Source organism: Lepisma saccharinum, chromosome 30 (assembly GCF_977018435.1).
Source record: "Lepisma saccharinum chromosome 30, izLepSacc3.1, whole genome shotgun sequence".
NCBI classification, from domain to species: Eukaryota; Metazoa; Arthropoda; class Insecta; order Zygentoma; family Lepismatidae; genus Lepisma; species Lepisma saccharinum.
Window position 1 is genome coordinate 31,989,406 of NC_139258.1, and position 72,089 is coordinate 32,061,494.

At 37.6% G+C, this 72,089-nt stretch overlaps 1 protein-coding gene across 1 annotated transcript; it reads right to left on the minus strand.

Annotated features, from left to right (window-relative positions):
- Nucleotides 1-4,713: 4,713 nt before the first annotated feature.
- Nucleotides 4,714-35,259, minus strand: oys (lysophospholipid acyltransferase 6). Its single transcript, XM_083115093.1, has 11 exons — nucleotides 35,109-35,259; nucleotides 30,653-30,798; nucleotides 29,828-29,905; nucleotides 26,959-27,050; nucleotides 26,521-26,632; nucleotides 22,878-23,016; nucleotides 21,017-21,164; nucleotides 19,868-20,073; nucleotides 14,719-14,916; nucleotides 12,150-12,301; nucleotides 4,714-8,158 (listed from the first exon to the last, which is right to left on the minus strand). The coding sequence occupies exons 1-11, from the start codon at nucleotides 35,190-35,192 to the stop codon at nucleotides 8,026-8,028; spliced, it is 1,488 nt and encodes a 495-aa protein (XP_082971219.1). The 5' UTR covers nucleotides 35,193-35,259; the 3' UTR covers nucleotides 4,714-8,025.
- Nucleotides 35,260-72,089: the final 36,830 nt, after the last annotated feature.

The following is a 72,089-nucleotide window of genomic DNA, read 5'->3' on the forward strand; positions in this document are numbered from 1 at the left end:
GCCTTCTCTAAGGCCAACCCTTATATCCCATCTATCAATAGATACACTGGATTCACGATAGGAGCAATTAATAGATATTATACTGAATTGAATTTGAATTTAAAATTGTGGGTGCGTCAGCACCAAGGCTATTTTGCACCTGCCACATTATACAGGGTCCAGCCCCTTATCGTTACACTTAACAACTCTAACGTTGTATAAATAAAATCATAAAATATTCTGACTTTCGTTAAAAGCTGAGGCTGTAAAGGAGCACTCAGCACAAATAAGGACAAAACACAGGACAACACAAACAAAATTATACTGGCCATGGGGCCAGTCGCCAGAGCCTCGTTAGTCTGCAGTCCAGGGTGTACTATGTGGAAGTGAGGTTGACTATTGGGTGCACTACATGGAAGGAGGATATTATACTGCTATTGGCCAATAGGCATGAGATTTTTCTTAACATTAGTGTTAATTTTACAGATCTAATATTTCTGTAAATAGCCTAAAGTGGAAAATTGAATCCTCAGAAATGCTCCTGCCTCACCATTTCCTTAATGCCTCACCTCTTTATACTCTCGAAAACAGTCCCATCAAAAAGGTTTCATTTCATTGGTGTTATCGACAAAAATGAAATTCAAAACCAATCGTCCATTAATATATATTTTTGAAATCCTCTATCTGCCCCATTCTTGAATACTGTTCCCCCATCTGAACTATGGCTTCTAAAACTAATCTATCTAGGATTGATTCTGTTCTCAGCTTCTTCCTCGCCATAGAATACCTTCTCTCAGACACCTCCATAAAACAGATATTATGTCTACTTTGAATATTGTCACCACACACTTGTCACGAACTAGCAGACATGAAATCTCTATCTCAATGTATATCTAATACAAGGGTTGATCAAATGAAAAGGTACGAAACGTCGTAACAACGGAATCGTTTATATAATACCAATGCCGCGATGGGAGAACGTAGCGTGATATGTAGGGGTGCGATTGGAGTCGCCACGCGGCATAGGAGCATGCAGGGGAATGCACATGCGCAGGAGAGAACAGAGGCTCCGATACAGAGCGCCGTCCAAGTGACGCGGCAGTGTGTGTTCGGACAGGATGACGTTAACATTGGCAAATTCGACTGTTGAGGAGCAGCGAGGCGTTATCCGTTTTCTGACAGCGGAAGGTGTTAAACCTGCCGATATTCATCGCCGGATGGTGAACATTTACGGGGAAGACGAACGACCGGGGCTGCTCACGGAGGGTGTGGTTCTGCTCCATGATAACGCACGTCCACACATCTCCAGGGTCACACACGCGGAACTGGCCAGGTTCAAGTGGGAGCAGCTAGACCATCAACCCTACAGTCCGGACTTATCCCCCTGTGACTTCCATGTGTTTGGTCGCCTGAAAAAGCATCTCAAAGGAAAGCGCTTCACCTCGGACGATGAACTCAAGGACGCTGTGAAGGACTGGGTCGCGTCACGGCCAAAGGAATTCTGGGAAAAAGGAATCATTCGGCTCGTTCATCAATGGGATCAATGTTCTCAGGCCTATGGAGGATACTTTGAATAAAGTATTCATTTACACCGACAGTGTCGTTTTGTACCTTTTCATTTGATCAACCCTTGTATATAAAAATGGATGTGTGTGTGTACGTGTGTGTGCATTTGTTCCGGAATAACTCTCGAACGCCTGGAGCGATTTCAATCAAACTTTGTACACGTATGACTTGCAATCTCGAAAGAAATACTGTGGGGGTAAGACACCCCTAGGCATGGGGGTGGGAAGGGGGTGACATGTAAAAATAATCTAAAACGACCAATATTAGTGTGGAATTCATAGTTTTTTGGGTCGCTAAGATGAATAGTGACACTCCCAATGTCGTTAAACTCCAAGACACCCCTGGGTGGGGGTAGGAAGGGGGTGATGTAAAAATAATCGAAAAAGGACCGATATTAGTGTGGAATACATAGTTTTCAGACTCGCTAAGATGAATAGTGAAACTCACAATGCCGTTCAACTCCAAGTTCATTTTACACTATATTAAGAATTCATTACTTTCCTGTCTAATAGAAGATTGGGATAAATAAATACCCGGGCAATGCTGGGCAATCAGATAGTTTTTACATAAAATCAGCAGCAAAATTAAACCCGAATTTCTGGTCAACCAAATTCATCTACAAGTACCCACATGACCAACCTGCAATGTAAAGCTCTTTCCCATTCCCACTACAAGGCACAGTTCTACAGCGGTCTCTTTACTATAGGCTCCTCCACTTATATAACAACCTGGACGTAAATATTGATATTTTCTTGTCAGAACGCAGCTTCCAACAATCGTTAAGAATGTACGTGTAACATTTCTTTCTCTGCCATCTTTATTGTTGTTGTTGTTTTCTTGTTGCACAGTTTCAGTATAAAATGGTCTTTTAGCACTATCTGAAACTTTAAGTAAATAAATAAATTTGGTGCAATATTCTGCTATTTTAAAAACACTAAACATGTCATAAAAATACCAACCTCCTTTTGAAAAAAGTTTTTGCTAAATAAGAAAATACAAATACAGAGAACATTTGAAATGTTATACAGGGTTAGCAGAATATCTGTTATTAACATTGATACATTTTATATCAGATTAAAGATCAAGGGATTTCATATTCAATTCCCAGTGGAGGTACATGGCACAGTGATTCGGATCACTCTTTAAACTATATGTTCAATACCAATTAATCTATGTAAGCATAAAATGGATTTTACTTTACCAAAGATTGCATTGAAAATGTCAAAAGGAGTGTTTACTACCCAGGGAGGTGTGAGGGGGTGCTTGCACGCCCCTTAATTTTCTTCCACACCCCCTACGTTCAATTGAAAACACTAACTCTTAGAGTGTCATATTATGTCATCATATTGAGCGCCAAATGTTAAGTACTGTAGTAAGACCGTTATTATATTGTATGCAACAGCCTACAGCTTAATGTTAGTTTTTCCTTTTTGCATTGTTGATAAACTGTTTATTTTCCACCTACTTGTTCTTCCTCTCACTGGAGCACAAATTTTAGCTGCTTTCAAGGTATCACCAAGTCGTGCTCGGGAAATTATTTATTGACAGTTGTAACATGAAGGGTAGTCTTCTTGTTAATACGTTCAGTGCATTTGTTCCAAGTAACATGTCTAGTAAATGTAGCATTTCAGGCTTTTTCAAATCCTGTTAGGAAGAGGCCTATTGCTCACCAAGAAATTTTAGTTTGTTGTTGGGGATAGTGAGGTAGAAGGAATATTAACGAAGATGAAATTGCTATGCACTTTGAGTTTTGTCCTGATGTGCGTATATATTTTGTACCTCCATGGGTTACATTCAAAAGGTTCAAAAATTGTGTTTTTAAAGACAAGGATAATTTCATTTTGTATTTCACTACATATTTCAATAAGACAGCAACTGTATCTGAATGTTTACATTGTATGACCACTTTCTTGGAGTATTAAGACTTAATACATATCATCATGGACGTCCAGGGGAGGACAAGTGGAGCACAGCCTCCCTAAAAATGAATGTCAATCTAAAGTTATTATATTTCACACACATAATTTCATTTCAGTCAGTAATGTATGTTAATCAATGGCAGCGATTAGGGTTGACCCTCGCTTTTTGCTATTTTTGCCCGCAGTAAACTGTCCTTGCCTCCCCCAGTTTTGAAAGGTTGCATGCGTGTTTCATGTTTTCCTTATTTTCAGAATCGCACCCCCTACATTTCTTTCCGCACCCCTAGATGATTAATCCTGGTGCCGCCGCTGTTACAACCGTATATCTCTGAATGCAAGACGACTCCGAATCCAAGACGATCCCCCATTTTTCAACAAGGGATTACAGAAAAACTATTTTCAAAACTTACAAATGGTTACCTTATTATCTACAATGTCTCACAACAATTGATAAAAAAATGTTTGTCATAACACTCAATACATGCTGTGGCACAACAATGCTCAAAGCTCATGAGAACATTCAAGGCTCAAGCAGTAGGCATGGCAGAGGGTAGAGTTAGAGCTTAATGGAAACTCGTGATTCTGTTCAGTAAAGTAAAGAAAAACTCCACATCATATGCTGCGAAAGCAAGATGACCCTATACTTCTGGGCACGATTGATTGATTGATTTAAAAATTGTTTGGGTGCGTCAGCACTAAAGGCCATTTTGCACCCTTCTATGTATACCGGGAAACAGCCCCTTATCTAAAATTCTGACTCAAATCTTAAAAAGGGGTGTAAATAGCCCCTTGGGAAAAAATTAAAAGTGCAAGGTTGTAAAAAGACCTGCACGAGACAAACACAACACATTAAAAAGTCAGAACAAACAAACTAAAAACCTCCTTACAGACGGTGGAAGAGTCCAGCTTTTCGTAAAAAACTAAAAACATTTGATAAAATGCTGCTGTCATCACCCAAGAGGCATGACAAACAGCCAAAAAGGTTAAAAGTCTGCCGGAGGTAAGCAAGATCGACACATTCAACGAGAATGTGTCGAATGCTTAAAATAACATTACAAACACGACACAACGGAGGGTCCAGCCCTTGCAGCAAGTGACTATGCGTAAGACGGCTGTGTCCTAGATGCATGCGGGTTAGAATGACTTCTTGGCACGAAATTGCTGCAAAAAACCTCGTCTTGGATTCAGAAATATACGGTATATTGCTTCCATCTCAAAAGTAAATACAATTACAAAACAAAAAAATAAATTAACTTGTTATTAGATATTTATTATCTAGCCTTCTTCCAACACAGCATGTACATTCAAACAAAAATTATTATCATGCTCTTAAAGTTAACAAATTAAATAACAATAATAAAAATAACAGGACTAAAACGCCTTCACATTTTCATACAAAAATATGTGATGTTCCCTTTTTATTTATCCAAAATAACACACACACTCAACTTGACAGAGCCAATAAAATTATGCTTCAATGACAAGTTTGAATAGCAACCAATAAAGAAAGACCTACAGTAAAGTCACTGCAATTATGTTTATAAATGCAACTGATTTTAAGTATGGCAAACTATTTTACATGTACTGTTTCTTATATCATAAATACCACACACTCATCTAAAATAAAATTAAGAGAATCTCAATTTTTCATTTTAAAAACGTTTTGAGGCTTATCCTCATAATGTATATTTAATCTGAAAATAAATAATTTACAATATAAGTAGCTTACTTATTTTATACCCATTACTTCAAGTTTATTATCTTTGCTTTGTTGCATTAACTTCATTAGTTCACAAAAATAACAGCTGCTTATTTAAAGAAAATGCGTAAGTGTAATAAAAAATATGCATTAGCATCAAATTGGCACTTAAATAATGGAACATGATTTCTATTTGAAAATGTAAGTAATGAATCATTATTTTGGAATTGAATCTAGTTTCTAAGTTTCTTCTGATACATAAATAGAAGCACGGGAAATTAAAATACGGCTTCAAATTAACATTAAAAAATCATAGTGTTAATGACATTTTTTACTCCAAAACCATTTCAGGAAAGTAGTTAGGCGATATTTCATTTAATATTTTCCAATTTCAAAACAAACACTACAATTAAAGTTCATTTACATATGTTAAGAATTTGTATTGATAGAGAAAAAAAATACTAAATATTATAAAAAGATGTAACATTCAAAAACTGAAGATTTGGTTAATCTAAGATAAACATGTTAAACAATAATTTTGTTATAGTTTAACTGGTAATAATGTTTTTATTTACTCTTTCACTTCAACTTTTAGAATAAGTTTAAAACCAACATTATTATGATTGTAGTTTTTATTGATGAACAACTGGCTATTGATTCTCTAGAAACAGGATTTTGAGAAATATATAGAGTAAAATTTGAGAAGTACAATGGTTCTACTCCTGCTATATTTTATAACATCTTTCCCACAAGAGCATTTTTAAAATGTTCAAATAAATATTACATCAACAAATGAGATCAATGTAAAATTATTACGTATTATTAAAGTAAAAGGGCATAAGTGTTACATCACAGCCTGACACGCAGAGAGGTGCACGTAACTAAAAAACCTAACTTTTCTATTCGCCCAACTATTATTTGTGGTGTATTGCTACAGACCTCAGGTTTTATAGTACTGCACAGTACTGGAACTGTAATTCCAAAAATTTCTGTAAACGAAAACACATCTAGGCTGAAAAATTTAAGATAATGAGATTCTGAACCTGTTTTAAGATCTCAGAATGAAAAAGCTTTAGGAACTTCTGAGCTTGTGGGGTCAAGTGAAGCATCACTGAGAAAAAAAGAAGAAATACTCTCTACAGATGCACATGAAAATTTTGAGGTTGAAATCAACCTGATAAAGACTCGATTTGGCCTTCCATTTTAAAAATAAATATTTCCTGTACCAAAGGATAAACAGAAAAAATCAATATTGTGCAAAATTTATTTCAACTGGAAGACTAAAAGAACACTACCTCATACATCATGTAGACAACACAATAAAAACTAACTATACACAGGCATGTATCTATTAAAGGACTGAATAAGGTATCAACATTAAACAGCTAAGAAGGTACTTTTGTCGCACCCATAATTCTGATTAATCTTTATAGACAGGAAGACTAAGTTAAAAATCAATCAGTGTAGTGATTTATATTCATATATGAAACTTGTTTTATTAACAAGTGACATCTCAGATGCAAAGATTAATAAACTTGAAAAATGGAAGTGTTACATAGTACTTTGTTCATAAACTTCCTAAAAAAAAATGCAGTCTTATAAAAATTGAAGATGATATGATGATTCATATGAATAGTTCTAATGATACATAACTAATATTTATTTATATTCATACTCTTCATTAGATTACATATTAAATGGGGTAGTTTCTTAACAATCTAGATGAAAAAGAGCAGAAAAATATCTGCCTACCCTGTATGCTGCCCACATTTCTTTGTATAAGCACCATTTATATAGTTTTAAAGGCAGAAAGATAATGATGAAGCACTCCTTGAATCCACCGATGAACACGATTGGCAACAACTTCTCAGTTTTATGAACTGGCATTGAATCAATATTTTCTTTTTTTTAAAATTTACATCCAAAAATTTATAAAAAACTGACACTTTCATCAACCTGCATCAAAATACTAGCAAACACGTTCTGATGTCATAAAAGTTAGATTATGTAAAATCGTATCTTATGGGATTGTAAATGACTAGTGAAGATTTATTTTTTATTAAATAGAAAAAGGAATGCGCACAAATAAGTCTATCGGCTGCTGCAGCAAATGTAATTTAAATCACACACTCTCCCTCTCTTTTTTGGAAAACACAACATAACGATAACATTGACATAAATGAGTAAAGCAGCATCACAATGAAAGCATAAAATATCAAGTTGCTCTTTGGTGAGAGGATTTAAAAAAAGGAAGCTGCTATTTTGAGACACTTCTTGTATACTTCCACAGAAGATACGTTTCACACCATAATGTTGTTCTGTCACTAGTATGATAGAAATCAAGAAGCGATCAACATTAAATGTCTCTACGATGAAACAGCAGGACAAAAATTGCACATTTGTCTACAAAATGCATGTACTTTCAACAAAGGCACACACATGCTCGCTCACGCACGCACACACACATACATTTTTACATATTTACATTATACAGCAGATTTTGCATTACATTTTCAAAGCAGCTCCCACACAATAAGAAAAACACTTTACAAAATATGTTAGTTCATCAAAATGAATGCTCAATAGTGATGCAATGGTAAGACAAAAAAATGATGCTGACCAATACTCACATCATTGATTTAACTTTATATGTTTCAAAAAAATATATACCGTACATTACCTAAACGGTAACAAAACACTCCAGAGTCTCTCTCGTTTTAAAAAACAGGTCCCTAATGCTGTAGCTTGTGCTCACAACTTGTACTTAAACTATTTCACATCAATGACAGAAAAAAAAATGTTGCACAAATGCACGAACAGTTCGCACAAAACATTTAACAAGAAATGCTCTCTTTGGCAAACTTAACTCGTAACGCTCCCATTTTGCACTCCCTTGCCCTCAAATTTTGTTTTCTCAGCTCGTCGAGGAGGACACAGCACTGGCAGTAGTGTTACACTCAACACCGCGAGCACGTGAAGCCACAGATACATATGACTGAAAGACAACATGTACAAATTATACTTGCAGAAAGAAACACATTTCACATATCTTTTATCAAATTATATAAAGAACATTATTCAATGTCAGTTACAACAGATATTCAACGAAAAATGGATAAACTATTAAAAACTAAAAGTTTATCACTTGATGATATGATGAAAGCAATGAAGGGATACACGCAAGCCAGGATTCGAGCCTGGGACCCCTGTGCTAATCATTCTACCACGGAGGTCGGTCGTTAATTTCTGAAGATACCAATTAACAGTATATGGTCAAAAACTATTACACTGTATTATGACAAAAAGTAGTTTTAATTAGTGGAACTATGAAGGACAATTTTGTCACATTTACACTTACATGTTTCATTAATTTCTTGTCCAATATAATTAGATCTCAGAAGTCATGTTTCAAAGAATGAAACAAACAGTAGCATGGAAGACACTGTACCAAATTAATACTAAAGGTCCCAAGTAGCCACCAAAATAAATTGGGGGAAAAAAACCCTTCCTTTTAGTGTAATAATGGATCTCAGAAGTTCGTGACCTAAAAATTTATAAAAACAGCCTATAAAGCTTTATATAATGCAAGCCTGGATTGCTATTGAAGTATTGAAGAGAATAATTCAACAGGATTGAATATCTGATAGATTAAACTACTGAAAGTATGGGGAATCAAATTAAATGCTACTGTTCTTTTTTACTTGGCAGCTGCCTGTAATGTTAAGCATTTGCTTCTTTTCTGTTTGTCTTTATCTGTGATAAATGACCATTTTGCACCAGGGCCACAGTCAGGGTAATCAAATACAAGAAACAAGACCATGTGATATTCTCCAAATTGGCTAAAACTTTTGTGGATATTTTGGTTCCATTATGCACCCTCTGCACCATATATTAATGTTTCTGAATCCACCCCAAAAAAGTATTTGGGTCTTTTTCGATATACCATTCTCTCCAGCAGACTTGAGCCATTGTAACACATCTTTGGCACCCTGAATTCTGATTATGTGCCACCCAATAAAAAGAAGTCTGGCAGGCCATTTCCACTAAGTGCTGTGGAGTTTAATGTTTCTTTTATTATAATTATTAGGGCTGAGTCGATACTATTTTGCACTGATAACTATACCGATGAAGATACCCTAACCTATTCCAAACAATAGCAATACCGATGTTTGAAAGTTTGAATAAAGGTTTGTTGCTTGAGATATTTATTATTACTGGGGAAGTATTCCACTCCAACTACAGGGTGGGTACAAAAGAAAATGCCAATAACAAAAAATGTAGGGTATGTACAAGAAATACATTGACGGTTGTGCAATATCAGGTGTTTCATAAATACTTGAGGGGTTACAAACATTTATTGCAAGTAAACTATTGAACTTACGTTAATGAAACCAGTCCAGAATGATCGAGGAACTCAAACAGTTTGTGCATGTATGTTTTGTTAAGTTGAGAGTTCACATCCCTGCAGGAGCAGACACTCAAATCAGGCACATCACTCACAGTGTTTTGTGCAATGTTTTGTTCCCTAAGATCACCAGACCTTACACTCTGTGACTTCTTTTTGTTGGGTTTCATCAAAGACAGGGTATTTGTCCCAACAATGCCACGTAATATCGCAGACCTAAGGAAGTGTATCATCACAGCGGTAGACACTATCGACAGCCCATGTTGATACAAGTTTGGCAAGAAGTAGACTATCATGTCGATGTGTGCTGTGTCACCCGTGTTGCACACATTGAACATTTGTAGATGTCAAAAAAAAGTGTTTGCGTTCCTCTTTTATTCTGGACTGGTTTCATTAACGAAGTTCAATACTTTTATTTGCAATAAATATTTGTAACCCCTCAATTATTTTTGAAACACCCGGTACAGACATACTGTCATTATGGATACACCAAACACCATATTTATATATTGAACATAACATCAGGCAAATTATCCCCATAGGCATAACCTATGACATGACTTGCACAAATTGCAACTTGTATGGGCAGAACTGTAAATCACACTTCATAATCCAAAGTGAACAGTGGATAAAGTGCAGTATCCTTCCTTGCATCACATGGAGCAAATTTTGCAGACAGTGCTGGAGAGCTGCACGGACTCGGTGGACATTTTCAGGGGGTATGCCCTGTTGCCTGGAGCCCCTCATGCTTCCTATCAGTGACCAAACCAGTTTGATGCCACCATTTCACTCACTTGGACATCATTCTTTTGTCTGGGATTGAACTGTGGCAGCCTACGGGACAGAAATTGTAGGCCTGAACATACACCTCCACTGGCCAATAACACATGGCACATGTGTTGAGGTTGGGCATGACAGGTGGTGCAACTCAGCATATCAAAATACCTCATGTAATCACAAAATACAGGGTGGTCAAAAGACTCTTAACACCCTATATAAAATGTCAAGGAGTTAAGCTGGATACAATTTGTCATGATAGAAAGAAATTAGGCCCAGGGGGAACCATAGTTGTGTATGCCAAGCTGAGGTCTGCTACGTTGAATTCAACTCTAAAATTTTAAATGGAAAGGGGGTGATATGATATCAAATGAGGTTAAAGTTTCATGATAAATGCAGTTATGAAGAATCTTTCAGAGTATGTTTAACCTTTAAAAGTTATGAATGCATCTTTGAAACCACTTTATCCTTTTTCCAGAAGTCAGAAAAAAAAATCATTAAAATGCCTCTAATGTGTCAGTAATGCATTGAGATCATACTGACGTCTGGGGAGAGAAGTAGCGTGGAACTGCACATGATTTTAATCACAGTCACCCCTAAAGAGTTGAATATTGTGAATGGTTGTCTCGAACAATTAGTGTGTGATGCATCCTTTGGAATGAAAACTCCTTCACAGTGACGAGGCTAATTTTTATGTTCATGGTGTGGGGAATGCAATTGTCCACAGAACCTTAAATGCCGAGGGCTACTTGGATTTGTTAAGTGAACAGGTTTTTTTCATCCTTGTCTGCAGAATAAGGTACTTTTTTCCAGAGCTTCTTCAACAGGATGGAGTATCACTACACTATGGGAGCGTTACGAGACAGTTTCTTGACGAAAATTTCCTGGTAGATGAACTGGCAGTTGGGAACCTGTTATATGCCCTGCACGTTTCCCGAATCTAACACCTTTCGACCTTTACCTTTGGGAACATTTGAAGGCAATGGTATATGGACAAAATATCCATGATATTGACTATTTGAGAGAATGCACATCTACTGCTTTCGATGCTGTCACACTTGCTAAATTGTATAATGTTCTGAGTGGGAGAAACGTATACAAATGTGCATAAAGGAACAATGACAACATATAGAATAGATTGGAAGAAATGCATACAACGTTTTACTGGTTGGGTTTGATACATCATATCACTCCCTTTCCATTTAAAATTTTCACGTTGAATTCAATATGGCGGCCAACAATATGGTGTACCTAGGCTTGACACACAACTATGGTTCCCCCCTGGGCTTAACCTGTTTCTATCATGACTAATTGTACCCAGAATAAGTCCTTTCCATTTTATAGGGATGTAACTGGACTTTTGACTCACCCTGTACAGTTTTCCCACACAATATTGGTGCAAGTATTGATACATTGGCGTCAGCTCAGCCCAGTTTATTACATAAGCTAAACAGCATGCAAGTGTTTAGTGAGAACTAGGGAGAATTTAAAAATATGGATGAACATCCACATTGTAAATTATCTAGTATCCATTCTCAAAGCAATGTACAATTCAGATGTCAGATAATTAAAATATCTGGATAAACAACGTGATGAATCTGGATAATTCAATTATTTGGATATTGTAATAAAGTGTACATAGTAGCATATAGTGAAGTGATAAATGTATATCCAATATCCAGATAAAATTTTATCCAGAATTTGTCGTATCTTGTATTAACCTGGGCAAACATATTACATCCAAAATATTTCTTTAAAATTATATGTGGAAGTATTATTATTTCTCGAACATAAAAATACTCACATGTAAAGACGAAGGCTGGGCCAAAATTCCAGAAGTACAAAACTGAACGTCACATATCCCATTAAAACCCTGGTAAAAATTAGAGTGATGATGTCATACACAGTCTTTGAAAATTTACTATCAAGAAAATACTGCCTGATGCATTTACGAACCTGAAAGAAAAAATTAAAATGTATAATTAAAAACTGTTCCATTAAAAATTTACATAGTGGATTTATATTCCAAATTTAAAACAAAGAATGTAAATGAGCTGGATTGAGCATCTACAGAAAAGCAATACATTAAGCAGTTAATAGTTGACATATATATAAAAAAAAAAGATTGTTTTTAGGTCCACTTTATGCACAGACAGGCTAATTGGGACTAGAAAAACAGTTTAAAGTGGGATCCAAATCACTATGCGCCTTCATCCAGAATCAAACCTGAGAACTCTTGATCAGAAGGTGACAATATTGCCACTACACCATTGGAGGTAAAAAAAAAAATAGGTCGATGTTTATTTCAAAATGAACTACACAGACCATTCTGCATAGAGCACTATGCTGTCAGACAATTTTTACTTCACATACATGAAAGTTAGTAATGTGCTATTAGGGACTTGTGTGTTTTGTTTTTGACAGAAACACAAAAAATTAGGTAAACCACATTAACTTTCATTTTTGGAGTTTCTGAATGGTGCGAGGTACATTTTCTTTCCATATTTTATCACAAAATGATGTGAAATGAAATTCAAAATGTGAAATGAACCGACACATAAAATTTTAGAGTTTCTTTACTGACAACACTTTCGACAGCTTGAAATATCTTTTGTGTTCAATTGATTAATTTTGCTTCAAACTTTGGGATGAAAAATGGACTTCTCTTCACAGATATAAACTTAACAATACTCCAATAACTACATCTCTGAATCAACAAAACCCTTCTATACATTTACAATAAATATCAAGTGTTCTATGTAACTACTAATTTGCTTAAATTAATTTGCTGTATGCATGGTGGCAAGAATCAATCCAAAAATTACAGGAATTTTCTTGGAGAATTATTTAAAATTTTCTATGTAACTATATGAGCTTCTTGAAGCCATCTGATATTAATTTAAATATTGATTTTCTGCATATAGCACTATACTGTAGGGCACCATGAGGCCAGAGGATCTTAGTCTCCATTTCCTTGATCTTCACATACATGCAGGATAGCAATGTGTTATTAGTATGAAAGTAAATTTGGGGCAATAGTAAGTATGGCTTATAAATGAAACTGGGCTTATTTTTAATGCCATTTTATATACTGTTTTCGATCCAGAAATATTCTATTTATGAACAAAAATTCTCATTTTTTTTACCATAAATATATATCCCAAATAATATGTAATCCATTTTATCTGAAATAAAGGCCTCCCTGATGGTGCAGTGATAGCATCGTTGCCTTGTAAGTAGCCCAAGTTCAATACCCGGATCTGTCAATATTGGGCAAGTTCAGCTATCTGTATTCTCAATAGATGAGAATGAGATAAGGAAGATGACTTTACCATTCCTGGCCTATCTGTCTTCTATCTGCTTCTTAAGCATATTTACATTTTTATTATTTTGAAGTATTAGCAGAGCAAACAATGCACACAATTAAAAACAACGATTACAAGACAATAACAAAGTCAACTTTTTGTGTAATTCATGTCGTATCTGGAATTTCAAAGGTTTATTTCATTTAATTTTATGTCACTTCTTACATAAGTACATAATAACTCCATGTGCCTTTTGTGAAAATTACATTACTACTTTGATGACTAATTCTCACCACTCACTAAAGCCTGTTAATTGACATCCAATAAATTTTAGAGCAGTCATAATTATAGCCATTCTATAAATTTTATGACACTGCCTAAAATTTATTGAATGTCAATCAACAGCCTTCTGTGAATAGTTGACATATGACATATGACATATGACATATGAATAAAACAATCCTTTTGCAAAAGACAAATGGGATTATTATATACTTGTGTAAGAAGTGAATACAACAAGTGTTTTTAATTTCACTTCATATGATAGAAAAAAGTACAACTTAACATTTTGAAGACTAAAATGCCAAATTTCACATTCTGTGTTTACATAAAAAATGCATGTTGCTAGGAATATAATACCAAAATTAATTGTGTGCATTCAAGTATATTTTTAATACAGGGTAGCCACAAATTCTGGAACCAATGGAGCATTGTTTTCTTGTTACAAGTGAGCACTGACGAAGATGACAGAGTGGAGAATTCTTCTTTGTGGACGAGCCAGAGTGATTCAAATTTCGAAATATGAGGTGTATGCTGTGAATATCCAGTATCTGCATCATCTCTTGGATATCGACTCACATTTTGTAGAGAATTTAAGGAAACATGCTGAAAGATTTGGGGAAGTGTACTGAAACTGATGGCAGACATGTGAAGATATGTACGGAAATGTACAGTCTATCAATTTTCCCATTGGTTATAGAGTTTATAACCACCCTGTAATTACGTAGGTGAGAAAAATAAACTTGCAAGTATACAACGACGATAAAAGTAAATGAAGAATCCACCTACCATTCTACCTGCAAAGGTAAAAAGAGCACCAGTCATAAATGTGAGGTAGTACCCTGGATAAAAACCATGCCACAATGATGACAATCCATAAGTTAAAACAGTCTTTAAGTATGGGGCTCTTTCATACACTAGGAATCGCAACCATCGTGTTGTGCCCTTATTCCATGCATCGATGCAATCCCGTAAACTGAGACCAAGCTGAAATTAGATAGATTAGATTAACACACCACACTTAATTGCAATTCAATATATGCAAAATTATATTTATATAAAAATAGGTCTAAATAGTTTGAACCAATTTCACTGTCAATACTCTTACTGATTCCAACAGATACCCATACTAAAAAATGTAACAAATGAAAGTAGTTTGGAACATTTATAAATGTTAATATACAGTGTGATTCAAAAAGATGAACTCAATTTTAAACGGCTATATTTCCTGAACTACACTAGTGTCCAAAATTAAAACAACAAAAAGAAATCCTTTCCTCGTGTGATTTTTTTGTTGATAAATTTGCCAAGTATAATCTGTTGCTATAGTGATTTATTTGTTGATAAATCCTGGCAGGGGTGCCCACAGGGGGGTTTTATGGTGCAGGTTGCGCAATCAAGATTTTTGGGGTTCTTTCCTTTCAAATAATATAAAATTCAACATTTATATCTTTTCCAAAATATATGTAAAAATTTTACACGTTAAATGCACCATATTTAATCCATTAGATGAAGAAACTGAAAGTGTTTAGGGCATTGTCGAAGGGGGGGGGGCTCTATATTAGGCCTTAATTGACACGTGGGTTCTGAGGGGGATTCTGAATTACACTTTGGAGGGGGGACAGTATCCAACTCTAGGTCTTAGATTATGGCGAGTACTTTAGTTAGAGGGGGATTGAGCATTAAATTGAAGGGGGTATCCAATTCTTGTGTATTACTATTAACTTAGACTGTTGCGGAAATTCTGGTGTGGAGACTGAGAATTAATTTTTTGGAGGAGGCAGTATCTACTCCAATATTAACAGTAAGTCTAAAATTGGCATGGAAATTTTGGTGGTAGGATTGAGTATGAAATTTAAAGGGGAGATAGAAAGCTCTTGATAAAGTGTTAAATCTTAGATTGTCAAGGGATTTCTGTAATGGAGAGAGAGTTCGAACATTACATTTTGGAGACTGTATTTAGCCATAAGGCATCCACACGTTTTCAACCCCGAATGTGCCAAAGGAAAAGCTGGAAAAGGAAAAGACTAAATATCTCGGGATCTTAAGAAAGTATTGACACCCCATTAAATTAATATTCTTCAAAGCCTACAAAGAAATGGATGTAAAAATTTTCTTGCAAGCGAAGTGTTTGGCACTTTAATGAGATTGAATATGAAGTTTTTATACTAAAGCTGCATTACAAGACAAGCGAGATTCTCGATTGATTGATTTGGTTTTTTAAGTCCACTTTATGCACTCTAAGGCTAATCGGGACTGAACCTACAGTTTAAAGTGGGATCCACGCGATATTCTCGTTTATGATGAACTATTTTAGGGGTGGTCTTGTGCTGTTTAGGGAGGAGGGGCAGATCAATTATAATGTTCAGTAAAACTAAGAAAAAGTTACTTTCGATAGACACGCTGTCGTAATTAAATATTTTGTGGGGACTACGATATGGATTAAGGGCACGAATGATATGATTTGGTGGAAACGCATGACATGATTTTTGGGGGGATGCGCCATTGGCCTTGGAGGAATGGGCACCCCTGAATCCTGGAACATTAAGGTTAGTTTATTTTCTATCTTAAACCAGTTGTCTATGACATCATAAATATTACTATCACCTGTCGTGTTATGTGGTCAAATGGACACACGGGAAAGAATTTCCGTTTGTTGCTTTAATTTTGGACATTAGTATATATATCATATGTGAATGATCAACATAATATTTGAAAGTGGTGGTCCTAAAATTTGAAATACCTTCGCTAAAGGTCTTGCATAATGCATAGTCGTGCAGCAGCATCAGTTGAAGTGTGGCCTATGCCCAAAATGCTCTTCAATTCGTCTCACGTTCTCTTCTGATGCACATGGTCGGCTGAGGCTTTTTGCCTTTACACAGGCAGCCTGTTTGCTCCAATTGGCGATTCCAATGGCAAATGCTTTTCCTCGGAGATTCAATGTTCAAACGAAGATGAAACACACACTTTACCGCAACGCAAAAAAATCTTGTGCAGCATAGTAGCCATTCTGCTGTTAAATGACACTGCTGCACAGCTGTGCACTAGGCGAACACTCTAGCAGTAGTATTTGAAACTTTAGGATCTCCTCTTTCAAATATTACGTAGATCATTCACACACGATGTATAGTTCAGGAAATATACCTATACGAAATTGGTCAATCTTTTCTAAACCACTCTGTGTAAATTTTCCATTGGAAGTATATAATTGCAGAGTTTTACTTCAAAATATCCATAATTGTACACGAGATAAACACAAATCCATTTCTTCCCACAATGTTGTGAAAATAATAAAAGTAATCATTTTGTATTAATTACCTTGATATTTAGACTCTGAGAAAGTGTAAAGTAGCATTTTGGCGAACTCCACAAGACACCCCGAGTCAAGAAAACTACATGCCAGTACTGGTGATTAATGCCAACCGATACATCGGTATCAGCTCATCCCTAGTCATTTGAACTAATAATACTTGACACTCTTGAGAACCACATGAAGAGTGAGAGGTACGATTTTGTTCATGAAGCAAAATTGCTGATTGACAAGAGATCGACATGGCATTGTGCCAGGAAAACGTTAGATTTTTACATGGGCGTTTAAGTATTTCTTTTTAAGTACTCTAGGAATGTGTTACTTGATATAACCACACAAAAGTAAGTGGAAAGAACGAACTGTTAAACCTCTGTTTTCAAATATATGTAGTAAATGATTTGATTCTTTGATTTAATTCGCTTTTCTGCCACTTTTGGCTAACTGCAAAGATGGGGATGAATGATGATATTGATGAATGGACACTCACAAACACCCAGGCCAGGATTCGAACCCGGGACCCCACGTAGTAAATGAAATATAAATTAAAACTAAGCATCTGATCAACTTGGAAGTTTCCCAAAGTATGATCACTAAGCTGTATCATCTGTAGCGTGGTTCAAAACACAGCCAACTACATTGTCACCGAATTGTAAAAAGAAAAAAGGAAGATAATTTGACCTAAAACTGTAACATCAACTGAACTAGACAATAAAAACTATTGATACTGATACTTGAAAATTGTACCAACTCAAACAAGTTCAGAATATTTTTAAACTTTAATATTTGTATATAGTTCTTCCACTGGAACTCAACCATAGCAATCTACCACAGCTCTCTATATACCAGAATAAAAGTACTTAACAGCCAAACTGTTCTATTAATTTTGGTTGGCACTGCCACCATCCTTTCAGGAAGTTCTCATGACACCAAAATTAATAAGACTTCTCAGATAACAGAGTGGCCACCCTAGGACCATGATAAAATTCAAATATAATTCCACTTTCTCACGGTGAACTTTCCAAAAATTCAAGGCTACAAGCAGATGTCTTCTCCATTTCAACCTTACGTATTATCGCCTCTCACCAGCTGAACACGTACAAGGAGAAATATATTAACATAAAAGGTCTGTGTGATTTCAGTGTATCCAAAAATTCTAATTCTATTTAATTAAACGATGTTTACATCTAAAATAGTAAATTTAAGATGTAAAGTTTACATTTGCCATTTCACATACTCAGACTCAAAATACGTCTACAAACACAAATCACAAATGTTACGAGATAGAATGATTTATGATAAATTGTTATCGTCATTGATAAGACGTCAACAAGTTACTAAAGATATATCCGCGAAACTTAATTGTAAATGTTCTATTAATTTCGGTGGCCTCTGCCACCATCCACTTGGGAACTCGATGCTTTACTGCTAGGTTGACTTCCGGTTCCTGTTGTTGTTTCCTCAACTACCACTAGGGGTGCTGGTGTACCCATTTCGTCTGCTGCGTGTGATTAGTTTGAGCTGTTGTAATAGCAGGAGCCAAACATGATGAACCTGACCGCTGTTGATATTCAGCTCGTGCGGAAAGTGCATAATTGCATGCGTCTCTTTGATTTTGGTGTCGATTAGGGTGTGTGATGTGTGCCTGACAAACTTTTTGGATCCTACGGTTAGGCTCATCATGTTTGTCTCCCGCTATTACAACAGCTCAAACCCATCACGTACAGCAGACGAAATGGGTACACCAGCACCCCTAGCGATAGTCGAGGAAACAACAACAGGAACGGGAAGTCAACCTAGCAGTGAAGCATCGAGTTCCCAAGTGGATGGTGGCAGAGACCACCAAAATTAATAGAACATTTACAAGTAAGTTTCGTGGATATCTCTTTAGTAACTCGTTTGTGTCTTATATTATCAACCGCATTGTTTATTCCCCTCAACATGAAGATAAATTGTTAATTGCATAAGAATTTCAAACTCAAATTTACCTAATCAACTTCAAGATATCTTCCATCTGCCAGATACACTGTTCTGCAAAGGACACTAACAAAGTAAACAGATTAAGATAATTTAGTTTTATTTTTCACGCAGCTTTCTTTTCCTGCCTCGATCAAAATAAAAATCTAAACTGTGAAAACTTGCCTCATGGCATCTATAAATATGTATCAATTCAATGGGATTTCAATCAAGAAAAGTTGCAATTTTTCACGTCAACAGAGAAAAATTCACATAGAAGTCATGCACAATACCTGGAGCCAATAATTCACGCATAATTTCCAGAACTCAAGAAATTCCCTGCGAGCAGCCACTTTGGATAAGTAATTCATTCTGGTATATTAATTTGATATTGTGTTTTTCAGTATTAAAAAATTGATGTATAATATCAAGTGAGATAGTAATTCAAAATCATTTAGATTCCGCACAAATGTGTTGCACAGCATTTTTGCAGATTCCGCAAGGCAGCCGGAGTTCAGAAAAGTAACTGCCGGTATCAGTGATTGTAGATTACAACTGTTACAAAGGTATGAGCTCAACCTTAATAAAATTTAACAAAATGCTCTTCGTAATGTGGAGAATGAAATTTGAAAACCAAGGATCATTGTAGTTTATTGTAAATTTTTAAAATCTTACCTCAAACCTAAGAACCTCTACATTTGATATTAGGTCCCACTTGGCACTTCCATCAGCATTGTAGCCATTAAAACCAAGACCTGAGGCATTGCAGATCCCATCAGCAAGAAGCCAAGCATGGTAATACTTGAATCTCACCAATGATGTCGCCATTATTAAAAACATGGATTTGTGTAAAAGTGATGTTCCCTCCACAAAATCATCCTCTGAAATTGGAAAAAAAAAAAAATTCATGAACATTGGTGTAGTAAAAATGAAATGACAGGAATACATAGCACATCCTACCAATGTATATGTATATCAGATCATGAAAAGAACAAGTGACATGCAACACAGGTTCATTTGGCATGCACTACCAGCAGATTGAGGCTACACAGTGGTCACAACTGAGTAAACGTCCCAATCCAAGTGACACACATGTTATATGATCAGCTTGTCATGTCATTTAAGTGAGTATGGTTGCTTTTATTTCCGAATGTTCATTTACAAATGACAAGTGTTGCTATTCACTTTCACCTGAAATCTCCCTTAGTATTGTAATTACATATACATATAATTACGATATACTACTTACATGTTTTGAATGATTGATTTGCTTTATTTTACATCGCTTTTGTGCCACTTTTGGGCTAATTTCCAAAGATGGGGATGAGTGATGACATGATGAAGTTGATGAATAGACACTCGCAAACATCCATGCCCAGGCCAGAATTCAAACCCGGGACCCCTAGCATCGTAGGCATGATGTGCTAACCACTAAGTCACAGGGACCAGCGTACATGTTTTGAGCAATTAGGATTGATTACCTTAGCATTTTTATGTGAAAAAAAAAACAACAAAAAAACTTAAGGCAGAGATGGCTTATGAGTGCAGTAACTTCTGCAATTTACCATTCGGGACAGAAATTCTCAAAAATTAATACTTTCCGCGAATTGGCACAAATTAGTATCTCTAAATTTCATTTCTACTTTTATACCCATTTCCAGTTTTCTAAATGCTCTCAATACCCTCTTGAGTAATTTGTAAAAATCATTCACAATTCAAACCAAACCATTATCATAAGGACTCAGATTTTTAGGGAAATAAACATTTTTCTGCATGTAAATATGAGCTCAACATTATTGATTAAAATGTTATAAAATGTCTTACCTTTTACTCTTTCAATTGGGAAGAATGGGATCAGGTTAACAAAAACCAAGGCACACAGCAATCCTGACACAACCTTCTTCACAATTACAACATTGGGAGAGGGTTCCACTATTATCTTGCTGCTATTGGAATTGCTGTCAACTGTGCCCTGTAAAAACAAGAAAAAAATATGCATTATCTACAAATACAAATTAAAGGATATTATAAAACACTGTGTTAATAAAGGAAGCAGAGTCAGAAGGGCTAAATAGCAAATGAGAAATAGGAAACACTCCCCAGACATTGGAAAAATTAATATTTACACAGCCACATCTTGTCTTAGAAAAACGAGAGATGGCGGAAACGGAAGTGAGAGTTCGACCTGCAAAGTTGCCAGGTCCAGATCAAATATACAAGCAGTATGAAAAAAACACTGTTCTCTCGCAAGGTTTGTCAAAAACTGTGAGCAGTAGGGTGTGATGTGGGGGAGAGGGAAATGTGAGGAGAAAAATGGAGAGATGGGAAACTTACTGAGTGGCCTCATTCAGGTGGTTGCACGCATGGCTGATATGTAGGCCCTCTCCCATCGTTCATGTACTGAAGTGTTGGTAGATTGGGATAAGGGGTGGACGATCACTACTTGGAACCAGATGTGCAACATCTAATGGCTTTTCACTGGGGGTGAACGACCACAACCCTCAATCTCAGGATCAACAACCACCACTCCTCCATCCTAAACCAATACATCACTGTTACCATCCTCAATAACAATCACAATAGCCTACTCATCGACTGCATCCAGATATATCAGAACCCCGATTATACATTTTCACACTAAGTTTCCAAATATAGGTTTTCACCTTCGTCTCCTGAAAATCAAGGATCCCCTGTACACACACACGTGTATACACATATATACATAAGAGCCTCCCCGATGGTGTAATGCTTACATTACATCATCGCCTTGTAATCAAGGGGGACCAGGTTCGATACCCGGTGGAGGCACATAAGTGTTCGGATCCCACTTTAAGCTCCAGTCCCGATTAGCCTTACAGTGCACAAAGTGGACTTAAAACACCAACTCAACTCAACATACATACATACCTTGCACACAAATTTAAAAATGAAAAAATCAAGTGTAAATATGAAGATATGTTTAAAGATGAAAAGAAACTTACTTTCTCTTTATTTCAATTATTTTACATCACTTCTCTATGTCTTAGATTAATCATGATAGGTTGAATGATGAAATGTATGATGAAACAAAACAAGAATATTCCCATATCTTGGCCAGGGTTAAAAAATGTGACCACTCGATTCACAGCACATACATTACATTGACAACTCTGTGATATAGATCAACAGTGTTGAAAAAAATGAGATGAAGTATGAAATAGATGCTAAATACAAAGAAAAGAAAATCCACATTACGATACCATAAAAGAAAATTGATACCAGTTAAAATTTTACATGTAGTGAAGATATCCAAAATTGAATCGACAGTATGAATTTCCTGATCATAATATAACCTGTCGTTCAACACATATATTAATAACAGCAAAGCTTATGATTTGTGCGAATATTATTAAGAATAAATAATACAAGTGGTTATTGTTTTCTTGAGACAAAATATTGAGTTTAAAAATATAATAATAAGCCAGAATCAATAGTAAAAGTTATGTGAAAACTACGAATGACGCACATTCAAATTCAATTCAAATATATCAAAAATTACATTTATCACCTACAGGTTTTTACATGTTAAAGTGAAATATTTAATGACTAAAATACATTACTTAGCATACAATAGTAAACTTCAAAGAATCCCCTTTACTTTAAAAAAAAAAAAGTTACCCACATACATAAAATGAAATAAACTTACCGCTGATGGTGGTGCATACCGCAGGAAGTTCTGTCCAGTAATAAAATCTATATAATCCTTATAAAAGACTACAGGGCCTGCCATAAGTGCATGGAAATGAAACACGTAACTGAAATATTCCAGTGGAGTTGGCATTTTCCTTTAAGTAGAAACAGAAAAAATAAATAAATAGGGAAAGCGAACAACACTTATCACATTAGGGTGGTCCAAATTATTATAGCATTTATGCTATGACCAAAATGCTACCATTTAAAGTGAAAAATCTTATGGCTTTTCAGATGCCATGGCATATTTCATGGCATTTCTCAAGGATAGAACCCGCCCTATTTCCGTAGCATAACCAATCAGAAGTGATCTCTAAGTCACAAGCGAAAATGTAATGGCGGCCACATGAGATGTAAACAATGTATCACTTCAAATTTTTCAAAGCCAATAGCTATTGAACCGAGAGGAATAACGTTTGATATAAAACGTTATTAGGTACAAAACAATAGTGCTGCTTAAATACATACTTTACAACGTTTACTATACACGTATGGAAGAATATTTTAGTGGCTTTCATGCTGTATATAATGGCCGCGGTAGCTCAGTCGGTAACACATCTGACTACCATGTCAAAGGTCCGGGGTTCGATCCCCCGCCAATTCAAATCCAGGAACTTTTCTAACATTGGAAGTGGCCCCGGCACCCACCCAGCATTGAATGACATGGGTACCTGGGGGAAACCCTGGGGGGTAAAGGTGGTCAGGGGAGTGATGCTGATCATGCCCCCTCACGACAGGATCAAGAAAGTGTGGGGCTTTACCCCCACACCCCCCTATACACCTTCATGGCATGGTGCTAAGCACAGGGGAGAAATTTACCTTTTACCATGCTGTATATGTTATACATTGTAATCGCAAAAGCTAACCAAAGAGTTACATGAAATGCTTCCATGTAAAGTATTATCTGTGAGATATTTTGAAGCATTTACATAGCATTTATGCTAGCAAAAATGTTAAAGGAAATGCTTTCGTCTAAAACCGGCCTTATTCTTGTCCTCTAGTACAGTCTTACTTGTGTGTAAAATTTTACCTTGATTGATGCATATTTGGAGGTCATCCCATTTTACACATTTTCCTTTCCTCTCAGGATAGATTCACAAACAATTGTGGAAAAACTCGAAGTAATTCAAAGTGTCTTCTGTTCAGAATGTTGAAGCTACAAAAGGTGCTAAATTATTTGCCACATGCTCTCGATGCCCTGAAACCAAGGAATGATTATAAAGGTCTCTGCTCCTCTATCTTTTGTTTCTAGGAGGAAGAAGTGGAAATAGGTCATTTCGAGCTCCTGGTGCAGCTCGCCATGCTCGTGGATGAAGATGTTGAAGATACCTATTTCGGCATCCATTGCAGTTGACCCAAGAGAAATCAGGAAAGTAACCGTTTGTGAGCTTGGTCTACATCAAACAGTGGAACGAAGCTCCTCTTGGAATTCTAAATCCCTTGAATGATATCACAATTCTGACTTAAACAAATAGGAATGTGGCTACGAAGATATACGGAGCATTTTTCAAATATCTTTGGTTTCTTTCATAACACCTGGTTCCATATACCTTTTATGATGATCGAGTGACACAGAAACAAAGGAGAAAATGTCAGAATTTACAACGTCCAAGATCTCCAAGCAAGACGTCTGCAGATCACAGATGAAGTGGACAATCTGAAGTTAGAGAATTTTGTGATAGAAAGGACCTCTTTATTCTTTGATATATTTATGGAAGAAGCTAAAACAAAATCTGAAAGCTTTCTGGAAACAATATCCAAAGGAATGGATGGACAGTCCAGTTTTCAATTAATTTCACCATAGGATATTACAAACTAAAGTAGTGCGACTGACACAGCCTGAACGATTCATCGGCCTAATCCAAAACTATATCGAAACTCTGTTAATGGATGAAGAACAGAAGTAGTTCTTCTTCGTAAAGTAACAAATCAGAAACACAAGTTTACAATTCCATCAAAAGCAAATTAAATGGCTTAGGTTTCTTAATGTACAGCTTTTAAATATATGCATGCAATTAAATTAGATCCTTATGCGTAACAGCCCATGAAGGGCATTGGCTTACATACCAGCTGCCAGTCTCCCTCCCACACTTTCCTTCATCACCTCTAAGCATGGAGATCTTCAACCAGGATTGGAATAGTCGGGGGGGGGGGTCAACCCGATGTATCCCCAGCCGTTGTAGTAGGTCTACGCGAACGGAATTTAATTAGATAAAAAGTGTAAATTGAGACGATCCCTAAATATTGTTTGAAGAAAAATTTGGAGTGTTTTTAGTTACATGTCAAGGAATAAAAATATCCTTGTGGAGAATGGAAGCTTGTGTATCTGGATTTGTGGACCACCCTATTATCACATGTCCATACCACCCAAATCAAATTAACAAGATCGTTCAGTATTTATTATTTTCGAAATATACAAAACTGCATACATTACATATTTAGACAACCAAATACAAGATAAGAAAAATTATCCTCTGGTGTGATCAAACATTAGAGAACATAGCTAAAATTATTCTAATGTTCTATTATCATAAAAATGACCAAAGCAGAAAAAAGTTTAGTAACAAACATTTGGGATTATAAAATACCACCACCATGAACAGTTTGTATCTCAAAGATTGAGAATCAAGGAGTCCCTTAACCACACCTATTCTCTCTTGAAGTTTGGCCATAGAACATAATAGGTTTCCACTAGCTAATGAGAGGGCATTGTCTCACATTTAGAGTATCAAAAGCCTATCCTAGATCCAAGAACAGTGCCCTGAGTGGAAAATTTCACATTACTTTGTCAGAAGTGTAGCCTAATGGTCAGCACTGTCACCTATGGTTTGAGTGGGTGCACGGTCAACTTCTGGTGTAAGTAATGTTCCCCATACATATTGCCCAGTCTCTGCAGTTTTAGAGGTGTACCCATATATTTGAGGTTGGGTGAACTCCAGAGCCACTTCATGTAGGAACAAGGCCGGAAAAAATTCCAATCCTACATCAGCCACCTAAGGTATCACTCAGGTCTCCCATGGGGCACACATGCTACAGACTAGATTACCGAGGCTCCTATTTCTGGTGTTATAACTCAAAAATTCTGGTGATGACCTAAAACTGTGAGGGCAACTGGGATTAACCCAAAGTAATGGTGACAGAGACTAGTTTCGAAAGTAAGAAAACAGAAGTGATGGGACTTGGTATCAAATGTAGTTTAAATAAAACTGTAGTTTGTCAACAGGATATGATGACTTGCCATCTTGTCACATCGCTTGGAAATGAGGTGTTCAGAAATCTCCCTATTCTCTAGATGTTTAATAGATAGCAGCACCTCAATTTTTCATTCTCGGCTTTTACATTTCCCCACATTATACATTCAATTTTCATGGTTCAAACACAGGAAAATATTACAAAGGTTTTATTTTTCACTCGAGTCCCCTGAAAATCATAAAATCGAGGTTCCACTGTACTTACCTCAAACTACAATTCAATATATGACCTGCCACACTTTTCAAATATTACTATTTTAAAGAATTTGTGTAACTATATGATGTTATGTCAAAAAAAAAACTCATTCAAATTACAAATATTCACACACAAAAAGGAAACAGACCAACCTGACAGCATGATACTTCTGCGAAGACGTCATCTCCTCTTCTTTCTTTGTGATGCCATCATGAAGACTAAATGCTAAGCTCGTAACTTTTTGTGTAATTACCATTAATGGACCTACGGAATCAAGGCAAGGAGATGATAGTACTGATATGTATACAATTAGCAACTAGCATCTACATTAAACTGCTCAAATTCTTCCTACAAGTGTGATGCTCCAGTAATTTGAAACTTCTTACAAAGTCAAAGACCCTAAGTACTCTTCTTCCTAAGCAGCTAAAATATATACATGCAACTAACTCAATACTTGGCTATGGAGAAAAATAAAACTTGAATAAAAACAGGAATAATATTATAAAAATGCCAAAATTCTACATGAGCAACAAAAAACTAAATTGCACATGTGATTGATATGAACCTTACAAAGTAACAGTTTGCTTTACCTGTAATGTCCAAAGTGTAAGAACCGTAATTAAAAAGCTGCCGCTGCAGATGGATGTATGAGAGATACACCAATGATACAGCCAGTACCATCCTAAAAATAATTAATTAGCATTACTACACATAGAACATGTACTATCAATATAGGCAGAATTGCCCAAGTTATGAGAGAAAAATCTACCAAAAATACTCTATTAAGAAGTGGCTATGGAATGGACTTTGGACTGTTTGTCTCTTTTCTATTTATTTATAGAAAAATATATGATTTAATGGTGTTTCATGTTGAGCCTGATAGTACATTTCTCTATTGCCTAAAGATGGCTTATTGGGCATTTGTTCGCTTACTCAAACATGTTGCATAACTTATATTTTGTGATTGGAAAATTTTTGCAGGTACAGTAAAACTTCTCAATAACGGACAGGCCTGAGGGAAAAATAAATGTCCGTTATTAAGAAGTCTCCGTTATTCAGAAAAAAGTGTAGGATGTTACACAATAGGATAAGCATATTACTTTACGAAGATAAGGTTTTTTTCCCTACATTCAAGGAACAAAATACTGTACTACATACAGTGAAATTAAATTTACTAAAGTATACGTTGAGGACTTCAACTTTTCCTTTAAAGCCAGTCGTTTGCGTTTCTGCGACATCGTAGCAGAAGTGGCACACACTTCTTAAGATAACCACAAAGAATACTGTCCACACTTTTAAAAAGAAATATGTTCAATGTAACATAAATACAATGCACGCTAGTTTGAAATACTGGCCATTGTCGTGTCGAATTCCAGGAATTTCAACAGTTTTCTTTCAGGCTGTCCGTTATTAAGAAGTTTTATTTGCGTTGGGGAGGTAGTTTTCAGTGTCTGTGCCCATTATTAAGAAGAAATATTAAGTTTTACTGTCCTACATGGCCATCCTCCTGAAACCAAGCCATTTTGAAGCTTGCCGAGAAGTTTGAAGGGAGCAATCCAACGCATACTGGAAGCAACACTATGTCTCAGTGAAAATATCAGTTTCAAGTACTTGTAAAGTTAATTAACTTGAGATTATGTGTAAATGACAAAAATAAAATTGAAATAACCAGTTCATGTCCACTGTACTTTGGTGACTTTAAACACCCTCTGGGATATAAGTATGATGAAATTTTAAAGTTGACATTCTGAATAATGTTTTTCTGGGGATATACGTCTGCACTGATACATAATTTTTTGATTGTTGTTGTGGTTATGTGCTATAATAGGAGGTGGGGAGGAGCCCCAGTCATTAAAAATATCCATTGTTTCACTGTATGTGTGATCTTGCACATTCAAAATGTATCTTTTTCCCACAGAAAGTTAAAACAACAAATGTGTAATTCCTTGCGTGAGAGAAACATACCAGCTATAATTTCTGCAATGCTTCCAATCCCAAATTCTGCCAAAGTTAACATTAGGATTGAACCAATATCGGTGATGCTATCAAAAGCATTGATTCAAATTTAATCAGCAATACCACCTAATTTTTTTCTGAGTCAGGTGTCTTGTGGGATATGCAAAAATATCATTTACTTTCAAGGAGTCGAAACATCTTTGAAATTATGCAAAATGTGTAATTTTCATTGTTTTGGGAACAGCACTGAAGAAAAATGGAATTTTTGGCACTAAATAATTACTCATGTTTGGGAATAAAAGATGTGGTTATACAGGGTAATTTAAAATGACTGGTGCAACTATACACAGTTATTATGACGTTAGTATTTATGATAGGAAATTAGACAAGGTGTCAATATAAAGAAGAACTCCGGAAGTTTTTCTCGCATGACTCACATTATAAAGATTCAACACGGGAACCACGTGTAACGTGGAAAAGGTCCAAACGATAATCAAGTACTTGCTATGCAAGAGACAACAAGTTGTTGCCAACGGTTTCGAAAGCACTAACAATTTGCAGTTGTAACTTTGGCAAATCTTTCGGAAGGGTGAAGAAACATGTACATAACTACCGAAAAGCATGCGGAAATGTCTTTGCACCATTGTGATTGAATCAGTTCTCGATAGCTCCGACACACAATACACCTTCTACTGGTCATTAGCCATTTTGCGAAACTGGCGGAGCATAATAAGCAGAATAAGCCCGCTAGATCCTGGTGGAGCATAATAAGCCCGCTAAGTGGAAATATAACTTCCTTAGTTTTTCATTATAATGATACCTTGTCTGATTTTCTAAGTAAATAGTAATGTCACAATAACTGTGTAAATTTGCACTATTCATTTTGAATTACCCTGTATACTAATACAAATAAATGAATTACTAACTATCTGCAAGACTTAGTTTTAATGATCCTATTTATTTCACTGGAAAGATTCTGGTTCATGTGGTGCATGAGGAAAAGACAGGAACTGGAAGCATGTCCAGCATTGAAGCAACAAGTTCCTAAGTGGATGGTGGCAGGAGCTATAAAAATTAAGTCTCACATATAAAGTTAGTAATATGTTTACATGTAATAATTTATAATTATCTTATGTGAAATTATGAATATTTTAAAACAAAACTAATAAGATTGACAAGGCTTAGTTCCAATTATACTTCAAAATTTCTAAATATCCTGAACCACTTAAATCGTTTCAATTTCCATGCATCATCATTGGGCTCAATTAAAAGTGGAACATACAACAGGATGAGTGGCAGCAATTGTCAACTAGGAACATTTAATGCTAGTGGACAACAATTTTAATCGCTAAGTTTAAGTCCATTCATACAGAATGAATCACTTGTGAACATATTAAAGAGAAACATTATTCACATCCATTATCACACTACAAATGTTATTCAAAAGAAAATACTTTTGTGAAAAGGGAATGAAAGAGTGACATATAAATATTGGATACTTACATCTGCATTATCTGTGGCTTCTGTGTCCTCATAACAATGTAACAAATTGATGGAAGACCTGCCAGATGAATGGCTTGCCTAAAATGTACAAAAAACATAAACACTTGGATTAACATGCTGACAACGTTAATATCAAAATAAAAGTCCACATTGCACCTATAACAGAGTTAGTACCTGTTTGGGGTACTATAGTACTATATGGACTACCTCCGTTGTACGTACATGTTTCAAGTGAAATATATTGTATAGTATATGAGGATTTTGTCTTTACTGTGAAGCAGCAGAACCTGAAAGTTTCATGCAAGTGAATATAGCACCCAAAACAACTTTCCACAACAGCAGCTATAATTTTACGTAGTTCCGTACTGATAGTTATTTTCGGTGTGTTCTTTCGCTATTCCAGTGTACATACAAACAGTTGTTACTAACAAAAAGCGGAGAAAAGGGACAATTACATATATTTGCAAAATTGGGACCATACTGCGACTCAATTAATATTGAGATTAGGTGGCAGAACAGCCGAAGGCTGAACCTCGCCCTTCAATAAAGGAAAATTGAATTGTATTCCAGACATTCATATTTGTAGTTAATCCACAGACCTGTCACAAGTAACATGGCTGTCATTCCGCAGCCACCCTAATCCCTTGACTTGGCCCATGTGACTTCTTTCTGTTCCCCCAAATGAAAATATAGTTAAAAGGCTGTGAGTTTGACATGATCCAAGTAGGTAAATAGGCAATGCTAGAGTCCAAATGTTATCATTAAAAAGTGCAATATTCAAATAATCCCACAGAAATTAATTATAAATATTATTTTAATACTCACGATCCAAAGCAGAAGTATCCAAGGGTAAGTCCGAGATAAAGCCCCACAGCATGTCGAGTAGCTGGACTTGTACAGGAAGGATGAAGAACATTCCGAAACAGTGGTGCCAACAACAAAGCCAAGAACTGACTGATAAGAAAATTGACCTAAAAGGAAAGAAATCATTTGATGTCATACCCAAACATTCATCTGGCAACATGCATTTATTAAAGATGTCAATGAACCATTTGTAATTTTACATTGCACCGGTAGAATATTGGTGGTATCTGTACATTTTATATAAGTATGAGATAAAATTTCATATCGGCCAATTTCTACTTAAAAGTAATCCAAATCCTGTATAAATAAAAATATTTTCAGAGCCCAAACTTGGAGAAAAGCCAAGGCAAGACAATTAAATACCAGAAATCTTTGTTTAAGATTGAGACCAGAAACCATGATGAGTAACATCTATAATAATAATCCCTTGCGCAACAGCCTTGAAGGGCCTTGGCTTACCTACTGACTGCCGGTCTCCCTCCCACGCTTTTCTTCGTCACCTCTAAGCGTGCAGATCTGCAACCAGTATTGAAATAGTCGGGGGGGGGGGGGGTCAGCCCGACGTATCCCCAGCCGTTATAGTAAGTTTCCAGGACCGGATTACACTTACTCATTCAAAGCTCCCCAATCTCCTCACGATGGTGGGTTGCCACCCACCCTATACGTAGGCCGAATAAATTCCGACCAGAGCCGGATTCGAACCTATGCCGTCCCGCAGTGAATGATCTCAAGACAAGTGAACACCTTAACCTGCTCGGCTACGGAGGAGGACTGATGAGTAACATCTGCTGTAGCAAATGTATCCAATGTTGCTACTGACTTTCTTTATCAAAATCATGACTGTCATTCCCCAGCCACCCTACTCTCCTGACTTGGCCCCTATGACTTTTCTTTGTTCTCCCAAATGAAATTAAGTAAAAATGTTGCAAGTTTGGCATAATCCAAGCAGAAAACAGGCAGTGCTGGAGCATTCTCTGACATTTACAGAAAAACTGAATTACATGAACTGTCCAGGATTTCCACACTCTAATTAGGTAATCGACTGATATTGCATTTTTTCTTGTAGATCATATTAATTGCAAATCTGAATGGCTATGCTAAATAGCAACTAAGTGTCAAGGTCCCCACTGAAAACTTGTTTTGCATGTATTCTATGCATGATGATGAATTTGGTTGTGCTGGATATCAAGCAAAATTGACCACTTTTTATCTTATAAGCTCTAGTTAGTTGCCAAAGCATCTCCAAAATAACATAATGGAATGTCCACCGATACTCTCGTGCAGGCCCGCAGCCAGGGGGGCATGCCCCCTCGAGCCATGATAAAATTTAATTTGAACGTATAAAGACCTATGAAAATAACGTTGATGATTTTTAAAATTTGGAAGAATTTCAATTTTGTTCTTACACAAATGATTGGGTTCCAGAATTCTGCAGTCTGCAATATTTGTTAATTTTAGATTTATAATCATTGATGCAACCCTATCAGACATCCCGATTTAATCGGGAAAGTCAATCCATGTCCTGTCTCGACACTTACGGCATTGTAGCTACTGTAAATGTAGGACTTTCTGTAGAATATTGTGTGCATTTTTAAAATTGCCTGAATTTCTCTTATGAGTCAAAAACAGTTGTTTGACACTCGAGCTTGATTATTGAATGGTTCCTTCTGTTACAGTGTCACTAATTTTTAACATTAATTTGCATAAAGGGGAATTATGTATGATTTTTACATTATGGAACAAAGTTTCCTCAATGACTGCAATACAAACCCAACAATATGGTGGGGGGCGCATTTAGCTCTCCACCAGCATCGCAAGGTCTGGTCCCTTTTCGCTGCCACTGAGCAGAAGCATAAAACCTTTATCTTTCTCCAGCATCAGGGTTTCTCTGCAACTGATATCGATTCTGCCAATCATAGAATGCCTTACGATTATATGTAAATAGGAGAATCCACTTCGCAGCAGATACCCGCCATATTGTGTGTTACAGAAGCGAAAAAAGACGAACAATAATTACTGTTATTGACATTATTTTCGAGAGAAAAGCAAGATTACACCTTGAAGAATGTCTCGCAATGCACAATAGTACGAATGTAAAAAGTGACGAAATAAAATGAAGAAATCCGTTATTCTGAGATGCAATTGGTACTGATTTTTTATCATATTACCTATCTGCGATAAAGGGGATGAACATTCTGTACATGGAGACCTGGGTCTTCACTGCAAGAATGCTCAAGGATGACAGTTTCTTAATGAAAAAAGAAAACGACTGTAAACAAATTTCCTAGAGATGGAAACTCTTGAAAGTTATTTCAAATCTGGGTTATGTAATGAAACAATATATACCTTTGAAAGCAGTTCAAGCTGAAAATCAATAGAGTGGAAATGAGCATCGTGAAAGTTCTAGACATAAGGAGCAGGAACTAACGCACTGGAGATGGCAGCATAGGTTATTTGGGTGGACCGAGTGGATGCTGGGTCACCCCCAGAGCACAACAAAATTCATTCGAAGGAGGAGGAGCTGAAACCATACACTTCTGGGAGCAGACTTTATAACCAGGAGATTTCAGAATTTCCGGAGAAAAATCATGTGAAGAGGAAATGTAGTGCAGTGTACTTGAGACTATTTTCTTTGTCTATGTGCCTCCACTGGGTATCGAACCCAGGACCCCTTTTTTACAAGGTGACGGCATCCAATAATTAGAGAATTAACATACAGATATGACTTCATGTACAAATCAAATTATGTTGATTACAACCAGAAAATATTTAAATTTAAGTTGTCTTTTACAGTGCTGGACGAGGTAATTATTCAGAATATTAATATGCAAAAATTATCTGATGTGTAGTCTCGTGCAATTACATATATCCGTGAGCTTCTCTTGTGGCACTTTTGACATAGCTGTGTTCCTTAAGCCGGTCAAACTGTACCTAATAGTAAGATGTTGCTAAGGATACGTTCTAAGAGATTTGAGAAAACCAACCTTGTGTGATAGATTTACATTTTTGTGGAGTTAACAATTTAAAAGCATGCAGCAAATGTGAGAAAAGATCCAAGTAAAACTCCCTTTTTTCTTTGCAATTTATTGAACTTAAAGAGTGGTTAACAGATCAAGTTTACTGATCTTTACAATCACGTTCCTATATCCTAATACATGTCAAGTATTGAGTAGGTTGGGATTGATAGGTTTGACTGCATTATTATCCCACTTTAAACTGTAGGAGTAGGTTTTGTCCCGATTAGCTAATATGCATAAAGTGGACCTAAAAACTCAAACTCATTTATTTTCAAGCGGAAATAGTTTCAGGCAGCGGAGACTTATGAGAGCGTCACTTTCACAACATAATGTCTCATAAAACAATGCGTTTAGTAACATCAAGGCAAGGGACGAAAAACAATACGTAGCTCTGGAAATGTTATACAAACAAAAAAACAGGCATTTCTGAAGACTGGACAATGTACTCCCGTCTTTTACCTTGGTGTCGATAAGCTTGGAAACCTGCGAAATTTCGTTTGTTTAGTTTTATAGAAATTACACGGGCTCCTCGGCATTTCAGACAATTTGCCCCCGCCTCGGGGGAAATTACGTGTAACACAAAATTCTAAATAATAATAAAAATCATCGGCTTTAGTAAGATAAGTACGCATTTATTGTTAATTAATTTCCAAGAGCTTGACCGCTGCTCATATCCGACCACAGATTAGAAATCCGACCTTCTAATATGTATGTCCGACATTGTGTTTGCGGTCATATTCAAATATGCATTGACCTACTACAATCACTGCAATTGACTACATGATAATCCACACGCAACAAAAAAAATATTTTATTCTATTTCACAGACGACCGAGCAGACACCACCATTTTACCTCAATTAATACAATATAGCTACCCCTTTGATCAGTTTAAAGCGATCAAAACTAAATGCTTACTGGAACTAAATTCTGGAAGAGGTCACCGACATTTGTAACTCCAGGCTACAATTTCAAGTGCAGTTATTTTTATGCAGAAAATTTCCTCCGTCAATCTCTGTTGACTGCATGCACTTATACTTTCATTCTTTAATTGGTATAGAAATAGACTGAGAAATAAAAACTAAAAACTGCAGTGTTATATTCAGTCACACCCAAAACAACACTTCCAAAATAGTTTACCAACTTCTTTCGGTAAATAATTTGCACGTCGATTTACAATGGACCAACAACTTGTTTCATTCACACGATCCTCACACAAAACACACCACAATAACCGTATAAAGGCACGAAATAAATTTAAACTTCAGAAGAAAAAAACTTAAGATTATCTATTTCTTTCATTTCCGAACCCTATCCACGAACACAAGACTTTCTTCAATATTAACACAAACGCACAATGTTGTTGTTTTCACATACTGCATTACAAACTTCTTCACTAACCTGATCAATCGGTAAGCCTGATAAATCAGATACCCAGGTGAAAATGCGACTTCCATCATAAGCAGCATCTGCACCCACCGCCATTGCTTCGGCTTTGACTTCACCCACAACACTAAACACGATATGTTTCGCTGGCAAGCAGCGAAGGGGAACTGAAGATTCCAGCCGACCGGATTGGTTGTTGCATGAACGGAAACAAGTGCAAATCTGGCTGCGTACCTCGTGAGTGTGAATTGACTGTAGAATATGGTAGAATGTTTCATGCAATCGGAAGTTGCACAAGGAAACGTCAGTATTTATTTTGCTCGCATCAAGCTAAACAGAAGTTCTCAAAGTTTTATTTTAATGCAGCTTTAGACATCCATGCTTGTCGTCCCTGGAATTGATGAGTTTTTGACTCGTTTCGAGTTTTTTCTATACGTGCTTTTCTTGATAATTCGTCATATTATTTCTTGAAGTCGACTGTTTCACTGTAGACATTAAATCAATGTCAAGAGAATTTACTTTCTATACTCTGTCCCGGGTATCTCTGGAGGAAGGACGAAAACAGGCATGTGAGCAAATTGTGACGCGAGATGGCTCCATCAATGAACACGTGATAGGGAATGGGATTGCGGGGAGGGAGGAGGGAAACGACTCCAGTTACCACCCTTCGCAGCAGCGCATACTGCTTCGCTCTGCCTACTCGATTTCCACCCTTCTCTGTCTGGCTTGCTCCAGAGATAAAGACACCAAGGACGTATTTAAGGGTAGGCGGATTATTATTTTAATTTAAACATTATTATTATTATTATTCCTGAGACACTTGATTCGGAGCCCCCGAAACATATTTCTAGATACGTGCCTGACCGACACAGAGTGTAGTTATATCAAGACATGACTCGTTAAAATACTTATTTATGTTATTTTAAAACTCTAATGTTGGCTATTCCGGTTGTCCACGATTCAAATCCAAAAAGGCGATTGGCTCACGGATTACATTCTGGAACTCTGTAGCTAGATCGAAAGTAACGCTTATAAAATGTAGGGTCGTCTTGCTATAACTAATAAAATGACACAGCTCCATATGTAGTCAGTATACCTACTAAAGAAAAAGGAAACCTATTTCAAACGAGTATAGAAAGACATGGGAACTGCCAACAAACAATGTTATTGATGTTAAAATATGTTGTGAAAAGAAAATGTCGTCCGTAACACAGTTGAATTTCTTGTTACGGACAACTATGGCTCCATTTTTGGTAAACTATGTACTGTTTCCAACAGTCCAAACTCGCCGATATGGAACAGCGAGGCGTCTATTTTGTTTGTCATGCTAACTTTTTACTAATTTCGTGTCACAAACCATTGTTCGAGATGGTACAAGCCAGGTGCGAATTAACGGGGGCGAGGGGGTGCCGGGGATTCCCCCCACAAAAAAATATCCACAGCAAAATAAAATTATTTTTATCCCTGTCAGGATTATTTTTAACCCCCTTCAAAGAAAATGAAATTGAGAGCATGTAGTATATCATTCTTGTGGATTAACCTTGCCGAGCCGGCACAACAGCAGCTGGCTAAATTTTCATGGCATATGCTGATATTTTACATGCATTAAAGTGCTCACAAGAAAGTTGTAGCTAGATTAGATGAACATTAAGTTTGAACTTAGCAATATAAATTTGGCCAAGCTTTCGGTGTTATTAGTTCGATAGCTCTTTCTTTCTGTGTAAGAGTTCTGTTTGTGTTAGAATGTAAATATAGTAAGTATTGCTAAATTATGTGTAATTGTTATCAAAAGATTTAATGACCTAAGTTAGAATCAATATTCTAAGGTACTGAGAACCGCAAGGTAATAGTTTACTTGATTGACTGGTAACTATAAATTTGCATACTCAAAAAAACCCTACCTCCCAAGATGAAATCACAAATACCCCCCCCCCCCCAAGCAAATAGCTTCATTCGCACAGTGGTACAAGCAGATAATATTCTTAGCATTCAAGGGCTGAGAAACACCAAATTTAGAGGCTAGTGCTGTCTCTCGCGACCTTGGAAACTTCAGTCAAATGTCGACATATCCATAGACGTAGTTAGGTAGGGGCTAGGGGATGCTAAGCCCCCAGGACCAGCCATTAGCCGCCCCAAATGCATGTGACATATGCATAAAATAATTAAGGAAAGAGAAACAACACACAGAAATTAGATAATTCTCATGAAACTTTCATGTATTACAAGTGGGGTGGCAGTCACAGTTAAGAAAAGAATTTCAAATTATGTCCTGATGTAGAATAAAGTTGATGTGCACAGGAACCAAATGTTCCGAAACAAGATTTCAAAGAATATACGTATATCCCCATTATTTATTTTTATCTTCCACCTTGGAGCGTTAGGTAAACATTGTTACATTTCAAAAATAGTGGCGTTGCAACCAGTGTTTATATAAATGTAGCCATTCAACAATGAGTTTCTACAATTGTGTTTTTTATAACATGAAAATGAAAAACCGTCATTGTAGAGACTTAAACAGTATAGCAGTTTTGATACGGAAAAGGCGTTAGTACAAAGAAGTGAATTTAGTTTCTGTGGATTTGTATCGCGGGGGTGGGTATTTAAAGAGGTACGGAGGTACGCCTAAATATCGCATGAATGTGTCGCGATCCTGAAGAAACGATTGAATCGTGCGTAATTGTTTTGTTAAGTGGTGATCACTACAGTTCGTTGGTGAAATCACTCTTTTTCCAAGTCTTTTGTGCGAGTTACACCGCGTCACCAGTATGCATGCAGATGTGCCACGTTTATTTGGATTTTTCATTGCACGAAGGCGGTGCAGTTGAAAGTTGTGTTCAACTCTCCTGGTGACGGGCGAATCTTGTGGATCACTTCTAGGGATGCTGCTCTAGGAATCTCGGGTTTCTCTTGGAGTTTCGGGAGGTAAGAAGAAGCTTATTTGTTGTTTCAAGTAACCCACAGGAAGATTATCGTGGAAGGACACGTGCTTATGCTGGTTGAATAACAGCAAGAAATCTTAATCATCTTTTGGAGATTGGAAATTATCCGAAAATCATTCCTTGATGTTGTGCTCGTACTGTTTGTGAAATGAAGACACAGATGACAGAATGATTATTCCTTTTAATAGAGAGTTTATTAATAGTAGAAGTCAGGCGTCGAGCAAACAAGCGTAGACTATTGAATTTCAGAAAAAATAAAGAATCCATAATCATATAAAACCTGCTTCAAATGCTATAATCGGTTTTCGTTGGAAGTCACTTGGCCAGGGTTATATAAATGTTATTTGGTCGACGATCCTAATTTAAAAGCCTAGTTTTCAGGATAATTAGCTAAATAATATTTCGCCTATAGATAGCGACTTTCTATATCCGTCATGACATCATTTATTAGTGCATGTTCCTTTTATATCTTTGTTTCATTAAGACCTAGTTTTCAGGCACGAATGGTAATTCTTTTAATAAAAAATGAATTTATCATTAATCCTACATAGAGACCAAGAGTAGCGCCTTTCGCGATAATTCAGTAACTTGCGAGGTTCTCAATTTTGCAATAGTTCGTAATTCATTTCTTCAATAGACATTTCTTAAGATTAGAAAGCGTTATAATCTTATAGTGTTCCAGTTTAGTGCACTTAATTTCAGAGTTCCATATGTATTTACATATAAAAATACCCATTATTTCGTTAAGCATTTCCTAAAGATACGTCGCTGCTCATTAAATGTTGGCAAAACTTATACGTTGCTGTCCATTTTATGTTTTCCGATTTGCCAATAGGCGGTACTGGACTATAATCTGAATTTACGAAACTTTGAATGGCATTGGGGCATTGGCTTCTGTTTGTTCGGTTAGATATTAAGCACAAGGGTGCCTGCAGAGGGGGTGGAGATATCTGGAAACACTTCATGCAATTCAAATTTGGAAATTGTAGCATGAAAACATGGACGAGGGGTGAGGTGAAAGACAGCAGATTAAGTGTCTATGCAAATTATTCTAGTGGTGTGGATGCTATATGACAATTCTCTAAATCTGGGAAAAGCATTACCCCACCTATCTTCCCCTTAAAGTTCCTCTGCCATCGCCCCTGAGAAAAATCTTGCGGGTGGCCATGATTAAGCAAATAACGTCCAATTATAAGCATGCATTGCATTTTGGTAAAATAATAATAATAATCTGCATGTGAGGTTTAAATGAATAGAAACTAATTACAGCATACTAAATAGAATTCTGGGGAGCTCTTTGCAAACATTTATAAGATTATTAAGATAAGTTTTCTTCATGAATCTAGTAGCAAATGGTTCTCAGTTCCAACAAAATTAGGCAAATGCCAAGTTTCGTTGTCTAGAAATTAAGGAAACTGAAATTTTTACTATTCCATTACCTATGTATATTGTGCATTTAAATGCCTTGCAGGATTAGAATTTGCTCAGTACCATGTACACAGGATTACCCAGTAATATTACCACATATTAAAATTATACCTTCTTTATTCTAAAGAAGAAATGTGTCCTTTAATAAATTTACAACCATATGTATAATAGCGTATTTATTCCATTTATGAATTCCATTTCTTTTGGATAAGATTATGTGGGATTACCTGTCTCCCAAGGAGAATGCCTGTGATGATTTTTGTAATGGATAAAAGCATGAATAAGTTAGCCCCAGCTAGATTCCCCAAGCGCACGGGAAAAACTACGCCTATGGACAAATCCCTCTTGTGTAAAACATATCACCATATAGATTTGGAGATATTTTGATTTTTACTTCCTCAAAATCCCTTCCAGAGATTTTGCCAAATTTTACCTCCTTGCCTAAGTGACAAAAATTTTCAAGCCATTATTATTTGAAACAGTAGCGTTTCATAACATACAATAAAAATAATTATAAAATAAAAACAATAAAATATGAAGAATGCCTACACCAGGTTGATTCTTACCAACAAATAGCTTGTCAGCATTGTTTAAACACACAAATTTATTCTATATGAACTGAGGTAGATTTAATGCATAATTAATGTCCACTTTCTAACTTCAATACAGCAAATTTCCAGGTGTCTTAAAATGTATAGTTGGTTATTTCAAATTTACAAATTCTATCAACGTGGAGAACAGCATAAAATAATCAATACCCTTCACTATTCTGGGGATAACGCTGTTCATGTTTACGAAGAAAAGTCAGATTAAATAGATGCAATTTAGCCTCCTCGGTGACCCGATCTCACCGTCGACGGTCTGACAGGAGCACGGATGTTTCTTTACGAGTGTCCCTTCAAAAGTTTCACCATTCATCCTCGCCGTTGCGATTAGCCAAGTTGCTCTGCTCCAAACGGCTCTTAACACGCTTTGAGATAATGATAATAATAAAGATATAGAACGATTATGTAAACTCTTCAAATTAGTTTTTTTAAATAATCAGGAGCGGCTCAAGATAAAATTTTCTCCCGGGTGAGGTGAATTTTTGGCACCCCATACTTTCCACCTTGGCCCCCCTGCCCCCCAATATTTCTTCATGGTCCTCCTACTTTGCCCCTTCCTCAAAAACACGACAATGTTATATATTTATGTTTTTTTTAATTTTTATTTTTAAAATATTTTTACTGTTACTGTTAAAAAGACACGTATATTGCAGGTAATTGTTTATGTAATACCTACATATTGACACCAAATTAACAGTAATATCTGAAATTGATGTGGCAATATACTTGTTATGTTATGCAGCAGTAACTTCAATTAATTCTTGTCAATAATAAATGCACCTCTTTAATTGCCACGCACCCGGTGGAGGCACATAGTGTTCGGATTCCACTTTAAACTGTAGGGCCAGTCCCGATTAGCCTTTCTGTGCATAAGGTGGACTTAGCAATAAGGCCTGTAAATAACACCTAACACTCGTAGATTTTTTCATTAATTTCGTCGAAAACGGGCATTAAAATACACTTGTATGCCTGTATTACTAATTGTTCACAACCATGCTGTTTTTAGCTTGCTGTTAATAAAAATAGCAGAAAATATCAAATCTAAAACTGAATTATATTCCATACCGTTTGGTGGTTTTTTTTTCTATTTACGTTATGATCAGTTTCGGCGATTGGGTGCCAAAACTTTAGAAGGGGGGCAAGGACAGTTTAATTTATCTTGGTAGACATGGCTTGGCATTAAGAGGCCATATTGCGGGATAGAAAAGAGGGCAAATGCCTCCACCCCCCCCTAATCGCCGCCACTGGATATGATTCATACAATTTGTGCTCCTCTCGTGAGCGGATTAAAAGCGGGAGCCTCCTTCTAGATGTCTCAAACAATCAATCTTTAATTAACGAAATAATAACTACCCCTACCCCATTGAACTAATCAAACACTCACTTCTAAAATTGATTTCTAAAACTAACGAACACCATTACATTAACCAAAGAGACAACAGCTAAAAAATAGACTATCAAACCTCAGGAAATAAAGTCAATAGTCCGCCACTGAATTACTTTGTGGGCAACCATAAGTAAATAGCGTGTTGTGGCAGTTTGCCACACGACTAATATATAAAGAAAAGTCAATGTACGCAAAGTAGGTTGTGAACACGTCGATATCATAGTTGAAGGCTTTCCGGGTTACGTCAAGTCTGAAATGTATTCTAGAAAATCGCCTTTCAGTTTGAAAAGCATTATCGGTTGCAGTGTTGCTTACCGAGAAGTATTAATTAGGCAAATGTGTTCTGTACAATGAAGCTACAGCTTAATTTAATGCTGTTAATGTACAGAAGTGAAATCAGTGACGTATTAACGACGTTTTGAAGGAGAGAAGGTAGGAACGTGTTCTAGACCATCTTTCTGCTCAGTTTCAAATAACCCACATGAGAATGGTCAGAGTCGTTTTTTGTAGACCAATGATCCACACACAGAGAGAGCAAGAGAGAGAGAAAAGGATAGATCGAGACAGGCAGAAAGTGACAGGGAGAAACAAGGAGAAAAGAATGAGTAGAAGAATGGAGAAAGCAGAAAACGAGAGAAAGAAAGTTATAGATAAACAAAGAAAGAAAAATAAAGAGAAACTTAAGATAGAAAGAGATGGAGAAAATATATGTATGTAGACAGAGAGAGTGGGGAAAGGAAAGAAGGAATACCGAGAAGGGTGAAAGAAAGAAGATGAGAGAGGGTGAGAGAAAAAGAGAAGGAAAATAGACAGTCAAGGAGAAGAAATAATGAGAAGCAGGAGGAGAGAGAGAGAGAGAGAGCGAGAGTAGGGAAGAAAGAGGAAGGGCAAATGAATTCACGAAGTGAAGAAAGAAAGAAAACAGGCATAAAGGTAAAACTAATAAACAAGGTTTTGCAAGAGAGAAAGATAAAAATAGACACAATGGGAAAAAAATATAGGTAGAGAAATAGAGAAACAGATAAAGGAAGAGATAGATGAAAAGGAGGAGAGAGAAGAAGAGTGAGAGAGAGATTTTTAATAGACAAGAGAATCGAAGCATAGCCCGGCTAATGTCACTAAGAGGGCGGATGAATTTTTGTTTGGCTGTCTCTCATTACGTTATCTGAGACTAGGTTGTCTTCTACATCAACGAGTTATTATCGATTTTCTCTTGAGAGTGGGCGAGGATATTTTTATTTAGCTATCAATCATGATGTTCATTCACGATGAATTGCTGGTTTTACGCAACAAGGAAGTGAGATACACCCTCTATGCTTAGTTCTCATACTTCCGAATTCATAGTCAGCACCATTGGCGGATTTCCGGCAGGGGCTGACGACACGTGCCCCTCCCAATAGAGATGACTAGGTAGACTAGGTATTATAAAGATGGAGAGACAACGTTGAGACAGACCTAAAGAAAATCGGTAGGGATGGAAAAGAGTAGATCTTGCTAAAGATAGGGACAGATGAAAGGCCTGTGTTGCTGCAGCAATGAACCTTCGGGTTTAAGAAGGCTAGAGAGTTAGTTAGTTAGGTATTATAAAGAAAAGTAATTATAACATTAAATTACAAAGAACAAAAAATTGTCAGAGCAATTGCTTCCAAGACAGTAAACGAATAAGAGAAAGTTTTGGTACAAATCCACGAATCGGGGCAAGGTTTACTGTTGAGACCGGAATTCTTAAACCCTCAACTTGGTTACAAGGCTATAACGTTAACTAATGTACATGAAGCGAGAACATTCTAGGTCAATATTTCTCTGTTTGTGATCTTTTACTGTAATAATTATTAACAGAAATTACGTCCAAGTACTTATAATCAAAGGTACCCGGGCTCGTTTCCTCGTTGAGGTACCTCGTACAGTACCACTTCGAAGGTTCAAACCCGATATGTTTATCTGACCACAATTTGGATTTAAAACTTAAAGCTAATCCTTGTAATTGACTTCATGGTGCCAGTCCCAGAATGAAATTCTAGATTCGCCTACGGGCAGATCCACGGATGCTTTCTTGCCCTATGTTTTCGCGCACGTATTCCAATTTCATCTCATTAATTATAACAGCAAAGAAAATAAATAAATGAATTACGCTTATTATGGTACACATTGCAACAGTGGAGAAAGACATAGGCCTATTTCCAAAATACGCTTATAACCAAGTCTCCACTAGCTGCAATCTACATATATTAAAGCCGTTACCAGCAATTTTTCCATCCTTAAAGTTTTATGCGTATATTATACTTACTCTGACTCTATTAGTGAATGTGAATAATGTACCGGAAGAGTAGTACAGTAAAACCTCGTTAATCCGGACCCCGATAAGCCGGACTTCGCTTAATCCGGACAGGCAAAAGGCCAAAAAAAAGCAAGGTTTTAAATGTGGCTAGAAGTCAACAAGAGAACTTCCCAAAGAAAAGGATGAATGAAATTCTGTTTCCCACAGACTTTTTACTGTACTGTATAGTGTATTTAGGCCTATGTCCTTTAAATACACCATAATAAACATGTTTTATTGCTATAAACGGAGTTTTAATGCACTTTCTACTGTTCTTTTAGGTTATTTCAGTTAATCCGGACTTTCGTTAAACCGGTCAACTTATTCTCCCATTAGTCCGGATTAATGCTGTTTTACTGTAATATTACACTTTTATGTGTGTAGGGCAGAAAGCCACTTCACATGGATATAAAAGATTGTAAGTAATGTAGGACGGCTGGGGGTCGGTCGGGCTAAACACCCGTCCCCCTAGTCTGGCTGCAGATCTCCACGCCCCTTTGGTGGCTCTCGTGGGAGGGAGGCCAGCAGTCGGTAGGTAAGCCTTGGCCCGTGGCTGTTGCGCTATTGGATTATTATTATATATAAGTAATGTAGGAATAGTATATCCTACTACTCCCATTTGTCTATTTGTATTGTCTGCTTTGTAGCGTCGCATTTCTGAAACTTGTGGTTAATGGCTATAACAACAACTACCACTATTATCACTAGTTATTATTTTTATTATTATTATTATCATTATTTGAGTCCTCGTGTATAGCTAAAATACCGAAGAAAATGCTTGAGAGATAAGTGAAAGGACTTCAAATGATCCTTTTTTCGCCTCTTCATCGTCCGCTATACATTCCATACTGTACGATGCTAATTACGACAGCCCTTGTTGAATGACCATCTTAATTAGCAGCCAAAGAACACTACGCACCCTTGAGTCCACATTCTGGTGCCGCCTATAAATAAGTTTGAAAGTATTGAAATGGTAAGGTAGTAACGTGTTAGTATTTTTCTCACACGTGATAATAGGAAACAAAATAAATATGTAAGGACTAGCGGCTGATTAACGATTCTTAGGTGTACGATATAATACAAACCAGTGCTGAGAACGTGAAATTGACACCATAAACTCCGAAGCTAGGGTGTCTTACCGTTTCATCGCTTCCCGATCCTTTGCTTCTCGAAAAGTGGGCGTCGTTTGTCCCGATCCGTCGCTCCTGATAACGAAAGTGGTTTCTCAGAGTTAGGTGTTCCCGATCCATCGCTCCTGATAACGAAAGTGGTTTCTCAGAGTTAGGTGTTCCCGATCCGTCGCTCCTGATAACGAAAGTGGTTTCTCAGAGTTAGGTGTTCCCGATCCATCGCTCCTGATAACGAAAGTGGTTTCTCAGGGTCAGGTGTTCCCGATCCATCGTTCCAGAAGCGATTTACGATTTATGCAGACTTCCTTCCCTCCTTTTAGTATCGCTGTGTGGTGTCGTGTGATGCAAGATTCTGTTAGGTTAGGTTAGGTTAGGTTAGGTTAGGTTTATTTATATTTGTTTATTATTGCGAAATGCTCAGTTGTTTTTTTACTTCTTTTTAAATATTTATGTGTGTAACAACGTTTGTTAGTTTAGTTTAGGTTAGTTAGCATAGATTTTTATATACATTCCGTGAGTGTTCATTTCTTTATCCTCGGAAGCGATGGACCGAAACAAACCACGCCCACTTTTCGAGAAGCGATGGATCGGGAAGCGATTGAACGGGAGTAAATCGAAGCTTGAAAAATGGGAAAATATAAATCTGCCATTGTTTTACGACGCCTTTTTTCACTTTTGGCTAGTCGCGATGATGAGGATGAATTATGATTAGATGAAAGTGATGAAGGGATACGTCCACTGCAAATGTTCTGGACACCGTGTTCTGGGATTGTGCGGGCGTCCTGCTTTCCGATTACCTCCAACGTGGCGCAACCATCAATATATCTCTGCTGGACAAACTGAAAGAGGCACTCAACGAAAAGCAATGTGAATAGCTGACGAAAGGAGTCATCTTTCTTCAGGACAATGCGCCTGTCTATGAGGCACGTCAAACAATTGACAAATTGGAGCAGCTGCGGTTCTTGATACAGGAGCATCCTCCATAATTGCCAGACTTGGCTCCATCAGACTATTATCTCTTTCCCAAATTAAGAATGGCTCTCAAGGGTACACATTTTGATGCGCAGATGCCATACTTAATCGCAGAGAGGTTTGGTTTGCAGAGCTATCTTCGGACTTCTGTTTGCAAGGTCTGCAAGCATTGCAGCAGCGATGTGAAAAGTGCATTGCCTTAGGAGGGGAATATGTTGAATAAAACTACCAAGCACTGTTGGACATATGCATATCCATGTCTTATAGGGAAGGCCGCGAATTTATCAACCTACCCTCGTAGCTTTCGAAACTTTAAGAACTTGAACGTTCGTTCCTAATAAAATGAAACGAACGCATTCCAAGCAGTGGCATCGTCAGCGAGTTTTGGTTGGGTGGGCTCAACGGTGGACGAAATGTTTTCAGGCGCAGGGGTTGTGGTTCCTAAGATTCCCCTATGCTCTATATTCCTCTTTCTTTATTTCTCTCTCTGACCCTCTTTCTGTAATCTGTTTCTCTATCTCCCTTTCTTATTTGCGTTTTCTCTCTCTCTCTTTTTTTCTTTCTTAATCTGTCTTGTCTCTCTCTCTCTTTCTTAACCTGTCTCTCTCTCTCTCTCTCTCTCTCCCTCCATTTGCTTTTTTCTTTCCTGTTTTTTACCCACTTTCATTCCTTACTATATTTCTCTCTTTTCTATCCTACCTTCCTTGCTTTTCCTCTTCTCATTTGTAACTCTCTCTTTCTTTCTTTCTTTACCTTCATCTCTCCATTTTTCCTTCTGTTCCTTTCCTCTTCTCTGTTTCATTCTCTCTTAATTCGCGTGCATGATATCTCTTGTGCGATAAGGTGTGATAAGATTATATCACGCCCCCTGGTGGTGACACTGCTGATTCCAAGGAACGAGATTGGAAAAACTTGCGGCTCATAATTTTAAAAGGCTCTCTTCACGTGGGACAGAGTAGCGTGCTGGAGGGCGTGGCAGTTTGCTATTCAAGTTCACCCATTAAACGGGAGTGGGATGAGAACGCCCAAAGCTCACCAACCGATCGATGCGCTGACGTCAGCAGCCGCCTAGTCATTCACTTGACATTTTCCATGTTGTGAATAGCCGTGTTGCGCTGGCTCATCTGGTTACGTTGTCTTACATCAGCGGGCTGTGACCATGGGCGTATGTAGTAGGGGTAAGGGGGCATTTGCTCCGTCAATGGAAAAGTTGTTTTAATCATGATGACTGCTTATTTGAGTGCCAAATTCTGCTCAATCATTAACATTCTAGTTGTGCTCGTGTCTGGAATTGTTTAAAAAATAGGCATTTTAAAATTTGTAAATGTCAGTCGGTAGGGCGTCCGACTACCATGCGAGAAACTCGGGTTCGATCCCCGGCGGGGGAGAACCGGGATTTTTTTCACCTGTTCAAGCAGCTCCGGCGCACATCCAGCGTCGTATAAAGTGTGTACCTGGAGGAAACATTGGAACGGCACGAGTAGCTCACTCGGTAAAACCCTCGCCAGTAATAAAAAGTCACGGGTTCGAATCCCGGGCGAGGTGATTTTTTTTTTTAAAAAAACAAAACTGATCATTACCAGTGCGTAGTTAGAGATCGGTTAGTTCATTGAACTCTCCAGCCTAATTATTGCCTATTTTTTTTGGGGGGGGAGCAGGAAAAGGTTATATAAGCTCTTGCCTTGATTCATCTCACCCAACAGGTTGATAGGTGCCGGAGCTTGCCCCGAGATATTTTCCTGCAGACGAGGCCTGCTCGGAAAAGGGTTTTATAAGAAGTAAAAGCGACCGAGGCGTGGTGCTGATAACATCACCCCCACCTTCGGCCGTGATCAAGAAAGTGGAGGTCCTAACTACACATTACCTATACGCCTTCATGTCATGGTGCAAAAGCTCAGAAGAGCACTTTTGAAATGTTAAAAAAAAAAGTATTTCTTTCAGTGATCCACCCCCTCTTCCCCGGGAAAGAAGTCTACGTACATTCATGGATGTGGCGTAGTGTTAGGGTAACGCGCTACGAATCCAGGAGTACTAAACGAACGGCCATGAAATTAGGCGCGTGGCAGAAGTTCGCGCTGTTGCCACGTCGGAGCAGAACCACGTGTGTTCGGAGGTTCAAGAGAATGAAAGATCTCGTTGTAGAATTGGTCTTTATTATCCATGTGTACAAACTGACAGTACTTGTTCGAAAGGTCAGGGATGACAACTGCATATTTTCTTATATTGAAAACGATATACGAACCTTTTTGAGCTGAAATATCTTAAATACTTTCACATATGCCAGAAAAAAGTTACCTGTACAGTCAACGGCAAAGATAATGGTAGGCAAATTGTCCACTGCTATTTTAATTACTATTTATTCTATATCCAGTGTTGTTTTAAGGAATACCTGAGTGGTTAGCACATCGTGTTGCGGCGCTAGGGGTCCCGGCTCGGGCTTGGTTGTTTGTGAATGTCCATTCATCAATTTCATCACTCATCCCCATCTTCGCAAATTAACCAAGAGGCACAAAGCGCGAAATAAAATCAAATCAATCAATCAATCAATGTTTTAAGGAATGAAACTATGTTGGTTCGAGGCAGGCATTGTTCTCTGCTAATTGACGTCAACTCATTGTCATCACAATGTGTAATACAGACCGCATTAAAATGGTGGTGGACAATTCGCCTACTGTTTCTTTCGCCGTTGGGTGTACGTACAGTCACCGGCAATAAAAATTGGACACCTAGATTCTGAAATACTCGCTCCTCTGCAAGGCGTTATGTGTGTTGCCTAACTCTACGGTGGTGGTAGAAGTTGCCATTAAAAATGTGCTATTAAAATCCACTTATAGCCGTATAGTTAGGCAACAGAAAACCATTGCAGGAAAGCGAGCATTTTAGGATATAGGTGGTGACTGTACCAAAATGTGCTTGCAGATGGACAGGCAGGGATGAGTTGTAATTGGTCTCCCACGCTGCCTGTTGTGTGTTTATAATGACAAGATGTACTTCGTTGCCTCTTACAATTTCCCTTCTCCAGTTGTCTTCTTGGAGCTGTTCTGTGTAATGGAAACACTTCTCTCAGGCTCTGTCCGAAAGGTACGAAGTACGTACTTGAAGCATGGTTTTGGCGGAAGTGACGTCACCTAGTACAGTACGAAAGGGCCAAGAACAGGAGTACGCAAGTGCATAGCTCGCAGTTCAAATGGAAGCTGACTCGGTCACGTGATTTCCGCACTCGTTGTTCGTTTGTTTAAAATCGCGGAGGTAGAAAGCCAGCGACACAGGTTAAATATACGTTATGGGTCAGCAAGTTGTTGGTTAAAGTGCTTCTAATGTGTGGAAATGTATGTGTACGAACATTTGAAAATGCAACGTGATTTCTATGGTGAAAGACAAGTGTTTAAAACGTGGGGAAAACAACGAGTACTCAGTTTTATCTACTGATCGTATTTGACGCTGCAGTCGGAGTTCAATTCGAAAGACTTTCACTTCCAGTCCACTACTTGAAGACCGCACTCCAAGACCATATTCGGAGGATGCTCGCTTCAAGTACGGTCTTGCACCTTTCGGACACGGCCTCAGTCTGTTGAAGTCACATGATCTATCGCTTCCGACGTTAGTCGTTTGCACATCATTCATACGAAACGATATGTTATTCTGCTCAACCCTTCTCTTTATCTTGGCCCATATCAACTCAATGGAGTTGTGCTGGCACCTTATGTCCCCACGCAATTTCATCCAAACTCATACATAACGTTTTTGAGTTTACGCACTTTTTCCAGCAGTTCGGCTTTTGTTTCATCCTCTAAAAAACCAATATCTTTATTGGTGAGTAGTCAATGGTGAGTAGTCAATCTTTCCTCCAAGTAGTACATCAAAAGTGACCCAGAGAGATGTCGGTCTCACGCTCGAACTGCTAAACACACGGCCATGAAAATAGCGAAGTAAAATAAAGCAAATCAATCAATCGATTACTTGAAGCAAGCCGAGATTACAAATGCACTTCACTTATTAATTGATTGGTTGTTTCTGTTATTTTGCGTCCCTCCCTGCCACTTTTTGCTAATTGCGACTATGAGAATGATATGATGAAATTGATGAAGGGACACTCGCCAGGAATACCCATTGCCCGGCCGGGATTGGAACCTGAGATTCCCTTATTAAATCCGTCCGTATACACAATACAAGAAAATGCCACCATATATATTGTTACTTTCCTGGCCCCCCCTCACTTTACCTCCGCACTCGAGGTTCGGTGCACTTCGTACTCGGCTCTGATTGTCTACGTCTGATTGTCTGATTGTACGACAATGCACGTGGGTTGCTACAAGTCAACATACTTATATAATTAACTACAAGAGACAACGGATAACGTATGCGAAACCTTATTGCTATAGGGGATAAATTACCTTGTCCAGCATCTGTGAAATTAAAAACTGAAATTTTGGATATTTTCTAAAGTTTAATTAACGTAAAATTTGAAGTATATACATGTCGTATCCGAACGTTCATTTCTCTAATTATCGGGCCAAAACTCTAATTTTGAAGTTGGAAATCTCTATTGTTTGTACCTGGATGCTTTACATTTCATGAATTACATCGGGAGTACGCTTGTCACAAGGTAGACTCGCGTTTCTTCAAGAAACGTCTTAACAGGCGCGAGGTCGCCGGACGTGTACATTTCTCAACCTCCACGGTGACAAGGCACTAGGCTGCCCGGCGAACCTTAATTACTTCAAAATAAAATCCAGTACAAACTACCTTTTTACCTGTAAACTGGACACCAAGGCACTAGCCTGCCCGGCAATCCAATCTCTTACAGCATCCGTTTCGGGAAACCTGTCCTCCGGTCCTAGCTGACCGAAGCAAAAACAGCCTCTCCCTTCCAAGTCTCAGTTCCAACAGCCGACCTCCCCCACTCTCATCTTGGAGTTTATATATGTTTGGTTGGCGTCTGTTGTCAACGGCCCTCCTTTCAAAATTTTTAATCTTTAACAGCTAAAACACCCGCCTTTCTTAGAACGTTCGAGACACGAAGAAGAACAGAGAGCTACATGGTATTTATACATGGAATATATACGAACCTAAAAATGCATAATAAATTGAGATACACTTATCACATATATATATTTTTATACACGTAATTACCTAATTAAAAAACACTGTTGTCCTGCCACGGGGTGAGGGTAACAGTATTTACATTAGCACATTCACAAGGACGCCACAAAGTGCAAACAAAACAACAATGTGTATTGCCCTTTTGTGTCCTCCTAAGGACTGAAGGAGGGGGGAAGAAGGTCATGGTCATAAACCCGACAATCTTTCGAATCAGCATAATTTGATTCCTACTAACCTTGGCTCACTCCCAATGATTGACATGATGATATAATTATCATACGTGTTGAGCTCCTCGGGGCCTCCCCGATGGCGTATGTGTAACGTCGTCGCCTTGTAATTCAAGGGGTCCCGGCTTCGATACCGATGGAGGCTCATAGTGGTTCGGATTCCACTTTCAACTGTAGGCCCAGTTCCGATTAGCCTTACTGTTCATAAAGTGCACTTAACACACAAAATCGACCTTTTGAGCTACTCCCACTAGCCCCTAATTGAGACATCGTTCTCTTGAAGAAAAAATATTCTAAGCAATTTTCCGATCACCTTAACGATTGAGAAAACAAGTTGTTAAATAAATATGACCACAATATGCACAACTGACTGTAAACAAATACACATGGCCTCTAAGAAATCTTATTGGTTGTTTAAATGCCAGCTGTGTAGTAATCTTGCCTTTCCTATCTCTCTTCCTCTCTTTGAGAAATGAAAAAAGAATACGCAACGAAGTGAAAATAGAGAAATTGAAAAATGATTATTAAAAAAGTGAGGACAATGTCGAAGAATGCCGTACATTTTGGCAACGCAAGGGCAGGATTACATAATAAACAGCTAATTGCATCGCTGAAGCTTCCTCCGTTCGCTTGTATATTTAGCGACAGCGCTACAGGGCTTTTCACACCTTGGCCAAGCTGTAAGCAAGACGTCAACACATCTGAACTACAGTGGAGGCGCACTTTCAGCCGGTGCGGGGACCGCCTTTATGGCAGTGACCCTCTGTTGCCGCGTTTTCCTACGAAGGAACTCGCGGTCAAATAACCAATTAGGCCTACTGCTTGGGCAAGAAACGGCAACATTAAAAGCTCTCCCCGAAGCAACCAACAGGGAGGCAGGATTTTGTTAAAATAACCGTTCTACGCTGTGAATGGTTGATACGGTGCCTTTTTTCTAAGGACACGGTTTCTCGATTCCCTCCGCCCCTCCCCTCCTGTCCTTCCTTGGAACATTTTCTGTGAGTGTCCATGCACTACTCACCTTCCATTTTTATCATTCCTTGATTTAGGGTGTGAGGCCCCTGGGGCACACATCATACGCGGGTCCTGAAACCAAAGGTCTGAAAATATCGAAGGTTTTCGTTCCTTAGTCTAAAGTACAGTTTAGGCATTATTACAATTAATAAACAATTAATTTATATTTCGTATTATTATCTAAGAACAATAAGCAGAACATGTTGAAGGTTAAAACCAAGAATTATGGGAGTCCGAACTACCACTCGTGCGACGTTCATAATACGGCAGAAAAACCTGATGATTTTTAATATGATATAACAGTAAATAAAAAGAGTTCGTCTTTATTCACGTGTTAGCCTTACAGTCATATATCTGCCATTGTTATTGAAGAATATATATGATTTACACCAACATGAAGTGCGGAAAATAACATCTTGCAAATGGCGTCCATTTTGGTCCATACGCTACTGAAACTTCTAATTTCATTTTGCAGCATGTTTCTAGATATGGCGGCTACCTCGCGTTGAATCGCTACCTTTAGTTCAGGTAGATAACGTGTTCTTTTGGCGTACACTTTAGATTTTAAATAATCCCATAGGAAAAGTGTGAAGGGAGGTTGACATTTGATTGTCTGCAGAAAGGGTCACTTCTTGCAACCACAAGTATATGATTTAACAATAGATATTGCTACATAACAGCCTTAACGATATTGTAATTGAACACGATTTTAATGTAGTGCTTTGTTAAGAACGTGATTTTAGTAATAATACTGATGTTGGGTATTTCCAAGTGTGTCAAAACAAATCATGAAGTCTAGAAAGTACAAGCGTTCTATAAACTCACACAAACCATTACTTTTATCTGGAGTGCTCGAGTTTCCTCTACGTAACGCAAACATTTCCTTTAGCATTTTTGCAAGCATAAATGCTATGTAAATGCTTCCAAAAATCATATAGCAGATAGTACTTTTACACACAAACATTTCATGTAACTTTTCGTCTAGCTTTTGAGAGTTGCACGTCGAGTTACACCATCTATGCTAAGTGCACTTTGCTTACATTTGAAACATCTAAAATATTCTTCCATACGTGTACAGTAAACGTTGTAAAGTATGTATTTAAGCAGCGCCATTGCTTTGTACTTAAGTCCGTTTTATAGGAAACGTTATTCCTCTCGGTTGAATAGTTATCGGCTTTTAAAAATGTGAAGTGATACACTGTTTACATCTCGCGCGGCCGCCATTACAACGGCACTTGTGACCTAGAGATCGCTTCTGATTGGTTACGCCACGGAAAATGATTCGGACCGAGCCTATCCTTGAGAAATGCCATGAAATATGCCATGGCATCTGAAATGCCATAAGATTTCTCACTTTACACAATAGCATTTTTGTCATGGCGTACATGTTAAGAAAAATACTAAGGAGAATGCTTTCGTCTAAAGCGGGTCTAAGGCTGGCGGCTCTGCTTGATTAAAATATTGTCGTCCAAATGACAGCGAGCATTTCATGCATGTATTATCCAAATATAAAGAACAAAGTTACGTTCCGTAATCTTTTTTCGTCTTTGAGGAAGTTTGAACTACCGTTTGCGATGGCAGCTGCTTCGCGTCCGCAAGAAATGACATCTCGCAGTATCAACAAACACTGCTGACATTTCTTCCTCTTCGTCTCCCCCTGTTTCTTTTTCTCTAAACAAAGGCAGGGAGACGTTTATTTCGGTTGTTAAGAAAACTCAATGACGTCAACTCTATGAGAAACAGCTTTGTCTGAAATAGTTTGTGTTACCACAAACTCCGAAACCATCCACTTACGTCCTCTCGAGTTATAAACAAACAAGTGACTGACTATCATTGTATCAGGCACGTATCTAGAAATATGTTTCGGGGGGGGGGGGTCCGAACCAAGTGTCTCAAAATAATACTCGTAACAATAATGATAATAATGGTTAAATAATAATAACAATTAAACAAAAATAATAATTATATTAAATTAATAAAAATATTGAAATTAATTAATATATTTTTATTACATGAATAAGTAAAAGGATGGTGTAAGAATAGTGATATAACAGCACATATTTATTATCTAGGTTACGTGTAGTTGGGTAGGCAAAATTTGTACAAAAAATGTCCTGTCAACGAAATTAATGTCAAATAGATAGAGAACTGAATATTTATTAAATATATAGGAAAATGTTGTTTGATCCGTTGACGAAAAGTTAAGTTCCTGCAGTATTTTATGAATGTTACGTTGTAAGTAGTAATAAATCTAGCATAAATCTACTGCTAGTCATTCAAAGTAGTATGATTACAATATAATCCTTGCCTTTTAATTGATAAACATCGATTAAAGACAAGTATATTTTCATTATTTAATATTAGTTATTTTATTATTTCATTATTTTCATTATTTAATTGTTGTAATTTGTAAGTATTTTGGGGGTGCAGACCCCCTGGACTCCCCCCTAAATATGTCCTTGCATTGTATATCTCTGAATGGAACTTTCTATCATAGGTCTTAGCAACACCAAAATATGAGAAACTTCCAAGTTTGAATGGAGTGAATGGGCGGTGTATCGTGGGTCTCTACAAGGGGAAATGGGTCCTATCTATATGTACAGTCATAGGCAATAAAAATGGAACAACTAATGTGTTGTGTGTGTTTCCTAACTCGACGGCAATCATCGAACTTCAATAGTAACTTTTCAATAGTAAGTTGTGCTATCGCCGCATAGTTAGGCAACACACATAACGCATTTTTGGTGTCCTATCTTTATTGCAGGTGGCTGTACCCATCCAGTATAGCCATTACAAAATATATTCTACCTCATGAATATTTGTTCAGATTTAAGTCTTATGCCCAGATAGGCTAATCGGGACTGGACCAACAGTTCAAAGTGGAATTCGAACTATTGTGCAATGAAATAAGTAAAAATAAAGAAAGTTTATGAGAGTTCTGCTGTACGAACATACAGGGTGAGCTTAAAAGAAATAGACTGTTTTACAGAAACAACAGTTTTAATAACATGGCTGAAATACTTACAAGGATGGGAGATTGATTGATTGAATGATTTGGTTATTTTAAGTCCGCTTTATGCACAGTAAGGCTAATCGGGATTGGACCCACAGTTTAAAGTAGGATCCGAACCACTAAGGATGGAAAAGTATGTCCTAAAGTTTACATGGCTATGTTACAAATGTTTCATGTGACACCACAGATATTAATGCTATATTCCGGTTCTCCTATCCCAGGACTTTTCCCCTTGCTCAGACAACCAGTTTCCTCAAATTGCTTGCTTCAATCGTAGATTGACTGCCTTGTGGTTGGTTGTTTACCATATAAGTGTTCTAAGACGACGCTGCACGATAGTAACAGAGTTTGTTTTTGCAAATTCAATCACGCAGAAAGCCTTCTCCAATTGGCTATCGGTCATACTGCTCAACTTACGTCAAGGGTGCTCACGTGCTGCTGACGTCACGAAGACAAACGAAAAGCGGAGATCGTAAACTTGAAGACTTTCTCTATAAAACAGTACTAAATGCTTCCTGATAAAACAAACCGTTTCTATTAGCCTCACCCTGTATATTGCTTGAGATACTAATGTTGAAGGTATTATATGTGATGCATAGACGTCCGCAGGATTTTTTCCAGGAAGGGCCAAGCAGAGTAATATTTTTTTCAGAGGGAGGGCAAAGGAAGCATATTTTTCTACATAATAGTGATGCCCCCTCAAAAACACTGCTTCAGTCTGAGAATATCATGTTCCTTCTATATCCTTATAATAATTAACATAAATTACTGTGACAAATTAAATGATGTATAAAATATATACTTTTTAGATTGACATTCATTTCTAGGGTGGGGGCTGGCCCCCCTTCCGGACGTCCATGTTGTAAACGCTTTGCTGTATATTCACCGCTGTCTATGGAGCAGTAATGAGAGCAAATTATTCCTGTGTTGTGGAAAAATTAGAAAGTGAGTTCGAGTAAATTGTCAATTGTTTTCAAAAGAAGCTTACTAAGGAGACAGTAGTCGCTTCCAGGCAGTAATTTGCTGGCTATTTGGGAGTCGTCAACGGTGCATTTTGGGAAGAAAGTTTCGGTACTCTTCAACTTGGTTTGTTATTGTGTTCATCATCATCCGCAGGGTGACTCAATGGGAGTCTCTTAGCCTCCCCCATTGGAATAAGGAAAAATTGCCTAATTTTCCTTCCTTCTTCCCTTTTATTTGTCACTCTTTTGTCTATTTCTTTCCTTGTACATTCTTTCCAGCTTTCGAGGTTTTCTCAGTTTCAGTACCTATTAGTTTCTGTTTACTTCCTCATCTCTTCTTGACCATTTCTCTTTGTTTTCTCTACAATTTCCTGTCAATTTTTCTTTGTTCTCTCTCTACCTTATGCTAATCCTCCTCCTTCTATCTCTTTTTGTCTATTTCTTTTCAAAATTTCTATCTTCTTTCTTTCTCACTATAGCTTCTTTATTTCCTTCACTACCATTAGCTCTCTCCTCTCTCGTTTTCTATATATTTTTATATTTCTTTCCTCTCTCTCTCTCTTTCTGGCTTATTTATTCCTCTCTCTCGTGTCTCTATTTAATTCTTTCTCTCCCTCTGCTCGCAGGTGCGAGTTGTCTCGTATTTTATTTATCTTCCTTTATATGTCTCTCACTTATGTTCTTCTTCTTCCTTTTCTGTCTGTGGCTTTTTTTCGATTCTCTTCCTTTATTTCTCTACTGCTTCCTTCATCTCTCTTATTCTATTTCCCCCTACAAAATACTTCTTTCTCATAATGACATGTGACCATAATGTCAATATATCTAAAGGATGGAAACTTAGAAAATTGTATGTAAGAACTACTCAAAAATATTGATTCAATTTTTATTTTTTGAATTTTTGTTACTCCATATGTACTATATACATTGGTTTTTGAAGGGCTCAATAAAGTTCAGACAAAAAATATAATTTACAACTTAAGTATGTAAGAACTACTCAAAAATATTGATTCAATTTTTATTTTTTGAATTTTTGTTACTCCATATGTACTATATACATTGGTTTTTGAAGGGCTCAATAAAGTTCAGACAAAAAATATAATTTACAACTTAAGTATTCACAAACGCTATAATATTCCTGATTTAATAATACTTTTTTTTCAATTTGAATTTTAACCTTTTCATATTTTCTGCTTCTATATCATTGGTAGGATATTGAATATTTTAATTGCCATCTGTTCTGTTCCTTCTTTGACTAATGTTAATCTTGAGAATTATGGCTTTAGAAGTGTTATAATGCTCTTTTGAGCTTCGTGGCGTAATTTTTTTCTCGCATCTAGTGTCATTTCATATGCGTACAGTGAACAAAGGGTTCATATTTTGTATTTCTTAAGCAACGTTTTGTACAATTCCCTAGGCTTTATTCCTGCTGTAATCCGAATGACTTGTTTTTGTTTTCTAAATGCTTCTAAACTTGTCAATGAGTTCCTCCAAAATGCTATTGCATAATTTATTAGTGAATGAAACATTGATGATATACCTGAATTAGTGTTCTACGGTTATACACTCTTTTGTTAAAATAAAATATTAGTACCGCCAGAAAAAAAACCACTGCTTATCAACAATGATAAAGCAATTCACGCAAGAGGTGTGACACGGTATCAGATGAATGACTAATATTCTGTCTGTAGATCTTGCGGCTTCTTTTCCATCTTCTCATCATTGTTGTTGTTCTTGACAGAATAAAATGTCGGAGGAGAGCACTTCTATAGATAACTCCATGGTCTCCACCCAGTCATGTGCTTGTGATAGCCATTATCTCTCCTTCTTTGCACACAAAGGAAAACACATTTCTTAACATTTATGACCTCACATGTATAATAAGGTTGGTTCTATGTGGATCTCTCTGGCAGGGGTTAAATGTGATAATATGGAAGAGTCAAGGAAGAAAATACTGAAGAACAGGATTGTTTGCAATTTGATCAAAATATGTAATTGTGATTCAGCAGTGCATATTGAAATATTCAATCAGAAACTACATTCACTGAGTTCTTAAGTAACGGTTGTTGGAGTGTAATTAATTCGTTACAAAGTAACAATAGTTGAAGCAAATTATGTTCAATGTTCTCTAAATTACGTACATTTGTTTGTGCTACTCTATACCACAGCTTAGGTGGAAAGAGGGAGGGACTTTCATTCAGGTGAACTTAAGTGTGGACAAAATATTCAGCTTCGATGGTCATGAATAGGGGTCGGAAGTTGAAAACTTTAAAATAGCCAAAAAAAAAGGCCTATAAAAGACCTAAAAATATTTAAAAAAAGACCTAAAAATGGAAAAAGGACGTATAAATGTGATCCAAATTAATTAATAACTTCAGATTTAATTACATACAGTAAACACTGCATATCCCGGAACCTCTATAAGAAGGAAACCTGTAAATACGGAAAAAAAGTCCCCCAGAACGGACGGATTTTATACCTGAAAATGACCTGCTTAAGGCGGAAACCTCCTTAACGCGGAAACGGAACACTATTTAAAGATAAACGAGATGTTTTTATTCTCAGTAAGACGGAAATGTCTTCCTTTATTTTTTTCGCTCGCAAGAAAACACTGCAATACAGTAAGTGGAACACGCCTCTGTTGCCACTCGCTTATCGGTAACATTGTCGATATGAAAGAATGTGCTACAATACTCATAGCTGTTACTATTCAGTTTCTTTCTTTAATCTCTTACCCTCTTTCTCCATCTTTCTTTGTCTATTACTCCTCTGTTCTATCGTCATATTTCTATTTTTCTTGTTATCTTTCTTTGTTTCTTTCTTTTTTCGTCACTTTTATCTCAATCTTTCTTCACCGCTCTTATTCCATCTTTTAATCTTTCTCTTTCCCTCTGTGCACATCGCGCTACGACGCCAGGGGGCCCGGGTTCGAATCCTGGCATGGGCAAGGATGTTTGTGAGTGTCCATTTTACTTCGCCTTTTGTGCCACTTTTGGCTAATTTGCGAAGATGGGGATGAGTGATGATACATGCATTAGTACTCTACATTATAAGTAAAGCGAAATGTAAATCTGTCTTTCCATTATTTCCTGCAGCGCTCTATACTGTATTTAAAGTCAACCCTGTATAAGAAGGAAAACTGTTAAGACGGAAAATTTTGCCGGAACCATCATGTTCCGGGATAGACAGGTTTTACTGTATTTAATGAATAAAAAAATGCAAAATTCTGGTGGTATGGAACACACAGTACGAAAAATTGAAAGCTTCAAAACAAGAGAAAGTTGCCACTCAGAGGGCGACCTTCCAGACAAGTTACGGTTAAAGGACCTTGTGCCGTATTTGCTTCACTCGTCCAAAAATATATTTATTTATTTTCTTTATTTCTATACTACAGAAAGGATGTTTAAGAGGTGATGAACTGATGATGATTCGAATTGAGAATGGGCAGTAAAAACGTAGTCGAAAGAAGGTGAAGTTGCAAAAAAAGCCGTTTAGACCTAAAAAAAGGCTTAAAAAAGAACCAATAAGCCAAAAAACACCGAAAAAGGCAAAAAAGGACAAATAAAACCCACCCACCCACAATGATCCAAAATGAACATATATTATGTTGGCCTCGTCTTCGGACACTAGGAAGAAAAAGGATTTTTCCTCAACTTCCAAGCCCTAGTCAAGAATCTATCACTTACTTTCTCTCTCTCTCTCTCTCTCTCTCTCTCTCTCTTTTTTTCCTCGGTATAATTTTTTATTATTTCTCTCTCCTATTTCTGATGTTTCTCTATCTCCTTTCCTTTCTCCGATTCTTTATCATATGTTTATCTCTTCCCTTGTTTTTCTCTCCTTCATTCTTTCTATTCTTACTTCACATTCCCGTTTCTTTCTTCTTCTTTTCCTCTAATTCTTTGCTTCTCTATTTCAGCCACTATTTCTCCATCTTGTGTCGCACCGTGACCGTGCGTCATGCTTTGAGCTCGGACTACGGAACGCACACATGTTCGAGTCTCCTGAGGGAAGCGTAACAACTTTTCTCCTGAGATTTCGGCCTGCTTATGGGGCCACCCACCATCGTGAGGAAATTGGGGAGCTACGAATGAGTAGCGTAACCCGGTCACGGAAACATACAATAATGACTGGGTGTTCGTCGTGCTGACCACACGTCACCCCGTAACTGGTTGGATGATCTCCCACCTCGGCAGGTGGGAGTGAGACTGGCAGTCGGTAGGTAAGGCGCCCACGGGCTGTTACACCACGGGTTATTATTATTATTTCTCCATTCTAACTTTATTTCCGATCTATATTCTCTCTCTATTTCTTCTTTCTATTATTCTCTCTCTCACTTCTGTTGTACCTTTCCTTCCATACCTTTCTGTCTCCTTATACCTCTGTGTGCGTGTCTTAGTAACTAATACTATGGCATTCCTGAACCAGAAAATTTATTGTAGCTGCAATGTAAGTCTATCACTTGTTCCCCCCAATCCTGGGCAAGATAAAGCTACGCTTGACCATCCTTGACAAATTCCTTCAGGCCCATCTTAAAATTGTCATTCCATCTTTGTCTTGTTTTTACAATAGGAAACCATTCTACCCCTCTCTTGCCTGCCCACCAAAGTGATCGATTTAATTATTCTAATAGTGTCAGTCCGTGAATATCGATTATGTGGTTTAGTATTATGTAACCATTACCATTCTATGTGTTGTTTCATCTCCTTTGAGCCCGATTTCTCTCATTTCTGTCACGGATCATATTTTCCATCCATTCAGAATTATTATTTTTTACTTTTTAATTTTTTTTTTTTTTTTGGAATTAAATGTTCACTGGAATAAGAAGGAATAAGAATTGCATTGTGAGCTTGGAGGTATTTTATTCATAGATTTCAGGGTAACAGTTAAAAAAAAGAAAATCCATACCAATCCCACGATAACCCCTTAATGAACTTTGACATATTTCTACCATATTTATAATTAATCAAACAAATCTATCTGAAGTACATTGTGAGTCCCACTGCATTCCATTATAAATGCTATCAGCGAAGTTGAACAAAGGGTATGATATTTTTTTCTATGATTGTATTGTTGATAAAATTTTGAAATTTGCTGGTGAGAAACTGCCAAAATGTCAACTATTGTTCCTTTTGATTTGTACGATAGTTGTCCATAAGCTTCCTCTTGGTGGGGGGTCGTTTAGGAGTGGCATCCTAAACCGTGGGGGTAGGGAGTGGAGACAAAATGAATCCCGCTACAATCTAAGAGAAAGTAAACTTTGAATTTTGACCCATCTTGCCAAAGGTTACTTGGCAGAAGTACAATTTCGTTCAATGGACAACACCAAACGCCTTTGTAAACACTTTCAAATATACGATAATTATTATGATGTGTGCGTGTCCAATAAGATCAAAAGTCGCCAGTTTGATATCAAAGTCTATAAAAACTGCGGAACCACTTTTACGGGAAATTACCGCAGTGCTTGTCAAGCTGCAGATTTCTTCTTCTCTCAATACATGTCACTTGTTTCTTTCTTCCTGTTTTCCTATATCTTTCTTTCCTCCATTTCTTGTTCTTTCTCTTTTTGTTTCTTTCTGTTTTCCTTTCTTCTTCGGTTTCTATATATTTCTCTCTTTTCCTCTGTTTATCTTTTTCTTTCATTCTCTCTTTCTTTCTCTTTCTCCTTTATATATATATATATATATATATATATATATATATATATATATATATATATATATATATCTTCTTCTTCTGATTCCCTTTCTCTATTATAATATATCCAGATCTTTACGGTTCTATTGTATGATATTGCTTGCAAGTCATAATAGCAGGGGTATATAGATTTAGAACGAGATGGAATTGATTATTGTTATCAACCTGTTCTAATCCACGTGCCGCAACAGCTAAAATGATGAAATTTAGTATAGAAATAAAACTTCTTGAGATGATAGGATTATAAGAGTATGGGTCTTAAGATAATAAAACGATAAATTTGTAATCTTCGAGCCCAATAATGTTTTTGTCCGTGTCATCGTTGGACGAATAATTTCAAACAACAAAAGGAATATATGGAAGGATGGAAGGAAGAAATAAACAAAATGATAGAGATTGAAGAAGTAAGAGATAGAAAAAATAAAAAGAGTAAGGAATAAAGGAAAAGATAGAGGAAAGAGGATGAAAGAGAGTCAGAAATATAAGCAGAGAAAGAAAGAATGAAAGAAAACGATAAACAGAAAGAAAAAGGAGAGAAAAATAGAAAACATGAAAGAGAGGAAAGGGAAAGAAAAACAGAAATAGGAAACGAGGGAAATAAAGATAAAAATAGAGAAACAGATATAGAAAGAGAGAGCGAAAGAAATGATAGAGAAACATTGTAGAAAGAGAAACTGAGAAAACAGAGGAACATTGGAAACGAGGGGGAAAGAGACAAAGAAAGGGAAAGATAGAGAAACAGGGAATGAGAGAGAGGGAGAGAGATAGAAATATGGAAATCAGGAGGGAAGAAAGTGAACTGAAGAGAAAGAGAGAGAAAGAACAGATAGGGGAACATGGGAATAAAGAGGGACTGAAACAAAAGCAGAGAGAAACAGTAGATAAGAATAAGAAAAGAAAGAATGAATGAGTGCGTTTCTCCTGTACATGGTTTTTGGTCACCATTGGCTAATTGGGGCAATGCATAGGACATAACTTGAACCTTGAACCTTAGCTGCCCAGATCTGGGTTCAGCACTCAGCTCGCTCGGCTACCACAATCTCTTGTCAGCCTTCATACCACCCAGACGCGTCACAAGGTACACATAAAATTCAGCGGCGCCGCCAAGATCAATCGTCTAGGGTTGCTGAGGGGTGCAAAGTTGAAAATGAAGAAAACATAAAACATGCATAAGTCACTACTTCAAATACCAATCAACTTTTAGTATTCCATGAGGAAAACTCAATGAAACTGAATACTAGTGACTTGCTTAATTATTACTTACTTTGACCACAATAACTGTAATTTGAAAAGAACAAACTTTTTCAATGCAGGCCAATGATATACATGGTGACTTCAGAGGCGCAACCACGAATTTTTGTCTGGGGAGGGCCAGTACCAGGATAAACGTACCAATAATAATAATAATGATGATAATAATAATAACAATAATAATGACATTATTATTATTGTTTTTACTAGTACTACTAGTAGTGGTAGTAGTAGTAGTAGTATTATCATAGACGTGATTATCCTCATAAATTACGCAAAAAGGGGATAGAAGTCGGTGCTAAAGCATTTGTTTGGAACAAACGATTCGAAATATTTTTTAACACGTTAAATTTCACATTAGCTAATACATGAAAACAAACCCACAAACTGTATTTTTGAATGGCAGAAATTGAATGATAAATGCATTCCGAAGATAATTCTTTTTGTACCTTACACGTATAACTTTCATGTACAAGATATGTTTTACACATATGGAACACGGGGAGACAAAATAAGAAAATACATATGCAACATGCTAACACTAAATTGTGTACGTATTCAAAGTATATTCAATACATTTAGCTAAACATCACATATTATTTTAATACATTACAGAAAACAATGAAAATGCGAGTGAAGCGAGCAAGAAAATTTTTAGATCCAATTTTTGCAACTGAAAACAATATTGGTTTAATAGGGCGCAAATAATTTCACGGGGCGCCATGGCATTCTCTCTTTTACAATTTATTTTCATTTCGATCGCTTGACGTCCACGGCCGAATCCCCCTAGCTACGGCTCTGAACTTGAGGAGACTTGAGAAACGCAGGCATTGCGATCGAAGAGGGCAAAAAATTTGCATAAAGTTTGAAATCAATTGAAATTGCTCCTCTGTGTCCCCCCGCAGGTGCCCTTGGCCGTAAATGTTTCCCCACCTAGAATTGACTTCCGTCTAAGGTTGGTTGGGGAGGGGCATCCCTGTGGTTCCGCCACTGGGTGTTTTATGTCGGTGTGGGTACCATTCCTTAAATTGTAGGGCGTTAATACATGCGCCTTTTTAATTATTCTAAGTAATAGAAATCCGAGCCAGGTTGAAGCTAACAATTGAATAAAACATTCAAGGACAAAATGTCGTTCCGTTCAGATCATCAAGCATTACCCTTGTCAGATTGAAATTGCTTCTACCTGAGTGACACTGCGCGTCGCAGATGGCAAATGGATCTTACGTAAGCATTGTGCCCGATCAACGTTGCGTGCAGCTTGTATGGTTGGATGGGAGGAAATTGCATGACGACAGAGACTCAGAGGGACAGCAGGGATTTAATCTGATTGTCTCGTTTGTAAACCTTTTTAACACCCGTGTCACGCCAGCCATTAAAGGAAAGAAGGGAAGTGAATTCTTTATGAGGCATGCTATGCAAGCGCGCAAGTTGGGAGTGGAAAACAACGGTAGGCTCAAAGATAAGTCGATTATCACAGGAGAATGTAGTCTGGTTCAAAAGTAGACATGTGGATACTTTTTTTTTTTTTTTTTAAATAAGTAGCGTTAACGTCGTCGCCTTGTAATCAAGGGGTCCCGGGTTCGATACCCGGTGGAGGCACATAGTGTTCTACTTCGTTCAGTTTATTATCGCTCGCTCATGATCTCGCAATCGAAGATATCGGGTTCGAGTCCTCGCATGAGTGTTTCTTTGTGCCCACTGTATCGACTATCCAGGCTGAACTATAGCTTAGTCTCTCTTTCTATCCACAGAGTCACACACACACACACAGCAATTTAACGTATATAACGTCAAGCAATTGAGGAGTAGAAGTGGTAAACGTTGTAAGTGCCAAAAGCGAAAGTGTTGGGAAATCGCATCGTTCCGCACATCAGCCCGTAAGAACGTGCACACTAGTGACCTCTTTACACGCCCTTTGAACTACTTAGAGGGCTACCAGCCACATTTCACGTTTACCACATTATAAAGCATGGCACATTTCACAGTTTAACGTGGAAAACGGTGTTTGAATTAGTCTTCAATTCTTTACAATGTGCAACAGACTGATTGCTTCAGGTGAAGCAAAGTTACATAAAGTGTACCGGAAAGAAGAGAATTAGCTCGCGTGTTGTTGTAAACACATGACCTTGAGAGAAAGCGTGGAACAAGCATATGACATAATCACGTGATGTGGTGAAAACTGGCTTCTGGATTCCATTGTTTACGGTGGTACGGCCATGGAGTTATTTATAATGAGTAGCGATGTTGTTTAATACACGGAAGTTTCATTGGGCAGGCAGTACTTTTATCTTTTGTATTGCCGCCTTGCTGACAGAACTCGTTGATCAGTTTACTCATGATTTCACCATCGAAGATCCTGGGTTCGAGTCCTGGCATCAGTGTTTGTCCATTGTATCGACTGTTCGTCGACTATAAACAGGGTGCTTGGAATTAAAGTTTCCCTACTCAGCGCCTACACAAGCAAGCAACGAACTGTCTTGCATGCCTGCTGAAAGAGAACTTGAACTTGAAAGAACAGCTCAGATTCAGCAACATGTTTTGAGTTTTACGTAATGCATAAGGCACAAATCTTCAAAACAAGAGAAGTAACTGTAAAAGTAATGCAGTTACATTTTAATGCAGTAGTAACTGACAAAATTACTGTAACTTAGTTACTTTTACTTTTCAAACACTGATAATTCAATTTTGATCAACATAGAAGAACTCTTAGCGACGCCAAAGCACTTAAATAAAACATGCCCTTGATGAATGTCAAAGGATGCTTTAAAAGTTACCTGCCAAGCCTCTGTAACATCCCGGCTTCATTTAACTGCAACCACGAACCCGATGACCTATCACAACCTTCAATTAGTAACGAAGCTGTCCTTAGCATGAGATGTCGTGAGGCTGCTTCGTGAAAATTCGTGTCTTTAGTCAATTGTACAGATTAAGTACGGATTGTGGGGACATAGATAGAATATGAAACATGAAGTTTTCACCTAGTTCCTGCATTTTACACTCAATCTTTCGATCTACCGCAATTTTTATTTGGGTTATTCTTTTCGAATATAACTGAACCTTATTTATGTTGTTAAAAATAAAAATAACAGCTTTCCGCTTCTTTTCTAACTTGAAATGAAGGATGTTAATTTCCAGAAAGGGGAAGAGGAGTTAACGTTTCGATTAAATAAGGTCCAAGATTATTTTGCTAAAAAACTGTTGCATTTGAGAAATCATAAAAATCACTTTCCATTTCTTTGTTTCCCTCCCAGGAAGCTAACAACTTATATATTTCATGAAATCTGGAAATTTTGCGGTGCAAGTGCCCTCATGCTCTCGTCAAGTTACGCATATATAAGTGTATGGATATTTTGATTTGTCGTTTATGAATGTTTACACTGCTGGGAAAATTCTCGTCGTCGAAGCTACCAGCATTTGCATGGATGGTATATGGTATATGGTATTTGCCAGAACTGTCGTCACAGGATTTAAAAGTGCCATCAATAGGGAACGAATTACTAGAATTAACAAATTCTCGTCTGTTGAGAGGTCCCAGATAAATCTCGACAGAATTAATTTCTTCCGCGTGCAGGTTTACCGACATTTTTAATCCGACATTTTGGTCATGTCCTCACTGAGTACGATGTCTACACTTGTTCGTGAATTTCGCGTCGTCCCCAATGACGCTCTTGTTATAGAACAGAGGCATGTCTTAAAGTTGTCGTAAACTCTACTTCTGTCAACAGTTCGTATTCTTTGGATTTCAAAGCGCCAAATTCCTGTTTGTAAATTTTATAAAGAGGATTCTACAATCTTCACTGATAGACTGATAACCGGTAGTGCTGATGACGTTGTAGGCAGATTCTGGGACAGATTTAATGACCTAGTAAAAGGGAAAAATTGTTTGATTCTGGGTGGATACTGCCTCAGTCCTGACGAGAAAATGGAAGATAGAAGGTTTTTTTCGCTCGTACCATCTAAACAGTGGTGTGCCCAGGATTTTCGAAAGGGGGATACTATTTTAGTAGTCCTGCCTTTAGCATTCTTTTTTTAGGAATACTGGGCCAAAGAGGAGGTTATGTCCCCATCCCACCCCTACCCTGGGCACGCCACTGCACGTAACCCATAGACACAGCCCCTTTTCTTCTGACAAGCAGAGCTACCCGTTCCCTTTCAGAGAGGAACTGGAACAACTTTATTCCACATTTACAGAAGAGATGGTGGGAAGGAAGCCGCCACATAGGAACCAGGCATTTCAGATGACGAGAGAAAAATAATTTGCCTTCTAAGGGTTTGCAACATTGTTTGCTTGCCCCTTCTGAAGAGACTCGTGCAACAGCATGGCCAGTCGCATCATGTTGGTGGAAACTGTACTAGCAGTGTGCGAAATAACGAAGAGGAGGGGGGGGGGCAGGCCATGTTTTTATCCCCCTCAAATAAGATGGGATTTAAAGCATATATTATACCATTTCCTAACTATGTAACAAACAAACAAAATCATTCATGTCAAAAGTATGTCACGGTATCTAGTGACATGTGAAACGCAGTTCGAGATAAATTATTTTTGTTTATTGATTCATTTATGTTCAAATATAAAAGTGTGAGGTTCTTTATTTTGTGGATAAATTTGTATCCGAGCCAGACGTCGGAAGTTGGGGACGGGTTTTTCTTGAGTGACAGCGGAACTGTCTTTTCGGCTTAGGACATGACATATTTGCACCGACACGGAGATACGAAAGGAATATTTTCGTCGAGACCGGGCTTCAAGTCAGCGGGCGGTCGAACCCATGTTCACGGATGGCCAGGTACACCAGCTGGAGCTCAAGCTTGCAAGGATCGACGACGCGCACTTGACCGCGTTTCAAGACAATGGAGAGAGGTCATTTCCACCCCCTCAGAAAGTGAAGCGAAGCCACCTTAGCGTCATTCCCAACGGACGAATTTGAATCTCTCTTAAATACGCGGTGCTACCATCCCAGAGACAGTTTTTACCAGGATTTCATAGAGAGAGCATCTCCGCGCTACACTCTCGCGTGATCATTGCTTTGTGTCCGTGAACTTTGTTGCCTTACGTACCGTGAGCGAATTGCAGATAGAGTTACCAGTGTGCGCCTTATTTTGGTGAAGATTACGCGGTGATTTGTTTTTGCCAAGCGTGGACTACATAATGATGGAGGGCTAAAGACGATAGAGAAGGGGGCCGTCGCTCCCCCTGACGCCCGCAACGATGCAGAAGCCAGCCAGACGACGCCAAAACCAACCACTGCCCAAAGCCCGAAGGACGCTTTCAGATCGACGTCCCAACCAAAGCCCGAAGCACGTCTTCAGAACGACGCCGATCGAAGCTCGTCACCAGAGAGAGAGATTGAAGGACGACTCCAGAACGACGCTTCCTGAACGACGCCGAATCGAAGCCGTCACCAGAGAGATTCCGAACCGACGCGTGACCACGTACACCCGACGCTAGTGACGAGAGGAACGCCCGAAGTTCTGAGGAGGTGCAAGTACAACAGATCGTCGCAATTATTCTTCGTCGCGATCGACCTTGGAGGACAATTTCGCCACAAAGGAACCGTGTGCAAGTCCCGCGTCCAGGAGAGATGAATGACCACGCCATGTAGCAGAGTCTGGTACAGTATACTTCAGAGGGTCTCATGTACATGTAAACGTGCATCGTTAGAATCAACACCGTACTGTTAACGCCGAAGTCTCACTTATTCGCAAAGTTACTCAGGAAAAACCTAAACCTAATTCCCGCGTCTGATAATTTTGGTATTGTTATAAAAAAAGGGTAATTTCATGTTCAGATGTTCTAATTTAATTGTCTGCATTCAGCGTTAGAAGCTCCATTTCATTTCTTTAATATTTAGTGTAAATTGTCAAAGTGCGCTCCATTTCTTGTGTAACCGACCGCCCCGTCGCGCCACTTAACTTGTCAATAGTTGACTGATGAGTCCTTTTTAATTGTGGAAAGCGTAGTTGTTTTTATTGCAAGGTCGTGTGCGTGAAATAGTATTATTTGTTGCATAGTGGTTTTTAAGGTAATTTGTGCTCGCGCCGACGATTGATTAGTGTATTCCGGCAGCTGGAGCCAATTAAGTTTTTGCATCACTATGTAATTGAGTAGTTGTTCTCATCGGACGAGAGAGGCTTGTGTGTAAGACCCCCGTCCGAGAAACTTGTATAATGTCGTCCTTACGACTCGATGCACACGTTCATTCGAACGAAAGATTTAACCACGCCGACCCAATTGTCTTAGTTAACCGCTTTCCGAGGGCTGGCACTTAAGTTAATTTAAAAAGAGCACAGGAGCTGGCAGACACATGCCCTAAATTCACATAAAGGTTTAAAAATTAAAAGGAATGATATGTTAATGAGATCCGTCATTTGTATTTATACTTCATATGTAAAAATACCTCATGTGTGTGAAAGAGAGATAGAGTGAATGTTGGGAGAGTTTGAGGAGGCTTTGTAAACAGTTGTTGATTGCAATATTTTTTCGTTGTTACAATATATATTCACTTTTTTACCGTTCGTCAGTGTTGTTATTTGGCGTTTTTCAGGTACCAGATATTATGCTATTAGTGTTTATATGATTGTTCGAATCTACATATCAAAGGTAAACAAAACAGTGTAACATTTCAAGGTATTAATCTCCGCCTCGCAATAGTATGACAATAAACTACCGTCTCAGTACCGAACTTGATAACTGGACCGTGAGTCACGACCGGTTTCCCGTGCACATAACGACGTTTGGCCCCGTGCCGGGGTATGATTGACACGTCATTTCGGGGACCGGGAGTGCACTCGTTACAAGTATATGTGAGCCTCCCCCATGGCGCAGTGGTAGCGTCATTGCCTTGTAATCAAGGGGTCCCGGGCTCGATACCCGGTGGAGGCACAAGTGGTTCGGATCCCACTTTAAACTGTAGGTCCAGTCCCGATTAGCCTTACTGTGCATAAAGTGGACTTAAAACAGCAACTCAAACCAAACCAAAAGTATATGTGAATTAAGAAAGGTCATCATTCTGAAACCAGCCAACTTTAACCATCTCAGACAACAGCATGTTCTTTTCCACTTATGTTTTCAAAGCATAGTGTGATATTTTACAAGTACTAAAGTTCTCACAAGCATGGACGTCCGCAGGATTTTTTCCACGGAGGGGCAAGGAAGGTATTTTTTTCCAGGGGAGGGGGGCAAACAAGGCACATTTTCTCCAAAAATATTGTTGTTCCCTAAAAAGAAACATTGCTTAAATTTGAATTTATGGTGTTCATGCAATAATTAACACATATTATTGTGGCTAAAATGAAATTATAAGTGTGAAATAGATAATTTTTGGTTGACTTTCATTTTCCAGGGGGGAGCACGCCCCCCCCCCCTTCCGGACGCCCATGCTCACAAGAGACTTGTAGGTAGATTAGATGGACATTGAGTCTGAACTTAGTAATAGAAATTTGGTCAAGTTGTCGGTGATACTAGCTCGTAATCTCTTTTTGTGCGTGAGTTTGCGTTTTGTTAAGATGTAAATACAATTAACTGTTTCTAAATTACGTGTAAATGTTATCATAAGGTTTAATAACAGGTTAGAACCAATTCTCTAAGGTACTTAGAATCGTAAGGCACACTTCTGGCTGTTTTATAACTAACTCGTAACGTAAGATAAGGGCATTTATAGTCGGATATCTTTGCAGGTTAAACAATGGTTTTGCAGCATAGTTAACCGAAGTGATTCTACTCGATGCACAAGCGTCTTACGGCAGAGGCCATTACACTCTTTGGCATTTCAGATGTTCAACGGGCACTCGACCGGTTGTCGTAAAGAAGCTCCGTGAAGGCCAACTGGTCCACAAGGCATGCGAAATCCTTGGCAATGACCAACCGAAGAGCATTATATAAGAACCCAGAGTTGCTATCATACCGTCTTCTTTGTTACTAGGTAAAGATCTGGTTGTACGCAGGTCGAAGGCACCCACTACCAAGGACATATTTAAGGGGGGTCCAGAGGGTAAGGACCCATCCCGAAAGACTTGCCAAATACTAAAATTAAATAATGAAAATATACTTGTTTAGCATTTGTATAATCCATGGTTATTAATTTCTTCTTAACTTACTCTAAGGCAAAGATTATATTTGGATTACACGGCTTTGAAGGACAGTACCAAAGATTTATGCTTGCACAATACTATTTATGATAGTATGCGTAACATATTAATCAGGAACTCTATTTTTCGCCGATTGGATCTAACATCATTTTTCGTTATTCAATAGAAAATTCAATTCTTCATCAATTTGACATGAATTTCTTTGCCAGGTAACTTGTTTTTATGCGAATTATGCTGATCTTAACAGGTAACATATTGCGGAGGAACAAGGAAATAAAGAATGATTTATATTATCTCTCAAATTAAAGAGCTATTTAGCAAAATAGTCCTGGACACTAGTTTTAAGGGATAGAAAACGTCTCGATTCTTACCCCCCCCTTTCAAGTTCGTTTCTACCTGCTCCTCCAAAGTTAAGCCTCAAGTTAGGCTCAAGCTTTGAACTCTTCACCAAGTTGAGGAATATGCTGGTTCCCTGGACTTTATATCTCTATACCAGGAGCGTATATTCTAGGCTAGCTATGCTATCTGAGAAGCCTGACGTCTAGACAATAAAATACAGGTGAAAAATTGATCAGAAATTGTAAATAATATTATTCATATCAGTGAGATGATGATGATGATGATGCCGATTCTGGAGTTGGCAACCTGATTTCTTATGAGTTGGCAACCTGATTTCCTATGAGTTGGCAACCTGATTTTTTATGAGTTGGCAACCTGATTTCCTATGAGTTGGCAACCTGATTTCTTAGGAGTTGGCAACCTGATTTCTTAGGAGTTGGTAAATTTATTTCTATTCATAGCCTAGGATCACATGATATAGTGAGATAGCCCAGATCTTGGACTCAGTATACGCCACTGCTCTATACCGTATT

Coding starts and splice junctions, on each gene's coding strand:
- oys (XM_083115093.1), bottom strand. CDS start 35,192: ATGGCGGTGGGTGCAGATGCTGCTTATGATGGAAGTCGCATTTTCACC. Junction 21,165..22,877: donor GGTATGCACCACCATCAGCG/GTAAGTTTATTT, acceptor TTGTTTTTACAG/GGCACAGTTGACAGCAATTC. Junction 14,917..19,867: donor TAGAGGTTCTTAGGTTTGAG/GTAAGATTTTAA, acceptor ATCTAATTTCAG/CTTGGTCTCAGTTTACGGGA.